Source organism: Eumetopias jubatus, unplaced genomic scaffold (genome assembly GCF_037043125.1).
Source record: "Eumetopias jubatus isolate StellerSeaLion01/CBP00866 unplaced genomic scaffold, mEumJub1_p1.0 scaffold_9, whole genome shotgun sequence".
NCBI classification, from domain to species: Eukaryota; Metazoa; Chordata; class Mammalia; order Carnivora; family Otariidae; genus Eumetopias; species Eumetopias jubatus.
The window spans coordinates 107,414,283-107,486,371 of record NW_028274815.1 but is presented as its reverse complement, the minus strand read 5'-3'; the positions used below and the strand labels follow the sequence as shown (position 1 = coordinate 107,486,371).

At 37.6% G+C, this 72,089-nt stretch overlaps 1 pseudogene; it reads right to left on the bottom strand.

The window, feature by feature from the left end:
• Positions 1–11,797: 11,797 nt before the first annotated feature.
• Positions 11,798–55,603, bottom strand: LOC114216397 (uncharacterized; annotated as a pseudogene).
• Between the last annotated feature and the right edge of the window lie 16,486 nt (positions 55,604–72,089).

Genomic DNA, 72,089 nt, shown 5'->3' with positions numbered 1-72,089 from the left:
TACCCTAAATCAATAAGCTATGCTAAAATTATAGCTTTAAGAATGTACTACTCTGTGTGAACAGGATATGCTTAAGCCCAACTGTTAAAAATTGTGAAGCTGGTCTCAGTCTTTCTATGTTCCTAGGTTGTTTACTCTTACAAAAGAAACAAAACAAAAAAACAAAACAAAGAACAATTTCCTGCTCCTAAATAAAAAAGGGGGGGCTTTAAAAGACATTTGGACATCAAATAGCCCTTTCAAAACATTTTGATGAGTTAAGTGTAAACGATTCTGAAACATATGGATTAAATTTCCCAAGGAATCACTTGGGTTTAAAAATTGAGAGAAAAACACTCAACAAAACTAGGTTTGAGGTTTGCCAACTCCAAGGCATTTGGTAAATAGTTCAAGACAAATGACAAATCCCAAATTGGCCCTCCCTTAATCAGAGGATGTATGCAAGCCCCTTTATAAACTTTGCTCTGCCTTATCTCCTCCTGTAATAGACGCAAGCGTCCCAGACTTCTCTAACTCTAGATGTTACGTCTGGCTCTGAAAGATATTGTTAATGACAATATTAATTAAATAAAATTTATAATAATAATTCTTATTACTTTTTATAGAACAGTGTTCAGGGTCATCTTCTATGACCACCAAGCCCATCACAAATTACATGCCCTGGGCTGAAATTTTACTAATTTCAGTGAAATAGAAACTGCACACCATCTGATCTTTTGTGACAGTTCTAAAGTTGATTGAAAAGTTTTTTTTTGTTTGTTTGTTTGTTTTGCCACTTAGATATAAATCTCATTGACTTGAACATCTGTCCAGCTTCAACCCTGGATCACTTATTTGGACACTTTTCATTATACTTTGTAGAAAAGTGAAAGGTAAACTAGATCTTCTAGTGTTGACTCTCAGAGAGTAAACAAAATCTCTTCCACCTTCCAGACCAATGTATTAGTATCAGAACTCAAGACATAAGATGTACACAAGGCTTCGTATATTCAGGGTATTCTTGGAAAGTAATTTAGTATATGAGATGGGACTCTGTGAAATAAGACAGGATTGCACTTAATTAATTTTTATTTTAAGGGTTGCAAGAGTAGGCCTATAATATAATCCAAAAGCAGATGTCTTCAGGGTTAGTCAGTAGAGATCCCCAAGTAGATAAATTTTAGGGTGATTATTTGTATTAAAATAACTTTTCTTTAGAAATTGAATCGACCCACATGAGCATTTTGTTCAAATGTATTTTATAAGTGATACATTTCATAAATATTTTAGAGAAACTGCTGGTGCTATTTTTTCTTGCTTCAAACTCATCATGTCTAAAACAAAATCCCTTATATTTGCATCCAAATCAGTACCACTGCTTCCCTCTAAACCATTTTCCTCCTCCAAGGTGCATGGGACGGTGGAAAGGACAAAGAATATAGGATCAGAGCACTGGGTTTGTGTCCTGGCTCTGACCATTTTTGTTCTGCAACAAATGATGATTTCTCTGATTCTCATTTTCTACTTCTGAAAAATAAAAAAACAGAAGCAGCAAGTATAGCCTAAAAAGTGAAACACAGATGTTATCCTCATGCTTATGTTTATTCTCCAATTCTGGTAATAACATTCCCATTCTCCAGTGGCCTAGACTTCAATCACTGTCCTTTTTTTTTTTTTTTTTTTTAATTTGTGTCCTTCCCCTCCTTCAGGCCACAGTAGGTTGCTATGGTTTCCTTTTCTTAATTCATCCTGCATACCACCTCAAGATACACCTATATCTTTCAGAAGCATAGTCTTGGAGGAGGATGACATCTACTTTTAAACCTTTCTTGACTCCCTGTGATTTCAAATCCTGTAGCCTGATAATCTTGATCAGAGATGGGATAAATAGATGTGTTTCTGGGATACCTAAAAATATTAAAGCTTCTAAACTACTGAAATTTGAATAGTAGATTTACTAAGTTTGTATTTATAAGAATAAGGGGTTCTTAAATGCTCTCCAAAGAAAAAAGTACTAGAAACTTAGAGCAGTGGCAATTGTTTGAACTGCTTAAAACATCTTTACCAATTATCAAAACAACCAATACTTATGATATGTGCCAGGTATTGTTTTAAATTCTGGGTATAAATTAGTGAGCGTTGCTTCCACGGAGCTTACAGTGTAGAAGATTGAAAGACATTAGTCCAACAACCATGTGAGTAAATGCAAATTACAATTGAGATATGTAACATCAGTATATGAAAGATATTCACAGGGGAATTTGATGTAGTCAGGGAGATCCAACAAGTCTTAGAACAAGTAACGGCTGAGGTGAGGAATGTAACAATGACGGAAACTAAACGATACATTGGGTTTGGGAGTGGGAGGTGAGAGTAAAGCATCCCAGACAGAAGGAAAAGCAGGCACAAAGGCCCTGTGGTAATCAGAATGGGAAGTTGGAGGAACCATAAGAAGTTGACTATAGCTGAAGCACAAAGAGTGACCTAAACTGTGTTATAAAAAAGGCTGGAGAAGAAATCTGGAGCTTATCTCAATGAAGATTCAGTTCTAGGTAACAGAAACCACTTTAGTAGCTTAGAAAGAAGGCACTTGAGAAATAGGCTTTAGTCAATTGCCAGAATTTCTGGAAGGCAGGGAGCCAAACCTGAATGCCACACAATCGAGAGGTATTCAGCGAGGGGAAGTTTCATAGAAAAATCCCATGTTTTTCACCACTGATTACTTAATATCCATCCAGCCAGAACCTAGACATCAGAACTTCTGGTATAGCTGATCAATCCCCTTGTACAGCAGAACTGCACAACCTTTCAACTTTCCCATGCACCTTCAAATACCCCGAGGAAGGATGTGCTTGGTGGGAGCCAACCACATATCCTACAAACCAGTACCATGAGGACACAGGAAATGTTGGTTGGGAATTCTGCCCACTTTAGGAAGGCAGGATTGACAAAAAGGAAGACTAATTACAATGCAGAGAGGAGGTGTTCAAAAGGCTTAAGGCGTTTGAAAAAATGACAGATGAAGTCTGGCTGGAAATATATCTTTGTGAATCACTGATGCTGTCACTGTAATTAAAGCTGAGAACATGGATGTGGCTATATGATGAGATCACAGATGGGAGATGGGAGAATATCCTTTCTGTAGACATTTGACAAGCACTGTGTTAGGTGCTGTGAGTAACTAGTTCATAGTCAAGCTGGAGAAATTGCTTCCAAGTAGGTAATTATGACATAGTATAACAAAGCTACAATCAAGTCTTGTATAGAATACTGTAGAATAATGGAGAGCAATGGCTCAAGGAGAGAGCACTCACATAAGAAAGGAAACTCAAGAGAAACAAAATGTCTGCTTCTCCTTATTCATTTTTCCAACGGCCCTCAAGATCAGCCTTGAGGTCTTGATTTGGCATTTCACTCCCAACATTGCTATCTCTTCTTCCTTGCTTCTCATCTATTTGTTCTTTTTACTGCATTCACCATCACTATCAACTATCCAAGTGATTGTGCAACTTGAAATCTGGAAGTCACACTTAATGTCCCTTCCTCACTCCTCACATCCAGTCAATCAACAGGGATTTAAAATTCCATCACAGAAGTATTTCCCGAATTGGCCATCTCCCCTAAGCAACCAAGTCTCTCCTTCCTCTAATGCAGGGGTCCACCAGCTTTTTTCTGTAAAGGGCCAAACAGTAAGTATGTTCAGCTTTGTGAGCCATGGTTCTTGCCATATGTACTCAACCCTGTGGTTGTATTGTGAAAGCAGGCACAACAACCTATAAACAAATGGGTGTGGTGGTGTTCAATAAAGCTGTTTTTCAAGTTTGCTGACCCCTGCAGACTTTAGAAAGAACATCAGAGTCATTGTCCTAAAAACAAATCAATTTACATGCCTTTGTTGTTCCCCATTTCCTGCAGAAGAGAATCTATACGCCTTTGTCTCTTGAAAAGAGCTTTATGATTTTTCCTAAACTGTTCGCTGCCTCCTCCTTGCTGTCTCCAGTTTTATCTATCATTTGTATGTCTCTGAGCCTTCGTACATTGCTGTTTCTGCTTTTCTCTCTTTTTTTTTTCTGGTGATCCTACTCATATTTCTACACCCTGTTCAAATGTGACTGCTCTCTGTCTTAGCAGTGGGCCCCATTATTCTTCTCCAGGATTCTATACCAAGCTCTATTGTAGCTTTGTTATATTATATTGTGATTATCCACTTGGAAGCTGTTTCTCACACTTGACTGAGCTATTTACTCACAGCACTTAATGCAGTGCTTGTCAAATATCTACTGAAGGAATAAATGATAAATACAAAATGTTAAATGAGAGAATGAGTGAGAGAGTGGTCAGAGAGTGGAGAAAAAGTGCATTTAAAAAATTGGGGTAGTATAAAATAAGGGGGGGGAGATTTTGTTCTCACAATCACTATATAAGACTAGGTATAATAAGCTAAGTTTTTAAAGTATAATAAGCCCAGTTTCCAAGTTTAAATAATAAAATAAGCATGTAGAGGAAAAGGGAAATTTCTCCCATTTCAGGAATTGAGAATAGTGCCCAAATTCTGGGATCCTACGGTGTTTATTTCCCTCTGCCAACTTTGGTACACAGCTGTAATTCCGCCTAGGACATTTCTATTTTAAAAGAGTGCTGTTGAGGCAACAGAGCCTTAAATCGTAGAAAGAAATCTGGAGTGTTGAAAATTCTAGCACTATGGCCCAGACAATTTGCAAGGAAGGGTCCATCTCAGACTTCCCTTGAAATCATCTCAAGCAGGTAATACTGAGTGAGCTGTGCTTGGTGCTGTCTTTGTGAAGGATTATGTGAGGCTATCATGCATCCCCTCCTTCTCTGGTACGCAGCAAACCCTAACCTGGCTCTAGGTGAGGGAACCCTGACAGTTTAAGAGAACACATGTGACAAGCCAGAACAATTTAATGGTCAAGAGCAGTGAGAAGATGTATTTGTTTGTGGGCCATGATACTCCTCTCCGTAAGCCTCAGGCACCTCCATGTCTCCTGGGTCTGCCACAAGGTGAGGCCAAGCCACAGTTATCAGTACTGCGGAAATACTTGGAAAGAAGACAGGAGGAGAAACTGGGAATTGAACACTACATTATCACATGGTAATGCATCTGCACAATTTAAATCAAATGCCTCTGGGCTTAGGCATCTAGGGCAAAGTTCCTTTCAATGGATTTATTTTTGGACTATCTTTTCTGTCATATAAAATACAGTGAGTCATTGGACACTATTGGACGCCCATCCAGATCCCCTTGAGAGGGCCTGTACGGTTCTTCTAGTGGTTGTCCAAATCCACTGCTAAAGGCTCATAGCTCCCCTCTTCTCCAGAGGATTGCCCTCAGCCGATCAGGAGCCACTTTGCAGGGGAGATTATACGTATGACTTCCCTGGCCCCTTGCCTCAAGTGGGGCCAACGCTGAGGTGCAGTTGACACTCCAGAGCTCCCTGTGGGATCAGGCTGAAGCCAGACTCCATGTTAGACTCTTTGCTCAATTCCCTTCCCTCACCCGTCCCTGCCTCCTTCACTCCCTTTCCCCTGAGGATGCTTCTCTGATGAATCACAGGCACCTGACTCTCAGTCTTAGCCTCCTCCACTTCTAGAACTCCAGACCTAGGAAAGTGGTGGGTAAAGTGGGGAATCCTCTGAGACAAAATGGAAGAACAGGGAACATAAGAAGAGCCTAGCCAGTAGAAAAATTTATGAGGAACTTCAGGTATCATGTTAAGAAATGAAATCATTTATGTCTTCAAACACATTTATCGATGTTAAATGCTATTAAATGCTCAATATTTGGACTTTAAAATGAAGCATTGGATTTCTAGGGGTGTCTAGGTGGTTCAGTCGGTTAAGCATCTGCCTTCGGCTCAGGTCATGATCCTGGGGTCCTGGGATCAAGCCCCACATCAGGCTTCCTGATCATCAGGGAACCTGCTTCTCTCTCTCCCTCTGCCTACTACTCCCCCAGATTGTGCTCTCTCTCTCTCTCAAATAAATATATAAAATCTAAAAAAAAAGAAATTTTTTTCTTTTGTGTGTTGTGTGCAGCACACAACACACACAACTAAAGGAATCACGAAGATTTAGAATACTCTGGAATTCTTTCTTCTCTCCTTTTTTTTCCCTCTTATTTTAAAACTTTCAGTAGCCAGAGCACTGGCTACCCCCCAAAGAAGCAGAATCTCCTCTACTCAATTTCATCCTCCCAGGAATTTTAAAGCACTCAATTTATCTGGCTTCTTATTAAATTATAAAATCTTGTAGTCATGAGATAATTTTTAAAGGACCTGGTTTATCTTTTTGCATCAAAAGAGTCCCTGCAAGTAAAGAGAGAAACCATTTCTGTCAAAACTGTGGGTCTACCCAGGACTAATGGAGTTTCTTTGTTTCTCCGCAAAACCTTTCGCCCTCAGACCAGCTGCTAAAGTTGAACGCCACAAATGACTCTTTCAAAGTGATTCTGAAAAGCAATTCTGATTCCATATGCTGGAATCCAAATTTCTTCAACTTTACACACAAGATCAGAGCTCCACATCTTAATAGCCATATAACTCCATAAAGAATTATCCTTGATTTCTCTGATAGATCATCCCTACAGAAGGAACTAAAAAAGGCTCCATGAAAGCATTCCACCTGTATTGCTGGCAGATGACTTATGAATGTCGCACAGACACGGGCCCTACTACTGGCTCATAGAAGAAGCATTAAATAAACGGCTGAACATCTGCTGGTAAATACACAGCAAACAAAAAATGCAGTCCAGTGCCAAACATGTGCACAGTGTGGGCCTCATCTCTGCTCATAAACCAAGCAATGTGCTCTGCTAATCATTAGCAGAGTTATTGATTTTAGATGTGTATCGTACAGCTATAATTTTGTCAGAGGGTAGACCACATAAGTTGTTCTTTTTCTGGTTGTTTCATTTTGTCTTATTCCAAGAGTCCGTAAATTGACGACCGGGACAAAAATTATAATTGACATCATCTGTGGGAAATATTTCATAAAACAACAGGCCCAGATGTAGGATTAAAGCCATGTGGTAGTAAAATACCCCACTGAAAGAGGGCCAGGTTCCATGATTTCTTACGAAAACAGATGTGCTCCTACTCTCCCCTGCTTGTTTTTCAATGCTTTTCTTTTCTTTTTTTTTTTCACTCCAAATAATTCCTCACCCACCCCCAAACTTTTTTTCCCTCTCTCTTTGCGATTGCACTGGAGAGAGAGTTCATAAATGGATTACAGATGCAGGCTTGTACTTCAAGATGCTAACTGTCACAGTCTCTGAAATAAAGTAAATGAAACATTTGGGGAAATTATATTGAACTATGGTAAAGGTAATGAAGATTATGCAAACATGTCTGCTTGTCATTTACCTGGCATCTTTGGGCATGAACATATGATCTCTTGGACGATGCAAACTGCAGATTGGGAGTAAGATGTATGTCCAAGAGGCAGCTGGAGGGGAGACTCCTTCTGAATGCCTCCCGTTCCAATGGGGAAGTTTTCACCTTTGGGGTTTAGATGAGCTGGTGGAAGGCCTCACGGGTACTTTCTATCTTCCTTGAGGTGAGATTTCTGGGTAAAGAGAGGGTGCAGAAAAATAAAAACTCATCACATCTGAGCCTCCCCTGGCTCAAGTGCCTTTTAGCTACATTATTGCTACACAGTTTCTCCTTTGGAAATGTCAGGAAACCCCAGAGTGGGAACCTGTGGCGCAAACACAATCCATACTGTTTGAAGACTAATCTGTAAGTGCTGTGAAGAACTGCACACAACCGAGTTTCTGCCATTGACCTCAGTGTCATATGGAATCCATCATAGTATCACTGATTATAATTAATTAACTCAGCATTTATACTGCATCTCAGCCTCGACCTCTAGTAATGTGCCAAGATGGCGTAGTGTTAGGAGGCCATACTACAATGTAGAGGAAACTAAATTTCCATCATCACTGGTGAGATTTCAACAGAATATCTATACTTTCCAGCACTCCCCTTTCAGCCCCTCAAATACTGAAGCAAATAGAGTACATAAAGTTGTTTGGAACCAAGAGAGACCGAGTCCAGTTTTCCTGTATTATTTCCTTAATCCATTTTCTTGGGGTCAAATGAAGACTAGAATTCAAAGTACCAGCTGGACTCCAGAAGACCAGAACTGAATAATAACTCAGGATCATTTTTAGCATCTTCTCTTCTGCCAGTTCCTGACACACCCAGCTCAGTACTACAGTAGTGCTTGGGTTCTAAGTATTTTGGGTGAAATGCTACTGAACATCTCTGAGTTTGTGCTAAAAGTGAATTTTTTCATTTCTTGATTTTATTGTGATATGATATGCATAATATTAGAAAGCCAGTTTTATGCCATTCTAATCATTTTAAAGTATGCATTTCAGTGGCATTAATTATATATATTCACAACATTGTACAAGCTTATCACCACTACCTAAAACTTTGCTACCGTCCCAAATAGCTCTACTCCTAAAAGCCGTAATTCCCCATTTCCCACTCTTTTTATCTTCTAGTAACCTTCAGTCTACTTTCGGGCTCTATGAATTTGTCTATTCTAGATAGTTCATGTAAATGATTTTTTTCTGGCCTGTTTCACTTAGCACAGTTCATCCAAGTTGTAGCATGCATCAGAACTTCAGTTCTTCTTACATCTGAATGATATTCCATTATAGATATACCACATTTTTTTATTCGTTCATCTGCTGATGAATACTTGAGCCATCTTTTACCCATCTTGAATAATGCTGCAACAAACACTGGCACACAGGTACCTGTTTCAGTTCCTGTTTTCAATTCTTGTAGATAGATATACTCAGGAGTGGAAATAATGGGTTATATGGTAATTTTATGTTTAACTTTTGGAAGAACTGCCAAAATGTTTTCCACGGCAGCTGCACCATTTTATGTTCCCACCATCAGTATACAAGGTTCCCAATTTCTCCACATCTTTGCCAACATTTGTTATTTCCCCCCAATTTTTATAACCTTCCCACTAGGTGTGAAGTGGTATCACATTGTGGTTTTATTGTATTTTCCCTAATGAGTAGTGATGTTGAGCATCTTCTCATATGCTTGTTGGGTATTTGTATATTTGCTTGGAGATATGTCTGTTCAAGCCCTTTGTTCACTTTTGTTCACTTTTTAATTGAGTTGTCTTTTTGTTGAGTTGTAGGAGTTATTCATTTATTATAGATATGAAACCCTTTTCAAGTATATAATTTGCAAATATTTTCTCTCATTCTTTAAAACCCGTTTTTACTTTCTTGACAATATCCTTTGATGTACAGAATTTTTAAATTTTGATGAAGTCCAATTTATTTATTTTTCTTTTTGGGATTATATGTAAGAATTCATTGCCAAATTCAAGGTCGGGAAGACTTAGTTGTGTTTTAAGAGTTTTATGACTATGGCTTTATTTATTTATAGGTTGCTGATCTATTCTGAGTTAATTCTCGTACATGGTGTAAGATAAGAGTCCAAGTTCTTTTTTTTTTTTTTTTTTTTTTTGCAAGTGAATATCCAGTTGTCTGCTGATAGTACATTTTGATTCAGGTCTCAGATCAGGATCTGGAGATCAATTTTATGGTATCAAGGATTAAAGTTTCTATGTCTTTAAGGAGTTCTTTAGTCACCAACTGGGCTGTATTGACAGACCCATATTTGATGCAAAATTATTTAATCCAATACTTACTCTATTCAAACATGCAGTTTTACTTATTTTCTCTCAAAAGATTATTGGAGAACTTTGTAGTTATTGAACCACATCTACAAAGTGTTTCTGTAGTCACAAATGGTTGATTACTGGGGAGTTAGAAAATGAGAAAAACGTTTGTAAGGAAGAGAGAAAGTCACTTATTAGTGACTATACAGGGACATGGTCATCTCTATGGGGCCACTGGCTGGGACCTCTGTAGCAGAGCAGGAGAAACTGGGGAGAAGTTCTGGCGGAGAAAGCCCTCCCATGTGTCAACGGGCTCCAATTCTTATTTCATAAGAAGAGTATATAAAATTGGATGTGACTTGGACTGCTGAAAAGTTGACCTGTTCAGTCAGGAAGGACAGCTGAAGTGAGCAGATAGCAGAGCACATAAACTAATCAACAATTTAGGAGGAAAATTATAGCCTTGGGTGGGAGAATGGAGAGAGGAATCTCACTTGACCTGAGAGGAAGATGAAGAGAAAGGCCTTATCTCAGTGAAATCGTTCATACCATGTCTATATTTCTGATGTAGCACTGAAGCATCAAATCAAGAAACTGAGGCAGGAACCACATGGATTAGAAAAATGGTCTCTAGGGATCATTCCAAGAATATGGGCTATGAAATCTTGAGTGGCAAGATTCACCCAAACCCTATCTGATGTTGGAATTGGGACTTCCCCGCAATTGGCTCAGAATCACAAGTGCTTGAGCCTGAAGATGAAGGGAGGCAGGTCTGGCAGCCCTGCTGGGCTGGGATAGCAAAAGCACACAAAAGGGGGTTCAGCGCTGATAGAAAGAAGGCCAGAAACACTTTGATTCCTGCAGCCATAGTAACTTCCTACCCCATGTCTCTGTAGAAAGGGAAATCAGGTAAGAGCTTTTATTTATAAAGTAGCCTGACATTACATTTATAACTTCTGTTTTCCTAGAGTTAGGGACTTCGAAAATCACGTAACAAGAGTGTAAAAACAGAACCAAGAATTAAACTACCACAGAATTTGGTGGCTCTTTATTTCATGAAAAATGCTACAGAAAGAACAGTTTCAAATTCTGTGGTCTCATGGTCATCCCACATGGTGAACTATTATGTCAGTCTTAGAGCAAAAAAATAGTTTGAAGAAACAAAGAATCAAGGAATCCCATGATGTGACTCCCTGAGACGAAGAAGGTGAGTCTGATGTCCTAGGATGTATTCTTCCAATCCACTCTGTATTTGAACCTAGGAGAACCAAGGCAGTAGCTGTTCTGGGAAAAATTAAAAGTGTTAGAAATACAAAGAAGAGTTGATAGAGTTGTCAGAAAGAGAAAGACTTTCAGGACAAGAAGCGGTTAAACTCATATCTTTGCATCAGACCTTAATGTTCCATTTTCTTAGATTGGACCCTTCTTGAAGTTTCCTTGTCAGCTTCAGATTTTCACTAAGGGATTAGTGGATAAAGAGATATAGAAGAAAAAAATGAGCACTTCTGAAAACTGAGAGTGTTATGTTTGTCATAAGCTTTTAAATGTAAATAAAAGTGCATTTTTACTTGCAGTGCTTGGGGAGCTACATTTTATGAGGCAATCTGATGAAATACATTCATATTTCACTTCACATCTACAGGAACAAATTATCTTACATATTTTTTGTGTGTTAGTGGGGCTTCATTCTTCCAAGGAATACAGGCCCCCATTTAAAAACCAAACAGCAAATTAAAAAAAAAAAAGTGTTAAGAAGCAGGGTTACTTTTGTGTTTGCTCTTTCAAAATGTTATGGGAAGTGACCTCAGAGCAAACATTTTTATTTTCTCTTCACCAATGGCTAAGATGATAAATATGGTTGTAAGAATTGTTGAGCCCTGAGTCATAGCTCCTTTGTCCCAGGCTCTCCTTGTTCACACACCCAGCAGAAGATGACAAGATTTACTTTCTTGAAATGCTGTTTTCATCTTATTATTTCCCAATTCAAAACTCTTAATTACCTCCCTAGTGGTCACTGGAGAATGGCATTGAATACATTTTCAGTCCTAAGAGAGATCTTAAATTATACCTAATCCAGTGTCCCTTGCCTTCAGCAAAAAGGAGAAACCAATGCCCAGAGAGACTCCGTGAAGTGCTAAGGTCACACAGTTAGCTGCTGACGGATCTGTGCCCACAGCTGGCTCTGGCTTCCATTCCCATGCTCTTTGTGAAACAGCTTCACTGCACAGCCCACAAATAGCTGCTTCATTCGAGATGCAATCTCCTCTAAATTGCCCTTCTCGCAACTCTTCAAATGCCCCGTAGGCCTGGGATATGTCATTTTCTTTCCCTATTTAAGATTAAGATACATTTTTTTACGAATTTTTCCTGAGCAACAGCAGTCTCAGAAACAATTAATACTAGTTATACTCATTTGTCTTGTTTCCCTATCTACTTTTATCTATATTTAGAAGCTTATGATAAACATAACACTCTCAGCTCTCAGAAGTGATAACTTTTTTCTTCTATGTCTCTTTGTCCACTAAGCACTCCATCATGTTATTTGAAAATTTACTATACACTTATGTTTGCCGCATGACACAAATGGATGATGGATTATGTTGTGGGTTTTTTGTGCCGTATATGCATAAGAAGTCTCAAAAATTCTGTAAAATGCAGAGTTGTGATTTAGACAATATCACTCTATCTTCTGGGCTAAAATTATGATGAGTATATATTAGCTGTTAGAATTTTTGAATAACAAGTTGAGATGGGTAAAAGTAAGGAGTGCTTCCAAGGGAAAAGATCCTAGATTGAAAGGTTAAGAGGCTCAGCCAAGAACAAATTTGTCAGGTAGCATAGCTGAAATAGAAATCCAAGGCTTTTGGGTCTTTCTCTTTGTTCTCCCCAACCTTTCAAATTTTTTTTTTATCATGTCTGCATTTTTTTTTTTTATTGAAGTGTAAACACACAACATTACATGAGTTTCAGGCATACCTCAAAGTGACTTGACAAGTCTATATGTTATGTTGTAGTACAAGTGTAAAAGTGTAACCGCCATCTGTCACCATGGGACACTCTTGCGTTACCACTGACTACATTCCCTATGCTGTGCCTTTTATTCTCATGACTTATTCATTGCATAACTAAAAGACTGTATCTACCACTGCCCTTCACCCGTTTTGACCATCCCCCACCCCTTCTCCTCTGGCAACCATCAGTTTGTTCTCTGCATTTACAGGTCTGTTTCTGCTCTTTGTTTGTTTATTCATTTGTTTTGTTTTTTAGATTCCACATATAAGTGAAATCATATGGTACCAAACTTACTTTTATAAGTTCTTCTTTCAAAGAATTAGGGTCAGAGTATCCTTTTGAAACCCAGTGTTTATGTGGCAACGGTTCACTCTCACTATGTGTTCTGTTGATACCTCTCCAGTGTCCTCTATTTGAACTGAAGCTGTACACACAGATTCCAAATGAATGGGGATTTCACTAGTTTCATTGGTTTGGCCAAGGTTCTTAGCACCCGTCTTGCTCTTTAATCTGGCACTATGATTCAGTTCCTACAGTTACCTAAGATGAAAATCAGCTGGACACATAGTACATATCTTCAGCAGGCCATTTATATGAACAAGAGCCAACGTACACATTAAAATCCCTTTATAAGTTGTCCATTGCCTTATTCAGCAAAGTGGCTTCATCTCTGGGAAAAAAAGAGAACAGATTTTACAGGAGAATAAGATATGTTGGTGACCAAATGAATTCTACAGCAGAGAGAACTGGGGAAGTTCAGCTCTTTAATGGATATATATATGTATGGATATGGATATGGATATATATATATATATGACTGAGTTATTCACTGATCACATGGGAACCAGCTGAGGAAAAAGGCCTAGACATGTTATATAGTGAAGATTTATTGGGGGGATACTAACTAATATGCTTTCCTTACTTCCTGTTTGCTTAACCAACAGCAACTTGAGCTGCTGGACATTATCTTCAGTTGCCCCAAAAAGAAGCAAAGGAAAAGAAAAAAAACAGTCTTTTGGTAGATCAATCAAGTTCCCAGCAGAAAATGTATATTTGTAGAGAATTTTATAATGGAACTAACTCAGAGTTCTGGGTAGGGCTAAGGAGACCAACAAGGAATGTGAAAGCACCAGGAACTGTGAGAGGGTTGAATGAGCCTTAGGCTTGTTACTCCACTTTGCAGGAGTAAGTGGGGCTACTGGTACAGAAGGTGTGGAGACCATGGGTAGAGGTCTCCTGCATGAAGTCACTGCTAGAATTATATCCTGGCAGGGATTAAGCAAGGAAGATATTTCCCCTAACACCTTTCTCTTATGAACTTCTAGTCTTTTGCAGATGCATTCCATGGCTAAACCCAGTGGGAAGCCAGAGGACATGGGAGCACAGGTGTTACAATTTGTAGAGGACAACTTTCTGGGGGCAAAGAATGGCAGAGATAATTTTTCAGAGAGGCAAACCTGGCTTTTAGGTTCTACAACTTCTAAAAATGTAGTTCAGACTTCAGCTTCTAGGAAAATGGAATAGAAAATCACATAGTCTTGTGTAACTGGCTTGTTGGTAAGTCTGAATTTATTGGAACATAAATTTAAAATGATTTTTTTCTCCCAATCTCTACAGGGTAACAATCAGCGTCTTGAACACATCCCATACCTTTCTGGTCAAGATAAGTAATTGAAAAAATCCATCCTAATTTAATTTAGAACTTTGGTCTCATGTTTTACTTACATCTTTCTACCCTTCCAGGATTGTAGAGCTTGTGGAGTGAACAGATACTGTGGTCTGTTTCTCCTCTTCCCAACCCAGCACTTTGGAGCAAAGGAGAGAGTAGTCTAACTTATTTTCATTCTTCTTCCCCCCCTCACATCTTGGAACAATCCTTCCGTTGCGGGAGATAGAAGACAACATATACCTAGAGAATGGTAGCCATGCCTTAATTTCCACCTCTGCAGGTGAACAATACCACTATCTACCTCTAGAGATCAGATTGGGTATTTCTTAGTTGTGTTGGTAGCTTCCTTGGTAATCTTATGGTTTATGTTCCACATAGAGTCATGAGAACTATAGAAATCCTCTTCTATGCCATCTGAACCAAGGGAGTCTGGTGTGTGAGTTGGTTGGGGGGGTGTCCTCTTCTCAGGCACAACACACATGATTATTCCTCATCCCTCTGCTTATGGCTAACTACACAAGCCTTTAACTTTTCAGAGATCTAAAAATGAGACACAAGCACACATCTCTGTGTTCATGTATTCCTGAAAACTGCCAGGGCTTTTGTGCCAACAGTCCTCATTTTTTCCTCACTATAACTCATTCTAATGACAATACTAGAATATATCAGTATAGGATATCAATCTGAGGAGAGGGAGGCCAGTTCACGAAGATGGGCTCTATTTCTAGAGTGATTCTTTTGAAGCCCTCTTTTAATTGGTTTGGTGGAATGCGGCCAGAAAATTCTGTTCTTGGATAAACATTGACCTCCTTGCAACTTAACACCTTCATCTCCCTTCTTCCCCAGTAGGTGGATTGCAGAGGAAGGAGAAGGAGACTGGAGAAAAGGAATGAAGAGAAAGGGTACTACGGTAAAAGCTGGGATAGCAGGGCAGATCCAGCTGCCTCTTACTAAGATCTAAGGACCATGTCCAGTGCCAATTATTGCTGACTCTTTTTAGAAGCTGAAGTATTTAATGGCTGTCTGATTTCAGCTTTGGGACTAGGTACCACTTCATTCTATAGGGAAAGTTACATTTAACTTCTTTTCATGCTAGATGCATCCAAGTTTTAGAAATAGAAAAGATGATTGTATACTCCTATTCCATTACTCCTCCTCCCTCCAATTTATTACCTCTTTCCAGCCCGAGAAGACCTCTACTCTATTATTCTGTAATATCACACTATGTTCTGAATGCCTTTGTGCATTGATTTTGGAGCTGATCTGTCATATATTGCTTAAAGGTCAAAATTTTTGTGCCACTTGTGAATGATGTCAGATGACTTCACAGGGACCTTAATTTCAAAAGTATGCTTCTCTGAGTGAATGGAGAGGAATAAACTCAGTCTTAAATAAAGATCTTACCAAAAAAAAAAAAAAGGTAAGAAAAGAACCTGTAAATTGATATCTTTCTTTGGTTTTAATTTTTCTTCTCTTTCCTTTTTTTTTTTTTTTCCGGCCAGTTTCTCTTCAGATATTTCTTCTGTCATATTTTCTCTCTCCTCTCCTTCTAGGACTCTAATTATATTGTCATAACTAGAAGAGAAAAGAGAGAAAGAATTATTCATTATAACTCACAAGTCTTTTATGTTCTTTTCCTGTGTTTTCTATTTTATGCTTTCTTGAATATATTAATTTTAGTTATTTTTAAATCCTTCAGTTAATAGTAATTTCTGAATCCTCTCTGAATTTGTTTCCATTGTTGGTTTTTCTTTTTTTGTCACAAATTATTATTAATATGTTCAAGAATATAGAGGAAAAGGTAAATAATATGAAAGCAAAGAGGGAATATTTTACATGAGTATCAGAATCCAATGGAATTAAAATTCTAGTTTGATATGTCAAAGCTTGAAATGCATATATTAGTGAAAAAATTCAGTTTCAAGAGGCTCAAAGACAAAAACAAGAAACAAACAACCCAACAAATTAAGATAAAAGAAAGTGATAATCAAGGTAAGAATAGAAATCAGTTATATATAGATACACGCACACATAAAACCAAATACTAAACAAAACTCACAAATTCAAAAGTTGTTTGTCTGGAAAGATGAGGAAAATTGATAAAACTCTAAAAAGACTGATTGTGAGAGAAGTAACAGAAATTATTAATATCAGAACTAAAAAGAGGGACATCATTACAGGTCTTTCAGGCAACAAAAACATAATTATAACTATGTAAATAATTTTATGCCAATAAAATTGACAATCAAGATGAAGTAGGCAAATTCCTTGAAGAACAAAAATTACTAAAACTTGCACAATAAAAAAGGGAAAACAACCCTGAGTGTGCCTATACCTATTAAAAAAGTAGAATTTGTTATCCAAAACCAAAAAAAAAAAACTTCAGGCCCAGATGGATTGACTGGTAAACTTTTCCAAACATTTAGCGAAGAAATAATATCACTCTTTTATAAATGCTATCAGAGAAAAGGAAAGAAAAAGAGAAAATACTTCCCAACTCATTTTAAGAGGTCAGCATAATCTTGATACTAAAACTTGGCAAAGACATTACAAGAAAAAGAAGTTACAGATCAGTCTTTCATAAACATGCCTAGATCAGATTATCATAGACACAAATACTAGCACGTCAAATCCAGTCATAGAGAGGTATGACATGCTGTTTAAAATTGGCTTATCAAAGGGGAAGAATGAAGGGGAGTAAGTCGGAGGGGGTGACGAACCATTAGAGACCATGGACTCTGGAAAACAAACTGAGGGTTCTAGAGGGGAGGGGGGTGGGGGGATGGGTTAGCCTGGTGATGGGTATTAAAGAGGGCACATTCTGCGTGAAGCACTGGGTGTTATGCACAAACAATGAATCGTGGAACACTACATCAAAAACTAATGCTGTAATGTATAGTGATTAACATAACAATAAAAATATTTAAAAAATAAAATAAAATTGGCTTATCAAACTAGTTTAACATTCAAAAATCAAACTATTTTATTGCCATATTAACAGAAAAAAAGGGGGAAATCATTTTATCATTCCTAAGAATGCAGCAAAAAGCATTTGTAAAATTCAACTACTCATTCATAAATTTAAATAACTTCTTAAAATTAGGAATAGAAGAGAATTTCCTTAATGCAATAAAAGAAAACCCACAATAAACATGGGTGAAATATTTAAAGCATTCTAAGTTAAGGGACAAAGATGACTACCCTGATTTTCAACTCTGTACTGCTTGGAGTATCCAATGAATTAAGGTACTTAGATAAATAGATGGATAGATAGAAAGAAAGAAAAGGAAATACACAAATATTATTTATAAAAGAAATATTTGTGCATATACAAAATATGAAATTATTTGTTATAAATTATTAGACTAACAAATTTAGCAAGGTCACTGGATACAAGACCAATATGTAAAAAGTATTTGTATTTATATACCAGCAACAAAAAATAGAAAATGAATTTTTAAAAGAGACAATTTACAACAATAAATGCTAAATTTCTAGGAATAAATCTGATTAAAGGTGAACATGAAATCTACACTAAAAGCTCTAACATGTTGAGAGAAACTGAAGAACCTCTAAGTAAGTGAAGGAATGTACAGATAAATTGTGTGACTCAGTATCATAAAAATGTAAGCTCTCTCCAAATTATCTAGAAATTCAGTATAATCCAGATAAAAATCTGAATTTTTTTTGGTATAAATTAAAAAGCCAACTGTAAAATTCATGTGGAAATACAAAATGAACTGGACTATGTAAGATAATATTGAAGAACAGCAAAACTGAAGGATTTACACCACCAGATATTTATACTTATTATATACTGTGGTAATTAAGGCAGTGTGTTAATTCCAACAAAGATAGTAAAATAAAATAGTGATGGAAAAAATGGAATCCAGAAATAGACCCGCATATATATTGTCACTCAATTATGTCAAAGATGGTATTACAGTGCAGTTAATAAAGAAGTGCTTTTCAGTAAAGAGTGCTGGATCAATAGTCTACCATACAGGAAAAAAATCTTGACTTCTACTTCATACACACAAATCAATTCTGGATTGATTATAAAAGTAAATATGAGAGGTAAAATAGTAACATTCTTAGAAGAAAACAGGAGAACCAGTACATGATTTTGGTATAGGCAAATTTTTCTTCAATGAGACAATAAAGCACTTACCATAAAAGAAATCACTGATGCACTTTAGTCTACTAAAAAGAAAGATCTTCTATTTATCAAAACAGAATGGAGAGACTCAAAAAGCCAGCTACAGATAAGTAGAGGATACTTCAATGCATGTATTTTATAAAAGGTTTAGATCCAGAATATATGAAATACTCCTATAAATCAATAAGGAAAAAGCAGGCAATATATTCATAAAATGGGCAAAAAACCCTGAGCACATATTTCACAAAATAAATTTTCTAAATGGTCAATAAACATATGAAAAAATATTCAACATCATTAGTCATAAGACAATTGGCGATTAAGTCTACCATGTACCCACCAGCATGGTAAAGTGAAAAAGACAGAAAATATCGAAGTGTAGATATGGAGAGACTGGACTTTGATCCATTGCACATGGGTGTAAATTGCACAGCTGCCTTGGAAAACTATTATTCAGTGCTTAATTAAATATGAACATATGTATACCCTGCAACCTCACAATTTCACTTCTAGTCATATACTAAAAAAGGAGTTTGTGTACACGCACACACACATATATTTATTTATATATATAAATAAAATATATAGAAATGAATGAATAAATCTCAAAGCATAATGTTAGTTAAAACAACTAAGTACAAAAGAACTTGTACTTCTGCTTCCGTCTATAAAAGTTAAAAAAATACCCATCTCTGTTATTCAGTGAAGGTTGTTGTTATCTTTGGGAAGAAGAATGAGCATGGTGACTGGGAGGGAGAACGAGGTGGGCTCATGTGGTTCTGGTTTCTTGATCCATGTGATGATTATACAAGACTGCCTGTAACATTTCATTAATCTGTACATCGGAGCAATAGGTAGGGGTCAGATTGTCTGAAGTTTGCTTAAGGATTTTGGTTTTAATCCTGAGAGCCCTGGGGAGCAAATAAAGACCCTGTAGAAGATAGTGTGGTATAATCTGATTTGCATTTTAGATAAATTCTTCTATTCCTCTGAATGGGATAGGGCTGAAAGCAGATGGGTTAAGCTGGTGTGCTTGGTAGAAGCAGCTTAACCAGCTGGTTAAGCTGGTAGAAATGGAGAGAAATGGAAAGATTTGGGATCTCTTTGGAAGGTAAACTTGCTGATATATTAGATATAGGGATAAGGTTGATGGAGGTGCCAAAGATAAGTCCCAGATTGCTGAGTAGTAGAAAAAGGAGTCTGGGGATTTCATTCACAGAGAGAGGGAACATTGAAATTTGACCTATGTTTGAGGAGACAGTCATGAATTTCCTTGGGAATGTGTTCAGTTTGAGATGCCTGTCAGACATAAAAGCAGAAATGCCCAGAGGTCAGTTGTGTTTAAAAATTTGGAGCTCAGATAAATTTGACAAATAACAATAAAATCTAACATGATTTGGTGCTTTTTATTTGCTAAGCACTGTTCTATGTGCTTCACATATCTGAACTCATTTATTTTGCATGAACCCCATATCCTTGATATTATTATTATCCTCATTGTCCAGATGAAGGAACAGAGGTACAGAGAAGTTACCTACCCTGCACACAGTTAGTACCTGATGGTATTCAAAAACATGTTGTCTGGCTTGAGAGGCTGTGCCCTGAATCATTAATTTCATGAATATTTCAATCACTCAAAAATACAGAAGATGCAGTCTTGCATTATAGCAAATCCTGACCCAATGTGACATACATTTTTTTTCTTAAATTCAATACATGGAACACTGACCCTTAAAAGAATTCCATTCTCTGCACCTCCAAGTGTGCATATCACATCTCTCAGTCCTCTTAGAAAAGAAAATGGGCTCCTCCATGGGCTGTGCTCTTTTTTCTTCTTCTTCTTCTTTTTCCACAACACTTGCTCTTAATTTACCCATCACTCTGGTCCTGTCTGCATTTCATCAAAACAGATTCCATCAATATCAGATTCATTGCTAGTCCTCTCCCTGTTCTTTGTTTGTTGGTTGTTTTTCAATGCTATGGATTTGTTCCATATTGAACACTTCCAGCCTGTAATTTCAATAGGATTTGGGGATGTTAACAAGCTTTCTGAACTATCTTAAGCCATCTTAAATGCCTTAAGGTTTCATGATGAAGAATTAGAATTGTACTCCAATGCCATCATTCTGCGTGACTCTTATCTCTGGACACTAAATCTAACATGTTTGTAATAACAGAAAAAAACATGCAGAAGTTAATATTTATATTCTTACTGGGTGGGGAAAGATTAATTTCTAAAAATCATACTTAGTACAGCAAGTTATTTTCTTATGATTCCTGTTTTACATCCCAGTTTAGATCAGTGTTCATCATCCTTCCCCACATTCTCACTTCCACTTGGAGCCACAGCAAGATGAGAGGGAAAAAATACATCAGGTCATTAAAGTGGCAGGTTCCTCATGATTGTTAGAGTAAATACCAATATAGTTTCACAAAATTTCAATTCCACATGATCTCTGAGATGAAGATCATTGTTCCTATGTTAGTTTTAATGCTTTTTCTATGAAGCAATGAGCTGGAATTCACCGAAATCCTCATTTGGTGAAAGAAGAGACTTAATACATTTATGTTACCAAGAGACCCAAACAAAGACTCCAGCTAGCAGAGAAGGTAGAAGTGGAAACCAGAGCTTCATGAGTTTTCAAAGGTCATTGCATTTCCAGTTCATAATTTAGATATGAATCTCCTGGACTAGCCTAGGAGAGAACACTTGATCAAGGGCTTCCCAATCTGTTGCTATATTAATTTGGGTTTCCAAAGGAGCAGATTTTCAGACAAACATTGGAGTGCAAATTATTTCATCTTAAGATCCAAGGACACATGAACAGGAGAGTAGGGCAGTGATATGAGAAAGAGAAGGCAGTGAATAAAAAGCATGTGTTATGAAGCTACCTATCAGAGTAGTAACTAGAGCTTAATCTACAGGGAAATTCTCCCCTTTCATAGGACATAGGGTGTTTACGTATTAACTTTGAGTCACTGATTCATGACCGCATGGATTCTTGACAACAAGAATGGATGTTAATTCTCTGGCACTTCCGGTCTGCTGCTCCCACAGGCAGAATAGCCTTTACAGTTCCAGAAGAGAAACATGATTCTATACACAGAGATACAGATACTGGCTGCTAGAAACTAGCTGAAGTACACTGAAAGATCTAAGGGATACAAGCTGGTCAATGACAACAACGAGTTGTTGAGTTGTAGAGTTTCCAAGAGTTCTCCTATAAATTTAAGTCCTGTTTGGAAAATTGAAGACATATCCCAAATCCTGAATCCAAGTGCTGTTTTAAACTATTTGACCTTACCCCAGACTCTTAGAGACTCCTAGAACCAAAATTCTTGCTTAGGTACTACCTTGTAAATACAAGTACATTTTGAAAAATACCCTAAACTATTCACTGAAGATACATGTGGCCCAATGACCATTCAAGAGCTGTCTACATTCACAAAGCATAGCTTGAAATCTAGTGTGGGTTGCTTTGATTTATTCTTCCAATAAATTGACTAGGTGCCTGTTAAATGTCAGCCCCTGGAAAATGCTGGGTCATGACAATTAGTAAGACAAATGAACAGGGCACAAGTATGAACACCTTATAAAAGAGATGTATAGGGGCTGACATAAAATGAACTTTTTAAAAAAATTCTTTAATTTTTTAATTTTTTAAAGATTTTGTTTATTTATTTGACAGAGAGAGACACAGCGAGAGAGGGAACACAAGCAGAGGGAGTGGGAGAGGGAAAAGCAGGCTTCCCGTGGAGCAGGGAGCCCGATGCGGGGCTCGATTCCAGGACCCTGGGATCATGACCTGAGCCAAAGGCAGACGCTTAACGACTGAGCCACCCAGGTGCCCCTAAAGTGAACTTTTCTGGTTTTATTTTTCTAATGTAGAGTTGAAGTACTAACTTGAATATAGGACTTTAATAAGTTATGTAATTTTAATAATTCGCTTTCTTTTCTTTGCGGTCTTTTTGTCTCCATTTAGTTAGTCCACTCCCCCGCTGGGGGATATTCCCTCCTCTTTAAAGAATGTTAATCTGTAGATATTCCAGTGCCCATTCACAGGCCATATTTGCAGGTTTGGTTTGAAGTATGATGGAAGAAGACCCCACATCAGTCGTATTTGCATCTAACTTTAATATAAATACATAGGCTGAGCAAGATTAGCAATGGTAACTACTGGAACTTTCTAACTGAAAAATTATAAGTGTAAAACTATTGAAGTAGTAATTTTTATCATGCTGAAATTTTTAAATCATCAAGTAATTTTCTATGGTCTTCAAAAGTCTAAACTGCAGAGTCCAACTCCCAAAGAGGATCTCAGTGGACCTTGAGGATGCATCTCTCATCATTTCCTAAATAAACCATTGTCCACCAGGGCTCCTAAACATTCATTTTACATCTGTCCCCACAATGTGCCTCCCGTTTTTTTTTTTTTTTAAAGATTTTATTTATTTATTTGAGGGAGAGAATGAGAGAGAGAGAGAGCACATGAGAGAGGGGAGGGTCAGAGGGAGAAGCAGACTCCCTGCCAAGCAGGGAACCCGATGCAGGACTCGATCCCGGGACTCCAGGATCATGACCTGAGCCGAAGGCAGTCGCTTAACCAACTGAGCCACCCAGGCGCCCTTTGTGCCTCCCGTTTTAAGTCGAATAAATGCCCTTTTATCTTCAGTTTTCAGCTTGTGACCTCCCTCAAACAGAACTGTCTTTCCCTCCTTGAAATATTTCTAAAATCATTAACGTGTCCCTCATTTGTTATAGTAAGTGTGCATATGTTATGTGTGCATGCATTATTACACATGGCATTTATTCATATCCTACCCAGGCACACACAGCAACAGTTAAATCCTGCATTTCTTAATAATCCTATTGCGATTGGCACCCAATCCATCATGCAGACACTAAAGATAATTATTGTTGTGGTTATTATTATTACCTGATTAATTGGAATAAAAAGAAATATTGAATAACAATCTACAGTAGATGTCAAGGCTGTGCTTTGTGGATGTGGATAGCTTTTAAGCAGTTCTCAGCCACATGACTTTTCAAGTGGGTCTTTTGGAATATCTTTCCAAACATACTGCTTGTTACTGATGATTGTGATAAACTTCCATTAACTTTGATTCAGGTTATTGACAGAAGGAGCACTCTTTCACTTGCAGCTTAAGAAATGAGAATCTTCAGGGTGCCTGCGTGGTGCAGTGGGTTAAGCAGCTGACTATTGGTTTTGGCTTAGGTTGTGATCTCAGGGTCATGAGATTGAGCCCCATGTCCAGCTTGGTGCTCAGCACGGAGGCTGCTTCAGATTCTCTCTCCCTCCTGTTTGTGCTCTCTCTCTCTCTCTCAAATCTTTAAAAAGAAGGAAAGAAAGAAGAAAAGAAAAGGAAGGAAGAAAGGAGGGGAAGGAAGGGAGGAAGAAGGAACGAAAGAAAGAAAAATCTTTTACCATCTAAAGACACAAGGTTTTGCTCATCCCATTACTCAAATTTAAATTTATTCTGTTCTGATGCTACCTCATATTAAGGCCTCTATGCAGTTTGCTGCAATATCCACTCTGGCTCTAGATCTCTCAGAAACCCAAAACCTATAAAATAATTAAAAACAAAGTTTTTGAAGGAAAAAAAAAGTCCCCTCTCTTTACACGGAAAAAGAAGTTGTCCTCATTTGCAACTAACCTCTGATTGGTATCTCCGGACCATGTTGAGATCTCTGAGATAATTTCTTCAAAGGTAGCAGCTGCCCTTCAATTTCTCAGGGATTTCTGTTCCCCCACGATTTGCTACCTAGTTTTGGATTCAATCCCACAGGTACTGTTTCAGTTATCAAAAGATGGGCCTCCATTAGGAAAAAAAGAAATGCTACAATTTAACAATGTATCTTGCAGGGATGATAGCTGAAGCTGATCCTCTTTCTGCATTCAAAATGAAGACCCCTCGTCACTCACTTCAACTTGACTTGAGGCTTTTCAATTTCTATTTTAATTTGAAACACATTTCTGAACGTTACTGATAGCCCGTTCATGTTTTGAATTCTATGAACGGTTTCGAAACCTTTAAACTGCTGTGAAGCATTGCTTCTTCTGTCGTGCACATCTGAAACTCGGTCAGGGGTCAGAGGAATGATTGTGTGGCTTCTTTTTTGCAGGATTTCAGGGCAGATTTCTCTCTTAAATATCTGAAAAGTTGGGAGACTTTTTTTAGCTGAATCAAATCAGTGACCATGACAGAAAATGATAGTCAAAATTTCTATAGTATCTTGGTGAGGAAAACAGAGTACAGTCCTATTATTAAAGTCTTTCTAGAAATCACATTACAAAGGATTTTATTACATTTTATATTATGAATAATGATGGAATTTTAAATAGAATTGTTAAAGGCCTGTGCAATATGTCACGTGAATATGCCACGGACATTGCAAACTCAAGTTGGAAACGGAGTTAACAATCCTCACCCAAGTTACTTATTACTTCTAAAATAAATAAAATGATGTATGTGTGTGGGTCTGTGTGTATTTATGATGCCAATATCCTTTCAATTAGGCTGAGAGTGTCCAAGGTATATTTTACTTCCTTTATCTTCTATGGCCCCCATTCCAATCAGCCTCATGATCTCAAAATTCTGGTCTATATAAACATGCACAATAGTTTTCTCCAGTTTATTCCCTCTGCCACTGCTAGAATTTAGGCATTCATTTACCTCCTAAAAATTAAAATATTTGTTATTGTGATTAGACTGGAAAAATAATCCAGGTGCTTTCAAGACTATTTGGAAAAAAACAGAAAAGAGGCAAATAACACTATTTGTCCTGCACAACTGAGGAAAACACAGGCACCGTGTTTCCAAGTTTTTATTTAAATTCTAGTTAGTGAACATACAGTGTAAAATTAGTTTCAGGTGCACAATATAGTGATGCAACACTTCCATACAACACCCGGTGCTCATTACAAGTCTACTCTTTAATCCCCATCACCTGTTTCATCCATCCCCTCACGCCCCTTGGTAACCATCACTATGTTTTCTATAGCTAAGAGTCTGTTTCTTGGTTTGCCTCTCTTATTTTTTTCCCCTTTGCTCATTTGTTTTGTTTCTGAAATTCCATAGATGAGTGAAATCATATGGTATTTGTTTTTCTCTGATTTATTTCACTTAGCATTATACTCTCTAAGATCCATTCACATTGTAGCAAATGGCAAGAGTTCATTCTTTTTTATGGCTGAATAATATTTCAGTGTGTGTGTGTGTGTGTGTGTGCCATGTCTTTATGTAATTTATCAGTTGAGGGACACCTGGGCTATTTTCATAATTTGTCCATTGTAGATAATGTTGCTATAAACATCGGGGTGCATGTATCCCTTTGAATTAGTATTTTTGTGTTCTCTTGGTAAATACCTCGGAGTGCAATTGCTGGGTCGTAGGGTAGCTCTGTTTTTAATTTTTTGAGGAACGTCCATACTGTTTTCCAGAGTGGCTGCACCAGTTTACATTCCCACCAACAGTGTCAGAGGGCTCCCCTTTCTCTGCCTCCTCGCCAACACCAGCTGTTTCTTGTGTTGTCGATTTTAGCCATTCTGACAGGTGTGAAGTGGTATCTCATTGTAGTTTTGATTTTTATTTCCCTGATCAGTGATGTTGAGCATCTTTTCATGCACCTGCTGGCCATCTGGATGTCTTCTTTGGAAAAATGTCTATTAGTGTCTTCTGCACATTTTTTAATTGGGTTTTATTCTTTTCCAGGCTTGGTTATGCATATTTATATTTTTGATGACTGCATTGTATTACATACTGTGGGTGTGTTGACATTTATTTAACCATTCCCCTCGTATAAGACATACAGACTGTTTCCAATTATCCCCTATTGTCCACGTTGCTAAAATAGACAATATTGTACATACAAATCTTTCCACATCTTTATGTCCTACATCTAGATTCCTTGAAGTAGGATAATTTGGTAAGAGTATAAACTATTTTATTTTATTCTTCTACTTTAAACTTCTTCTTTTGGGGAGCCTGAGTGGTGTAGTCAACTAGTTATGCTTGCAACTCTTGGTTTCAGCTCAGGTCCTGATCTGAGAGTCATGAGACCAAGCCCCACATCGGGCTCAGTGCAGAGTCTCCTTAGAGTTTCTCTCTCCCTCTTCCTTTGCCCCTCCCCGCCCCACAAATCAATCAATCAATCAAAAAAAACTTCTTTTGTTCTTTTCAAAGAAAATATTCGGACATCTAGAATTTATTTCGGTGTATAATCTGAGGGGTTTTTTAGAGGCAAATTCTTCCCATTATTTATTGCATAATACATTAACTTGTGTCTTGTCTTTTTGAAACTTTATGTATGATACATGTATATATTGCAGGTCTTTATGAGTATGTATTTGACTTTGTTGATCTGCTTGTCTACTATTACACAAATACAATTCTTCCCTGACTTACGATAGGATTACATCTCAATAAACCCATTGTAGGCTGAAAATATCATGTCAGAAATGCATTTAATACACCTAACTTATTGAACATCATAGCTTTGTCTCCCCAAACTTAAATGTGCTGAGAACACTTACATTAGCCTACAGTTGTGCACGATCGTCTAACACAAAGCCTATTTTATAATGAAGTGTTGAATATCTCGTGTAATGTATTGAATACTGTATTAACAGTGCAAACCAGAATGGTTGTATGGGAACAGTATGGTTGTAAGTCTAACACTTGTTTACCCTTGTGACCACGGGTAACTGGCTGACTGGGAGCTACAAAATAGAGTATCCTACTGGCTCATGAAAAGATCAAAATGCAAAGGACAGTTTCTACTGAATGTGTATCACTTTTGCACCACCGTAAAATCCAAAAATTGTAAGTTTAATCATTGTTAAGTTGGACTATCTGTACAGCACCATTTTGTTGATATTTACTAAAAATATGTTTTAGTATTTGCTGGGTAAAGTCCTCGTTAATATTCTTTATATTTTCTTATATAGTCTCATTTACTTGCTCTTCGAGATTATTTTGGATTCATTCTGTCAAGTTCATATGTAAGCCAAGGAGAAGCTCATATTAGGAATTGAATCTTTTGGAAAATAGACTTTATTTAAAAAAAAAATTTTCAAGTCCACGCCCAGCATGGACTTGAACTCATGACTTTAAGACCAAGACCTGAGCTGAGATCAAGAGTCAGACACTTAACCAACTGAGACACCCAGGCACCCCAAGACTTTGTATTTTCTTTATTTTTTATTTAAATTCAAGTTAGTTAACATATAGTGTAGTATTGGTTTCAGGAGTAGAATTTAGTGATTCATCACTTACATATAACACCCAGTGCTCATCCCAACAAGTGCCCTCCTTAATGCCCATCCCCCATCGAGCCTATGCCCCCACCCACTGCCCCTCCAGCAACCCTCATTTTATTCTCTATATTTAAGGGTCTCTTATGGTTTACCTCCCTCTCTGTTTTTATTTTATTTTTTTTCTCTTCCCCTATATTCATCTGTTTTGTTTCTTAAATTCCACATATGAATGAAATCATATGATATTTGTCTTTCTCTGACAGACTTACTTCACTTAGCATAATATACTCCAGGTCCATCCACACTGTTGCAAATGGCAATATTTCATTCCTTTTGATTACTGAGTAATATTCCATTATATATATATATATATGTGTGTGTGTGTGTGTGTGTGTGTGTGTGTGTGTGTACACATAGCACATCTTCTTTATCCATTCATCAGTCGAAGGACATTTGTGCTTGTTCCATAATTTGGCCATTGTTGGTAGTGCTGCTATAAACATTAGGGTGCATATGCCCCTTCAAATCCGTATTTTTGTATCCTTTGGGTAAATACCTAGTAGTGCAATTGCTGGGTCATAGGGTAGTTCTCTTTTTAACTTTTTGGGAAACCTCCATACGGTTTTCCAGAGTGGCTGCGCCAGTTTGCATTCCCACCAACAGTAAAAGAGTGTTCCCCTTTCTCTGCATCCTCACCAATGTCTGTTGTTTCCGGAGCTGTTAATTTTAGCCTTTCTGACAGGTGTGAGGTGGTATCTCATCATGGTTTTGATTTGTATTTCCCTGATGATGAGTAATGTTGAGCATCTTTTCATGTGTCTGTTGGCCATCTGCATGTCTTCTTTATATTTTAGAATAGTTTTAGATTCACAAAAAAATTGAGTAGAAAATACAGTGTTCCCATGTACTCCCTGCCCTCACACATTCACCACCCCCTCCATTACCGGTATCCTCGACCAGAGTGATACATTTGTTATAGTCAATAAATCTACATTCACACATCATTATCACCCAAATTCTATAGTTTACCCAAACTCCTGGTGGTGTATACTCTATGTGTTTTGAAAAATGTATAATGACATGTATCCATCATTATAGTTTAATACAGAGTATTTTCACTGCTCTAAAAATCCTCAGTGTTCTGCCTACTCATCCCTCCTTCCTCCAACTCCTAGAAATCACTATCATTTTACTGTCTCCATAGTTTGCCTTTTCCATAATGCTGGACAGTTGGAATCATACAGTATTTAGCCTTTTCAGATCAGCATTTAAGTTTCCTCCACATCTTTTCATGGCTTAATAGCTCATTTCTTTTTAGTGCTGAGTAATATTCTGTTGTTTGGATGAATTTATTTATCCATTATTTATCCATTCACCCACTGAAAGATATCTTGTTCGCTTTCAAGTTTTGGCAATTATAAAGCTGCTATAAACATTGATGTGCAGATTTTTGTGTTTACATAAGTTTTCAAATCATTTGGGTAAATACCTAGGAGCATGATTGCTTGATTGTATGGGCAGACTATGGTGAGCTTGTAAAAACTGCTAAATTGTTTTCTGAAAGGGCAATGTCATTTTGCATTCCCAGCAGAAATGAATGAGAATTTCTGAAACTCCACATCTTTGCCAGCATTTAGCATTACTACACTCTTGGGATTTTAGCTATTCTAATAGATATATAATAATAATTTCATTGATGTTTAAATTTGTAATGCCAAAATGACATAGGACATTGAAGATCTTTTCATATATTATTTGCTTTCTGTATGTATTTTTAAGTGAGTTTTTCATTCCGATCTTTTGCCCATTTTTATTTTTATGTATTTATTTTTTAATTTTATTATGTTATGTTAGTCACCATACAATACATCATTAGTTTTTGATGTGGTGATCCACGATCCATTGTTTTCGTATAACACCCAGTGCTCCATGCAGTATGTGCCCTCCTTAATACCCATCACCGGGCTAACCAATCTCCCCTCCACCCTCCCCTCTAAAACCCTGTTTGTTTCTCAGAGTCCATAGTCTCTCATGGTTCATCTCTCCCTCCAATCCCCCCCCCTTCATTTTCCCTTCCTTCTCCTAATGTCCTCCATGTTATTCCTTATGTTCCACAAATAAGTGAAACCATATGATAATTGACTTTCTCTGCTTGACTTATTTCACTTAGCATAATCTCCTCCAGTCCCATCCATGTTGATGTAAAAGTTGGGTATTCATCCTTTCTGATGGCTGAGTCATATTCCATTGTATATATGGACCACATCTTCTTTATCCATTCATCTGTTGAAGGGCATCTCGGCTCCTTCCACAGTTTGGCTATTGCAGACATTGCTGCTATGAACATTGTGGTGCATATGGCCCTTCTTTTCACTACATCTGTGTCTTTGGGGTAAATACTCAGGAGTGCAATTGCTGGGTCATAGGGTACCTCTATTTTTAAATTTTTGAGGAACTTCCACACTGTTTTCCAAAGTGGCTGTACCAACTTGCATTCCCACCAACAGTGTAAGAGGGTTCCCCTTTCTCCACAACCTCTCCAACATTTGTTGTTTCTTTCCCTGTCCATTTTTGCCATTCTAACTAGTGTAAGGTGGTATCTCAATGTGGATTTGATTTGAATTTCCCTGATGGTTAATGATGATGAACATTTTTTCATGTGTCTGTTAGCCATTTGTATGTCTTCTTCAGAGAAGTGTCTTTTCATATCTTCTGCCCATTTTTTTACTTGATTATTTGTTTTTTGGGTGTTGAGTTTGAGAAGTTCTTTATGGATCTTGGATACCAGCCCTTTATCTGTAGTATCATTTGCAAATATCTTCTCCCATTCTGTGGGTTGCCTCTTCGTTTTGTTGACTGTTTCCTTTACTGTGCAGAAGCTTTTTATCTTGATGAAATCCCAAAAGCTCATCTTTGCTTTTGTTTCACTAGCTTTTGGAGATGTATCTTGAAAGAAGTTGCTGTGGCCAATGTCAAAGAGGTTACTGCCTATGTTCTCCTCTAGGATTTTGATGGATTCCTGTCTCACATTGAGGTCTTTTATCCATTTTGGGTTTATTTTTGTGTATGCTGTTAGAGAATGGTCGAGTTTCATTCTTCTGCATGTGGCTGTCCAATTTTCCCAGCACCATTTATTGAAGAGACCGTCTTTTTTTCCATTGCATGTTTTTCCTGCTTTGTTGAAGATTATTTGACCGTGGAGTTGAGGGTTCATATCTGGGTTCTCTATTCTGTTGCATTGGTCTATATGTCTGTTTTTGTGCCAGTACCATGCTGTCTTGGTGATCACAGCTTTGTAATATAGCTTGAAATCAGGCAACGTGATGCCCCAGCTTTGTTTTTCTTTTTCAACATTTCCTTGGTGATTCGGGGTCTTTTCTGACTCCATACAAATTTTAGGATTGTTTGTTCCAGCACTTTGAAAAATGTCATTGGAATTTTGAGCTGGTTGGCATTGAAGGTATAGATGCTCTGGGTAGCATAGACATTTTAACAATGTTTATTCTTCCAATCCCTGAGCATGGAATATTTTTCCATCTTTTTGTGTCTTCTTCAATTTCTTTCATGAGTGTTCTGTAATTCCTAGAGTATAGATCCTTTACCTCTTTGGTTAGGTTTATTCCGAGGTATCTTATGGTTTTTGGTGCTATTGTAAATGGAATCATTTCTCTAATTTCTCTTTCTACAGTTGCGTTGTTAGTGTATAAGAAAGCAACTGATTTTTGTGCATTGATTTTGTATCCTGCCACATCACTGAATTGCTGTATGAGTTCTAGTAATTTGGGGGTGGAGTCTTTTCGGTTTTCCACATAAAGTATCGTGTCATCTGTGAAAAGAGAGAGTCCGGCTTCTTCTTTGCCAATTTGAATACCTTTTATTTCTTTTTGTTGTCTGATTGCTGTTGCTAGAACTTCTAGTACTATGTTGAACAATAGTGGCGAGAGTGGGCATCCTTGACGTGTTCCTGATCTTAAGGGAAAGGCTCTCAGCTTTTCTCCATTGAGGATGATATTTGCTGTGGGTTTTTCATAGATGGATTTTATGAACTTGAGGAATGTTCCCTCCATCCCTATACTCTGAAGAGTTTTAGTCAGGAAAGGATGTTGTATTTTGTCAAATGCTTTTTCTGCATCAATTGAGAGGACCACATGGTTCTTCTCCCTCCTCTTATTAATGTGTTCTATCACATTGATTGATTTGCAAATGTTGAACCACCCTTGCATCCCAGGGATAAATCCCACTTGGTCGTGGTGGACGATTCTTTGAATGTATTGTTGGATCCTATTACCTAGGATTTTGTTGAGGATTTTGGAATCCATATTCATCAGGGATATCAGTCTGAAATTCTCCTTTTTGATGGGGTCTTTGCCTGGTTTGGGGATTAAGGTAATGCTGGCCTCATAGAATGAGTTTGGAAGTTTTCCTTCTGTTTCTATTTTTTAAAACAGCTTCAGTAGAATAGGTATTATTTCTTCTTTGAATGTTTGGTAGAAATCCCCAGGGAATACATCAGGCCCTGGACTCTTGTTTTTTGGGAGGTTTTTGATCACTGCTTCAATCTCGTTACTGGTTATTGGCCTATTCAGGTTGTCAATTTCTTCCTGTTTCAGTCGTGGCAGCTTATAGGTTTCCAGGAAGGCCTCCATTTCATCCAGATGGCATGGAAGATGGCTCTCAATCCCTTCACTTTCAGTCTGATGTATCTTTAGGTTCAAAATGAGTCTCTTGTAGACAGCATATGGATGGGTCCTATTTTTTTATCCAATCTGCAACCCTGTGCTGTTTTATGGGAGCATTTAGGCCATTCACGTTGAGAGTGATTATTGAAAGATATGAATTAATTGTCGTCATGTTGCCTGTGAAGACCTTGTTTTTATAGATTGTCCCTGTAAAAATTTCTGTTGTATATCACTCTTGGGGTCTTTCTCCTTTTATAGGATCCCCTTAATATTTCTTGCAGGGCCGGCTTAGTGGTCACATATTCTTTCAGCTTCTGCCGGTCTTGGAAGCTCTGCATCTCTCCATCCATTCTAAATGACAGCCTTGTCAGATAAAGTATTCTTGGTTGCATGTTCTTCTCATTTAGTACTCTGAATATGTCTTGCCAGGCCTTTCTGGCTTGCCACGTCTCTGTGGATAGGTCTGATGTTATTCTGATGTTCCTCCCTCTGTACATAAGGAATCTCTTCCCCCTAACTGCCCTTAAGATGGTTTCCTTGGTTCTAAGATTTGCGAGTTTTACTATTACATGCTGGGGTGTTGGCTTGTTTTCCTTGATCTTGGGAGGGGTCCACTCTGCCTGTAGGACACGAATGTTTGTTTCATTCTCCAGATTAGGGAAGTTCTCAGCTACGATTTGCTCAAATATATCTTCTAGTCCTTTCTCTCTCTCCACTCCCTCCGGGTTTCCAATAATTCTGACATTGGAACGCTTCATGGTATCCCTTATTTCTCTGATTCTATTTTCATGGATTCTGAGTTGTTTTTCCCTGGCCTCCTCTTTTCCCTTTTTATCTATTAAATTGTCTTCCAGGTCACTTATTCGTTCTTCTGCCTCACTTACCCTAGCTGTTAGATTATCTAGATTAGATTGGATCTCATTGATAGCATTTTTAAATTCTGCCAATTCAGCTTTCATTTCTGCCCTTAGAGACTCTCTGTTGCCATTAATTGATTTTTTCCATTCTAGCCATTGTCTTCACAATTGCTAGCCTGAATTCCATCTCCGACATCTTGGTTATGTCTGAATCCATTTGTAAATCTGTGGCATAAGTTATAATCTCTGAGTCTTTCCTATTTTGAGGGTTCCTCCTCCTAGTCATTCTGTTGATGGGTGGTTAAGGGAATGTATAGAGTCCAAATTATTGACCAGAACCCAAGCAAGATGCACCTATTTTCTAGGGACCTTAGGGTTGCTGGCCTCTTGTTTTCCCAGCCTGTCTTCTGGGAGAGGGCCCTGCCGCGCTGTTACTCAGGCAACCCTATTTGGGCAGAGTTACCCTGCCCCCCCTGTGGCAGGGGATGGGTTCAGTGGGAACCAGTTTTTTGGGGTTTTTGTTCTCTGGAGGCTTTCCCTGGCAGCTTTCTGCATCTCTTCTGAGAGTCAGAGCAGAAGAGACTGTTTCCAACCCTCTGCCTCAGAGCAGAGAGGTTGCAGTCTATTCTTCAGTGAGCTCTCCAGGCCACGCTATCTCCGTTTCTGTCCGTACTGCTATAAAATGCAGTGTCCTGGGTTGTGCACCCCTCCACAGTGCCCCCAGTCCTGCCTCCAGGTTGGGGCACGTCTCTGCCCTTTGTGCTTCTAAAACTGCCAGCCGCTCCCAGTTCGCACGCATGACCCCACTGCTCCGGGTTTCCGCCCCGGGGGCTGCCCTAAAGTCCTTTCCCCTGCCGCTACCAGTCTGCGAGTCTGTGCCTCATCCCCAGCATGCGAGGCTATTGCTCACCGGCGGTGTAGGATACCCATGGCCAGGCTCCCTCCCGCTGCCATTTATCCTCCGATATCTGCCCCCGGAATCACGGCTCCCTGCTTCGTAGTCGAAACCAACCGCCCGCGATATTCTGTTTGTAGAGATCCCGATCTATTTTCTTACATCTCAGGCTGATTTTGTGGGTGCTCAGAGTGGTCTGGTAGATATCCAGCTCAATTCCATGGACCAGTTGGAATGGGGTCCCCTACTCCTCCACCATCTTTTCTCCCCCCTTTGCCCATTTTTAAACTGAGTTCCCTGTTTTCTGATTGTTCAGTTTTAGGAATTCTTTGCATATTTTGATATAAGTCTTTTCTGGGATATGTGTTTTGCAACTATTGTCTCCTATTCTGTAGCTCTCTTTGCATTCTCATAATGGTGTCTTTCACAAAGCAGAAGGTTTCCCCCCTTTTTTAATTTTAATGATGTTCACCTTGTCAGTATTTTCATTCATGAATCAGGCTTTTGGGGTTTATCTAAAAATTCATCCCCAAACCCAAGGTCACACAGATATTCTCCTGTGTTATCTTCTAGAGGTTTTATGGTTTATCATTTTACACTTAGGTCTAGGATCCATTTTGAGTTAATTTTTCTAAAGGATTTTCCAGTTATTTATTTCTAGTTTAATTCTGAAGTCTGTGCCTAGATTCATTCTTTTTGAAAGACTGTCTTTCTTCATTGAGTCACCCTTGATATTTTGTCAAAGGCAGTTAACTATATTTGCGGGGTCTATTTCTGAGGTCTCTATTGGGCTCCATTTGCCAGTTTTGTATTCTTTGGCTGTATTTTATTGTATTTATACTGTATTGATTACTGTATCTTGACAATAAGTCATAAAGTTGGGTAGCAACGTCCTTTTACCTTGATCTTTGACATTATTTTGTTTGCTATTCAGACTTTCAGTGGATTGGGTGATGCCCATTTGCTTCACTGAGCAGATTAATATGCTAATCTCTCCCAGAAACATCCTCACAGGCACACCCAGAAATAATTTTTAATCTGGGATCTTTGTGGTTAGTCAAGGTGACACATAAAATTAACCATCATAGAGATAAAGCAACTTGTTTCTCATTAGTAGGTATGACGTTAACTGTGGGTTTTATTCAGTTGCTTTTATCAAGATGCAGGTGTTCTTCCCTATTCCTAGTTTGTTGAGAGTTTTTATCATGAAAGTGTGCTGGATTCTTCCTAATATTGTTTATTTTTCGGTTTCTTTGTTTTTAAATTTTTTATTGTTATGTTAATCACCATACATTACATTATTAGTTTTTGATGTAGTGTTCCATGATTCATTGTTTGTGTATAACACCCAGTGATCCATGCAGAATGTGCCCTCTTTAATACCCATCACCAGGTTAACCCATCCCCCCAACCCCCTCCCCTCTAGAACCCTCAGTTTGTTTTTCAGAGTCCATCGTCTCTCATGGTTCGTCTCCCCCTCTGATCTCCCCCCCTTCATTCTTCCCCTCCTGCTATCTTCTTCTTCTTCTTTTTTTTTTTTTAACATATATCGTATTATTTGTTTCAGAGGTACAGGTCTGTGATTCAACAGCCTTGCACAATTCACAGCGCTCACCATAGCACATACCCTCCCGAATGTCTATCACCCAGCCCCCCCATCTGTCCCACCCCCCACCACTCCAGCAACCCTCAGTTTGTCTCCTGAGATTAAGAATTCCTCATATCATTGAGGTCATATGATACATGTCTTTCTCTGATTGACTTACTTCGCTCAGCATAACACCCTCCAGTTCCATCCACGTCATTGCAAATGGCAAGATCTCATTCCTTTTGATGGTTGCATAATATTCCATTGTATATATATACCACTTCTTCTTTATCCATTCATCTGTCGATGGACATCTTGGCTCTTTCCACAGTTTGGCTATTGTGGACATTGCTGCTATAAACATTGGGGTGCACATACCCCTTTGGATCCCTACATTTGTATCTTTGGGGTTAATACCCAGTAGTGCAATTGCTGGATCGTATGGTAGCTCTATTTTCAACTTTTTGAGGAACCTCCATACTGCTTTCCAGAGTGGCTGCACCAGCTTGCATTCCCACCAACAGTGTAGGAGGGTTCCCCTTTCTCCGCATCCCCGCCAACATCTGTCATTTCCTGACTTGCTAATTTTAGCCATTCTGATGGGTGTGAGGTGATATCTCATTGAGGTTTTGATTTGGATTTCCCTGATGCTGAGCGATTTGAGCACTTTTTCATGTGTCTGTTGGCCATTTGGATGTCTTCTTTGGAAAAATGTCTGTTCATGTCTTCTGCCCATTTCTTAATTGGATCATTTGTTCTTTGGGTGTTGAGTTTAAGAAGTTCTTTATAGATTTTGGATACTAGCCCTTTATCTGATATGTCATTTGCAAATATCTTCTCCCATTCTGTTGGTTGTCTTTGGTTTTGTTGACTATTTCTTTTGCTGTGCAAAAAGTTCATTTTTTGCCCTTGCTTCCCTTGCCTTTGGTGATGTTTCTAGGTAGAAGTTGCTGCGGCTGAGGTCGAAGAAGTTGCTGCCTGTGTTCTCCTTTGATGGACTCCTGTCTCACATTGAGGTCTTTCAACCATTTTGAGTCTATTTTTGTGTGTGGTGTAAGGAAATGGTCCAGTTTCATTCTTCTGCATGTGGCTGTCCAGTTTTCCCAACACCATTTGTTGAAGAGACTGTCTTTTTTCCACTGGACATTCTTTCCTTCTTTGCCAAGGATTAGTTGACCATAGAGTTGAGGGTCCATTTCTGGGCTCCCGATTCTGTTCCATTGATCTATGTGTCTGTTTTTGTGCCAGTACCATACTGTCTTGATGATGACAGCTATTCAACATAGTATTAGAAGTCCTAGCCACAGAAATCAGACAACAAAAAGAAATAAAAGGCATCTGAATTGGCAAGGAAGAAATCAAACTCTCACTTTTTGCAGATGATAGGATACTTTATCTGGAAAACCCAAAAAGTCCACCCCAAAACTGCTAAAACTCATACAGGAATTCAGAAAAGTGGCAGGATATAAAATCAATGCACAGAAATCAGTGGCATTTCTATACACCAACAACAAGACAGAAGAAAGAGAAATTAAGGTGTCGATCCCATTTACAATTGCACCCAAAACCATAAGATACCTAGGAATAAATCTAACCGAAGAGGCAAAGGATCTGTACTCAGAAAACTATAAAATACTCATGAAAGTAATTGAGGAAGACACAAAGAAATGGAAAAATGTTCCATGCTCATGGATTGGAAGAACAAACATTGTGAAGATGTCAATGCTACCTAGAGCAATCTACACATTCAATGCAATCCCCATCAAAATACCATCCACTTTTTTCAAAGAAATGGAACAAAGAATCCTAAAATTTGTATGGAACCAGAAAAGAACTCGAATAGCCAGAGGGATGTTGAAAAAGAAAAGCAAAGCTGGGAGCATCACAATTCCCGACTTCCAGCTCTATTACAAACCTAGTACTGTTTCTTTTTCTTCTTTCTTTCTTTCTTTTTCTTTCTTTCTTTCTTTTTTTCTCTTTCTTTCTTTCTTTCTTTCTTTCTTTCTTTCTTTCTTTCTTTCTTTCTTCTTTTTCCCTTCCTTCCTTCCTTCCTTCCTTCCTTCCTTCCTTCCTTCCTCCCTTCCTTCCTTCATTCCTTCCTTTCTTTCTTTTTTTAGAGAGAGAGCACATGCAAGTGGGGTCCAGGGGAAGGCAGAGAGAGAATCTTAAGCAACACGACATCCAGTGCAGAGCCCAACATGGGGCTTGATCTCACCAACCAACTGAGCCACCCAGGTGCTCCTCCAAATACTTTTTCTGTATCTACTGATAGAATCATAGATTTTCCTTCTTTATCCTCTTGATGTGATAAATTATATTACTTGATTTTTTTTGATAAACATAACATCATATTTTGTGTTAAGAAGGGAATAAATAGGAAACATTTGTTTTGCATGCATAGGATCTCTGTAAGGATACACCAAGAATCTGGTAATTGATTTTCTAATGTTGAATCAGTCTTATATCACTAGGATAAATCCCATTTAGTCATGACAAATAATTCTTTTTATATATTGTTGGATTCAATTTGTCAGGATTTGCTAAAAATCTTTGCATCCATGTTCATGATAGATATTGGCATTTTGCTTTCTTACAATGTCTTTGTCTGGTTTGGTCTCACAGAAGGAGTTAGGAACTATATTTTTATTTTCTGGAAAAGATTGTAGAATTTTTGGTGTAATTTCTTAAATGTCTGATAGAATTCACCAGTGAATTCATCTAAGCCTCATGCTGTCTGTTTTAGTAAGGTATTAATTACTTATTCAAAAATTTTAATAGATATGAGACTATTCAGATTATTTCCCTATTTTGTCAGATAGTGTTTTTCAAGGAATTGGTTCATTTTATCTAGGTTATCAAATTTGTGGCACAAAAGCACTCAAATATTCCTTTATTAACTTTTTTATTCATGGGGTCAGTCGTAATGGCCCCTTTTTCATTTCTTATATTAGTAGTTTCTGTCTTCTTTATTTTTTTCATAGTTAGCCTGGACAGAGATTTATGAATTACTGAGCTTTGAAAAGAAAAATTATTTGATTCTGTTGATTTTCTCTATTTTTTCCTGGTTTCAATGTAATTGATTGCTGCTCTAACTTTTATTCTCTGTTTTCTTCTGCTTGCTTTATTTTACATTATTTTTCCTTTTTTTTTTAGTTTTCTAAATTGAAAACTTAGATTATTGATTTTAGATCTTTCTTCTTTTCTGTATATTCATTCAAAACTATAAATTTCCCTCTTAGCACTGCTTTTACTGTATCCCCAAAATTTTGATAGATTGTATTCTCGTTTTATTTAATTCAAAATGTTTCCTGAGATAACTTCTTTGACCCATGTTTTATTTAGAAGTATGTTATTTAATCTTCAAGTATTTTAGGATTTCCCAGCTATTTATTTCTAGTTTAATTCCACTATGGTCTGAAAACATACTTTATTTGATTTCTATTCTTTTAAATTTGTTGAGGTGTGTTTTATGGCCCAGAATGTGGTATATCTTATGAAATGTTCCGTGTGAGCTTGAGAAGAATTTGATGTATATTATGCTGTTAGTGGATGAAGTATTCTATAAATGTCCATTAGATAATGTGCACATATATAATAAAAGTCAATGGAAGCTATAATATGCCAATAAATAATATATTTATAATTTGTTACAATAGACAGTAACAGACAGTGAAGGATACTTTAAAGGAACTTAGGGCAAGAAGGAAGATTTATGGATCTTACAGTCTACCTGAAGAAAGTACTAAGAAACCAAGCAATTATATTTCTGTGTGAAAAGTACTTTGATATGGAAATTATGAAAACACAAAGAAAGGTATATTTACAGGCCTGATGACATTCAAATAAATAAGCAGGAAAGGAGGGTAGGAAGAGTGTTTCAGTCTAAGAGAAGAGCACCCAGGAAAATTCTGAAGTGATAGCAAAGCATGGTAAAGTTCAGAAGCTGAAAGGAGATCCTGGTATGGAAAGGGAAGTAGATAAAAGCAAGGCTAGAGAAGAGATCTGGAACTGAGTCATTCCAGATGTATGGGAAGATATTTACGGGTTTAAATGCAGGGGTGACATGTTAGGAATTTGACTTCAAGAAGGTTATTCTGGCTGTTGATGAATGATTGGATTGGAGGTGAGGGCAGACTGGAGTGAAGGAAACGAAGAAATTACTTCAGCAGTCCCAGTGAGACATGGTGGTGATCTGGACAAGAATAATGGCAACAGTGAACATAGACCTCTTAGTTGATATCTTATTGCTTTAAAACCTTTCTCTATGGCCTTTGTTGTAGCTTAGCTTTACCACAGGTGGCTGCAGCTGTATGTGCCATGCTTCATGTTCTTCTGGTTCTTCTGCAGTGTGGTCTTGTCCCTCCATTTTCAAGAGGTAGAGTCTCTTTCCCTCCAGTTGAATCTGGGTTGACCTTAGTGACTTGCTTGACCAACAGACTATGACAAAGTAATTTCTTGGTCTTCAAGGTCAGGTCATAAGAAGTTTTGTGGCTTGTCTCTGGATTTCTTGGAATGCTTGCTCTTGAGACGTTCCCTCTCAGAGCTCACGCCTTGCTGACAGAATCCCAAACTACATGGAAAGGTGATTAGCACCCCTAGTGATAGGTTAGTCTCAGCTGAAATCCTGACTGGCCATTAACAACTGCCAGACACCTTGAATACCTAGTCTAGTTGGACGTTCAGATGAATACAGTTCCTGCTGACCATTGACTGCACTACATAAGAGACTCTATGAAAGAATTGTCCAACAGAATCCAGTTAACCCTCAGAAATCTGAAGGATAATAATCAGTTATTATTTTGAGCCACCTAAGACTTGAGATGCTTTGTTCCATAGCAATAACAAAAAAATGTTTTCAATATTTGTTATGAGCAGGTCCTACCCTTCCTATCCAAATGTACTTCCTATACCTCTCTGCTCTATATTCCTCCTCAGTCTGTTGCTGATCAACTATAACTGACTTCATTTGGTCAAATGATTCTTCTTCTTAAAGTTTCTCTCGCAAAGCACCAAAGTCTTTGAATCTCCCAAGGAAACTTGTTTGTTTGTTTTTACCCACTAGAAAGTAGAAAGAAAAATTCACTTCTGAGAACACAGTATTGAAAGGATGAATTTATTAATTATGTGCTCCTGCTGTATGTCTTTTGTTCTCAGAATAAGGTATTTGATTATTTTATCTTAAATTACTTTTAAGGCTCATTATGAGGCAGGAGTAAGCTAAATTAGAGACAGAAAGGTAAGTACAGGAACTCAAACTAGGAATGAACTAAATTACAATAAAAACAACATCTTTGAAGCTTAATATTCCACAAGTTTAGGCCAATTTCTTTATTTACTTGATTTTCCATTTAACATTCCAATTTGAGAGAAATGCTGAACTGTATCCAATATGGATTACATATTCTTCATCTAATTATAACTTGGTATCTAACATTATTGTCAAAATTTAATGCTAGGGGATTTTTCTGTGGTTAAATTAAAAACACAAATTGTGAAGTTCTGAGGAAAAGAGGAGGTTATAAAATGAAAGCCAAAATCTGCACAACCAATTGCATATCCGTGCACACAGTAATTACCCCACAAATATTTTTTCCTATGCATATTTCACTGTCTAGGCAAAGCTTAAGACTTTCTTAACTTCTAAGAAACTGGAATTAGTTGATAATATAAGATTAAATACTGAAAAATGAATTTGTTCATGAATATTTAGTACTGTAGAGACTGGGAGGATAAAATAATTACTAAGATATTATCTGTATGCTTGAAAAACATCTGGTCTAGGGTAGAAGACAGACATATTAAGCAATAATGTGCTATGGCAAAGCTAAGTACTAAGCCAAGCTCAAAGTTTAAGGGGTACATAGAGAAGAAAATAACATGCTCTACCTTGGGAATAAATGGGGATGGGTGGAGCATGAAATACATTTGTGTAGAAGTGTAGAAAAGGGGAAAAAAAAGGCATTCCAGGAAAGGGAACTACCCAGGCAAGGGCAAGGAGTAATGAATGTATATATGGTGTTAGGACAAATCTGAGAAGTTAGGTTCACCTGGAACTTACATCGTGTGGACTCATGGAAAAGGTCAGAGATGAGTCTATGAAAGAAGGTTTGAGGCTGATCATAGGACACTGTTCAACACGTGAAGGAGTCTGAGTTTTACCCTGTTCTTAAATGTAGTTAATTAGGATCCAAAAGAACATTTCTTTAGCATAAGAGTGGCATAATCTGGTTGTTGTTTTAAATCATAATTCTAGCATTATTAAGGAGGCAGAGACCAGTACTGTGAGTGAATAGTACAATGAAATCTTTTCCAATTCCAGTCATTCTCGATTCCCTAGATGACTATTTCATAACACCTTTTTTCTCCTCTAATTTCTAATACTGATCAGCACTCCTAGATAATAATTTTGCTTGTTACTGAATAGAGAAAATAAGAGCATTCCGAATAGAAGTTTTATAATATCTATCCTCTACCCACACGTGCACTTATACCTTCTGCCTTCTCTTCCATTTCTCAGGACAAACTATATATATACTTTATATATACTCCATGCTCCTAACAAAGGCCAAGCTTTCTACTTGTGCACTAGATTCTGTCCTCTCTGCCCTTCTCAAATACTTTTCTCTTATTTAAGCAATATCAGATTATCCTGTCTACAACTAGATATTTTCCATCAACACAAAATGCTCATTTCTCCCATTTTAAGGTACAAACATCCTTTGAGTCCATGTCTTCATTTTCCTACTTCCCCTAACAACAAAGTTCCTCAAAAGAATCATCTCTACCCAGAGTCTTCCATTTCTTTCCTCTCTTTCATGAATCCATACAATCAGGTTTTCTATCTCCACTGAAAGGAAATTCTCTTTGCTCTGTCTTATCTTACTTTCAATCTATCCTCATTGTACTTTTCAGCATAACATCAGTTGATCATTCATTGATAGGTGAGTCACTTTGTTAACTTGTACTCCAAGACTCGAATCTCTCCTAAGTGTACCAATCACTCATTGGCAGATCTTCTCAGTCTCATTGATGGGTTTTCTTCATCTGCCTGGCCTTTGAAATTTGGAACCCTTTGTGATTCAGTCCTGGAACATTTTCTGTTTCCTATTTACCACCGTTCCCCTGGTGTTATCGTTTAGTCCCATGGCAGTACATCCACCTGTATAAGGATGACACCCAAATTCCTATCTCTGTAGGACAACAGAACCACTAATCCCACAACTCACTCAATAGCTCTACCAAGAACTCTGAGAAATCTCAAATTTAAGAGGTACAAAATTAGGACTCTTGATCTTCCCCACTGAAACCTTTCTAGTCACAGTCTTCCTTCATCTCACTTATTGGCAACTCCCATTTAGTTTCTCAGGACCCAAACTAAACTAAAAAACTATTTATAATCTAAACTCACTGACTTTCATATCCCATAATACAATCCATCTGCAAATATTGACTTTACCTTCAAAATAGACACATCATCTGACCACTAACACCACCTTCACTGCTAACACATTTGTGTTATACACAGCCAGTTAGCCCAGTCCACCATCATCTCTGGCCAAAATTATTGCAATTTTCTAACCAATCTCCTTGCTTTGGATGTCAGCTCTTCAAAAGCTATTCTCAAAAAAGCAACCAGTTTTATAGTTAAAATGTAGTCAGATCATGTCTCATCTCTGCTCTGAAATCTCCAATCTTCTTATTTCATTCTAGGTAGACACCAAAATAGCCAACAATGCTCTATATGCTGAGATGTCCATCCAACCCATTGCCTCTTAGGCCTCATATTCTATTATGTTCTTCCTTTAAAATCTGTTCTGCTTCTATCAGCTCTTTACTGTTCTTTAAACTTTCCAGGTGTGCTTTTGCCTCAGCACCTTTGCACTTGATGTTCCTACTACTTTGAAGTCTATTTCCACAGATATCCACAAAGTTCCTATACCTTCTTTAGGACTTTAATCAAAGACCACCTTCTCAAAGATATCTTCTTTGGGTAATCCTCTTTAAAATTGTGACTTCTACCTGCTGACCCTTTTTAAACCCTTTTCCTGGTTTAATTATGTTAATAACCACCCAGTTATAGCCACCCAATATTCTATTATATTACTTATTTTATATCACTTACTGTATGTTTACCCACCCATCCTCATAAATGCAATGTAAGCTCCAGGAAGGCAGTAATTTTCATTTGTTTGATTACTGCTTTGTTCTCATTCCTTGATTGGTTTTTAGATAAATAATGGTAATTCAATAAATATCTGCTTAATGAATTAATAAACGTGCAACTGCAAAAGAATAATAATCACAGATGACAGGTTGAGAAGAATATAACATATATGTCGTGGAGAAGAGACTAATTTCCCTAGCTTTGAGGAGATCTTACAGATTACTAAGGGAAAGACCATATACCAATAGGAAAATAAACACATGTAGCCCAAAAGCAAAAGAAAAAAAAGAATTAAAATCATGAGTAATTAAAATATACAAAGTAAAACAACTACACACACTATTTATACTGGCAAAGATTTAAAAAAATGCAAGTCTATGGTAGATGAAGAATTGAGTGATCTTTTTAACCACAAGGAGAAAATATAAATTAATTAAAATAGAGGAAATTGAAAATATGCATAAAAATCTAAAGAAATGGTATTCAGTGTAGAAAACTACTTCTTAGAATTTCTTTATTTTTCCTTCATTCACTCATATGCAAAGTATGTGGGCAGAATGGAGAGCAAAAACAAAAAGTTCCCTTCCCCTATCGAATCTAATGTTTGAGCCATCAGTTAATCACTCATTGAAAATAATATAAATTATACGTGGAACACTGTTAAAAAAGAGATTCATTTATACATGGTAAAAAATATATATATATATAATATATATATATATATATATATATATATAGTAAGAGTCTGTAATTAGGGATTTGATCTACTTTAGAGATCAGGGAAGACTTTCAAAAAGAAATTATTTTTTAACCTCAAATCATCTGATAAATAGCCTTAGAAGTTCAAGCATGAGATAGTGGTGACTAGATCTACATTTTAGACTACCTACTGAGTGTCAGGCACTGTGCCAAGCACTCGGGCAAAATGATGAATAAAGCACTTATGCCTTCAGCCCTCATGGTTTCCACATCTATCGGGGGGATGATTGTGGCTTGGGTAGAAAATGGCTGTTGAGATGATGAGAAGAATGTAGATTTGAGATATAATGACCACATACTAGGTCACTTTTATCATTTTAAATTACCCCTAGGTGAATGGCCTGCCGGTTACTGGGATAGGCAGACAGGTGTTAGTGGAGAGGGAATAGCAAATCGACACATCAATTTTGTACTGTTTCTGAGATATCGATACTGGTTGACAAATAACCTTTTGTCGAAGAGTCTAAAGCTAAGAAAAGAAAACTAGTTTGGTTGTATGAATCTGGAAAAAGCTTCCAGAGAGATAGTGATTGAAACCATAAGACTTAGAAAACCCAAGGAAAACATGAAAACAGAAATGTGAAGGAAAAATTAGAAAAGCTGAGAAAAAGAAGAGAACATGAGAGACAGTAAGGAAAAAGAGTAGAGAAGAAAGAACAAAAAGGGAAATTCAAGAGGAAGGGAATTAATAAGGTTCCAGATCAATTAATACACTTGGAGACTGGCCAGCAGACATAGTAAAAGAAGGTGAGAAAGGGATTGGCCAAAAAAGAAGTGGGACAATGAGATCTAAAGTTTAGCTGCCAGAACTGACCTTCAGTAGAGAAGTGTAAGAATGTAGGAGAGCGGCTTCTTTATTTTCAGAGAAGCGAAGGCAGGCAGGCCAGGTGTGTGTGTGTGTGTGTGTGTGTGTGTGTGTGTGTGTGTGTGTGTGTGTGTGTAAGTTTCTCTTTGGCAGTGGAAATCACTTTAAGGATATTACATTCTGATGGCTACTATATTCTCTATGAACTGAGAGGTTCAGTCATCTTCAGAGAATCTGGAGGGACGTGGGGAAAGATTTGGTGGTTCAGGGAGGCTGAAGATTTAAAATAATGTATAGAGAGGGGAAGTATTGCCAAATAGAAGAGTTTGAGAGCCTATGTGATGTCAGTGATTATGGATATGCTGTGAACAATTTTTCTGTCCTGATTTTCACTAGCAGACTTCATCCGCAACCAAGAAGAAGCAGAAATGAAATAATAAGAGATGCTGGATTTCTGGCACTTGAATGTGATGAAGAATACAGAGTACCAAATAAGTGATTCAATTTGTTGACAAGAGTTATATTGAATTATGATCTATGTATACAAAGAATTGCATGATCAACTTTGTTCACAAAATGAAAAACTAAAATTCTGTAGAAATAATCATCAATAAGGAATTGATTACACATATTTAGATACATCATATGAAAGATTATTACACAGAAATTTAAAATGACGATGATCTCTTTGTTTATTGACATGGAAAGATATCCGAGATATATGGTTAGGTAGGAAATATGGCTACCAAAGTACGTCTAGAGAATTAATTTCAAAATTTTTAAAGATTTTATTTATTTATTTGAGAGAGAGAGCAGGAGAGCAGGGTGAGGAGCAGAGGAAAAAGCCGACTCTCCGCTTAGCAGGGAGTCCGATGTGGGCCTCGATCCCGGGACTCTGGGATCATGACCTGAGTCAAAGGCAGACACTGAGCCACCCAGGTGCCCAACTTCAACTTTATTTAAAAACAGTTATTTGATATCAGGTGTTGGCAAGGAAAGAGAGCAGCTGGGACTCATGTATTGCCAGGGAAAGTGTAAATTATTATAGTCATTTTGGAAATTCATTGACTGCTTATTAAAAAATTTAATATATATAGAAACCAGCCAGCCATTCTCCTTCTAGGCATATATCAAACAGAAACATGTCCATAAGTTCCATCATAAAGCATGCACTAAAATTTCAAGGCCCCAAACATGAAACAACCAAATGGCAAAATGGTTAAATAAAGTGTGGTACATTTACATAACACAATTTTATATATATTTATATATACATATATCTATATATCAATGAGAATAAGCCAATTACAATGACAAATAACAATATGAATATATTTTATGAACATAATCTTATACAAAACAAGCCAACATAAAAGAATACATAATGTGTGATTCCATCTATATAAAATTCAGAAATAGGAAAATCTTAATGGTGTTAGGAATTGGAGAATTTACTCTCGATAGAGAGGGGTAGTTATGGGAGAACTTCTGGAGTTCCAAAAGTTTTCTGTCTCTAGATTACTGATTATGTGTTCACTTTCTGTATCATGCTATGCTTTAATAACAATTACATAAAGGTAATCCTCATATACAGAAAAACAATCTGGGAAGAAATATATCCACATGTTAATAGTTATAAAATCTGTGTGATAAATGTATTGGTGATTTCTATATTTTCTTTATATATTTTGTTCCATGTGGATTTTAATATTGCAAGTATATTACTTTTATATGCAGAAAAACAATGCAGCGCTTTGCTTTTTTTTTTTTAAAGTGCTATGTTTGAAGAATAACCACTCTAAAAGTATGTAGTTCATTTTTCATATTCAGAAAAAAACACTTTACCTCTTCAAATACTTCCAGGACACAAAAAGAAAATTAATATCAATTATTATTTCAGTCTGTTGTCAACATTTGACCTTAATAATTTAATTTCTAACACATTTAAAGTTTAGTCTAATACTAAAACAAATTGTTTGCCTATTTCTGGTATTAATTTTTAAATAGGGCAGGGCCATCTATTAAAACCAAGCTAATCTCCTTAAATTCCTTACTGTGAATTCATTTTTTAAAACACCTACTTATATTTCACCTCTAATGGAATGGGAGAGGATACTGCAGAAAATGCTCAATTATTGTTAATCCCCTTCTTTCCCATGCAAGTCATATCAATCTTGTTAAGTTTTTATTTCCTCCAAAGTGCAAGGGTCCACTTAACAAAATGCATGTGGTTAAGTTTGTTGTTCTAATAAAGTTCAAGAGGACGGAATTAAATTAGTATAGGGTAATTACTTATAATTAGATATTCTTAATGGAAACTGAATAAGTCCTAAGTTATTCTAAAAACTTGCTTGCTTAAATATGCAGCTCCGTTGGCAACTCCCCCCTCCCCTCCCCACATGGAAAGAAGAAAACTGCTTTCCAGTTTTCAAGGCAGAATTCCATTCGCCCTAGAAAATACTCCAAAGCACACTCAGAGAAATGTTCTAAACAGTTATTCCTCATTAAACTAAAGAACGGCTAACTAAAAGCTTGAAATTTAGATTATGCAAAGATAACTATCCCTTGGACTTAACCTAAAAAAGGGTGGCAAACAGGAGTCAACACTACAGTAAATGTGACTTACACTTAAAAAGGGCAGGGAGGTTAGAGGGGAAAGTAGAGGACATACAATCTCAGAGGATCAAATGTGATTATCTGTTGTCTACTCAGACACCTGGTTGTGAGACTCTCTTGAAAACTCATCAGGTGTCTGTCCATATTTGCTGCTGGGCAGAAAAACTAGCTCTGGGTCATGGCCAGCTCCATGAGGGCACCTTGTGAACCCCAGAGCTCTACAAGCAATGTGGTATTCAGCAGGCCATGCCAAGGGGACCACATCTGTTTTGAATTGGGGATGTCTTCACACCAAAGGAGTGGAAGAGATAGCCAAAGACACAAGCAGCCAGCACTCCTATAAAATCACCAGGACTTTGATTTTTATCTTTCTCTCATCAAAACAGCAGAGAGGTTAACTTCTCCAATTGACAGATGTGTAAAAGCCTAGTGCAAAAAGAAGCCTGACATGCTTTATGAAACTCCAGGGCAGAAGAATGTTTTCATCCCTACCATGTGAAAAAGTTACGTTTAAATGACTTCCACATGGGGGATTCGGGTTACTCCATGTGAGACCCTGGCTTTTGTCTTCTACATGCTTTTGCTCTCCAAATTAGATTTGTTCATTTGCTTAAAATTGTGTGTGTGTGTGTGTGTGTTTGAATTCTATAATAATAGGTTCCTCTTGGTCCCAATACAATGAAACCTTTGATCAGTAACTCAAACTCAGGAAAAAGTAAGTTTCACCAGAATAGAACATCCAGGGATCTGATTTGACCTGACAAGTTCTGAGACTGCTCTTATTTAAATATTTTGTAAGTTTTTGCCTGATGTTAAGGAGTGGGGACATGAGAGAGACAGAAAAGAGATACTAGATAATACTACCATGACTTATAATGCCTGTTCTTTGGGCCACAGTGAACTTTCTTTTTGGCTTAATACATAGATTGAGTTTATGGTAACTGTACTATTAAGTAAAAAGGGAAAAAAATCAAAACTGGCTGTCAGATCCTAATATGTCTTTAAATTATGCTTAAATAAATAGTAGAAATCAGTGAGAAAAGTGAAGGAGGTGTGAAAACACTATTCTAACGTTAATTAAATACCAGGCATATGTACTAATTTTAGCTCCAAAATAGATATCAACCTTCTCCTTTTTCAGAGGAGGTCCCTGGCCAGCGACTTTAAATAATTTTTCCAAGGTTATGCAGATAATAAGTGATGGAGGAAGGTTCAAATTATGACCTCATTTCAAAGTCCACTTTCTTAGGTTCTATCATCTCTTAGAGATACCTGACTCCTAGGATCATAATGCATGATGTTTTAAAAACACACTCCCAAATTCTTTGACACTCCTGTCAGAAGGAGGGGTCCTTGTTCCCTCCCCTTGAATATGTCCCCACCTCAGTGATGCATTTGTAACCAACAGACTACAGTGGAAGTGATGCTCCATGGCTTGTAAGAGTAGGCCAAAGAAGATCCTGTGGCTCCACCCGGTTCTTATGGCCTGCTCACAACTCCAATATGACCATGCTGGAAAGGACACAGGAAGGTGTCCTGATTGATGGTCCAGCTGAGCACTAAGCCAGTAGCCAAAGTCAAATGCCAATCATATGACTGAGCCATCTTAAATGTTCAATCCGGCTGAGCTTTCGGATGACTGCAACCCTAGGGGACAACTAATTTCAACCACATGAGAGATTCCATGAAAGAGTAACCTAGTTGAGCCTTTTCTAAATTCATGAACCATAAAATCATTAGCGAAATAAAGCGATTGCTATTTTATGCTACTGAATTTTGGAATAATTATTACACAGCAACAATAATTAAAACACAGAATTCAGAAACAGGCAATGAAACATCAGCAGGAGATATGGAAGCTAGTTCCTTTGGGTTTTTATTGGTCCATAAGCAGAACTCAAGTATAGCACAGGGAATATGAGCAGGACATTAGAGCCAGACAAACCTGGGTGTATCCCAACATGGCCACTTACTAGGCTTAGTGTGGCTAAAGGTGCTTAAATTTTCTCAGACTCGTCTCTGTAATGAAGGTAATGAGTGTATTAGAGCATTAATCTGGTTCTCTGCTCCAAAGAAACAAAACCAATAGTGTATATAGCTATATATACACGTATATATACACACATATATGTAACTAATATATAACTATGGTTATACATGATTTTATTATAAGGAAGAGATTTATTATAAGAAATTGGCTCATGCAGTTATAGAGACTGAGAAGTCCTAACATCTGCAGTTGGCAGGCTGGAGACACGAAAGAGCCAAAGGTATGGTTTTAGTTCCAGGCCAAGTCTGAAGGTCTGAGAATAAGAGAGCCAGTGGTGTAAGTTCCAATCTGAAAGCTGACAGGCTCCACACTCATGGGCTATTGTTTCAGTTTGAGTCTGAAGGCAGAAAAAAACCAATACCAATGTTCCAGCTCGAGTAGTGAGGCAGGAGAAATTTCATCGTATAGTGCTACCCTTTCTGTTCTGTTTGGGCTTCCAATTGATTGGACGAGGGCACTCACATTAAGGAGAGCAGTCTACAGATCCAAATATTAATCTCATCTACAAACACCCTCACGGCACAGCCAGAGTAATGTTTGACCAAAATCTCAGCTCCCCACAGCCAAGTAAAGTTGACAAATAAAATTAACCATCACAAGTCCACCTTTTGTTACTGGGCACCCATGTGCATCTCCTTAAATGATACTTAATCTCCAAATATAGATAATAACAAGGTCGTAATTCCACTTAACTTGATGCAACTATCCTGCGTACAACTGAAAGTACCCTAACTCCTTCTCCAGAAAAGGAGATAGTTCTTGAATGAGGTTTACTCTTCTTCTTGATATCCCATGATTTAAATACTATGATTTAAAATTAACAATATTGGGCACCTGGGTGGCTCAGTTAGTTAAGCAACTGCCTTCAGTTCAGGTCATGATCCTGGAGTCCCAGGATCGAGTCCCGCATCGGGCTCCCTGCTCGGCGGGTAGTCTGCTTCTCCCTCTGACCCTCCCCCCTCTCATGCTCTCTCTCTATTTCATTCTCTCAAGTAAATAAAATCTTTAAAAAAAAAATTAACAATATTTAAATATTATGATATAAAGTCAATACATCTTATGTTACATGACAAGGAATAAGAGGGAAGAAAATAAAGATACATAAAATACACTTATATTTATATTCATATTCACACAAACATTTGTAACAAACTAAGTGAGAAATACTCATGACAGCTGCAGTCCTCATTTCTGTAATTAGTTACTTGGTAACTGTTTTTTATGACTACCTTCTTGTACCACCCACTGTGTGTTCCCTTTGTTTTCTGAACACATCTCAGTTGGTTCTTTACCTAGTCAGGGGACCCAGACTTGCAGTTCAGAAAGGTCTGGGGCTACTGGTGGTCCTGCTTAGATTGGATGTCACACTTTTCCACTGACTTTAATCACAGGGGTGTTAATACTAATAGACATATTAAGAGATATCTTATATTTCAGACATAATCCTTATTTTTGTTGTGGAGAAGTAGTCCAATCTTGCCTTAGTAATTAGAAATCAATTAACCCAGCCAACACAGTAATTCCCTTCATTGCTTGTTGGTTCTAAAGCATGAGACACCCAAAATGGCCTAGAGGCAGTCTTAACCTTGAGTTCAATGGAATCACTCTTGTGTTTCCTGGTGGAAGCATTCCCTCCTTTGGATCTAAGGCCAGCAGAGCATAAGGTCATGGCAATAGGAAGCAAAAATTTTACTCGTGGGTCACTAGAGGGTAATAGTGAGTAGTGCCACTCACCTCTGATTCCTGGACCTGTGACTCCTGTCTATCAGAGAAACAGAACCATATAATGGATCCTGATGCAGAGCATATACAGCATCCTGAAGAACCTTGCTGTAGTCTGGCTAGGTGGCACTGTACCTGAGTCTTCAAAGGGCCATTTCACCATTTTATTAAGCCACCTGCTTCAGAATGGTGGAGACATAGTAAGTCCTGTAAATTCTATGAGCATGGGCCCATTGCCACACTTTGTTTATTATGAAGTTCCTTAATCAAAAGTAATGCTGAGAAAAAAAATTTAAAACGAGGTAATGCTGTGTAGAATACCATAATGGCAGGTAAGGCATTCTGTAAATCTACATATGGAAGAAACATTGCTTGTACGGAAGGCAAATTTGTATCCAGAGTATATTCCAGTAACAACAAAATGCTATCCTTTCCATGATGGATGTGGTCCAGTGTAATCAACATGGCACTGGGTTGCTGGCTGAGTACCTTGGGAAATAATGTCAGAGTGTCAAATCCAGGATTCAGTATTGGTCTTCGCTGCTGGCAGGTTGAGCACTCAGCAACAGCTCTAGCTAGGTTGGCTTTGGTGAGTGGAAGTTCATGCTGCTGATTCCATGCATCATCTCCATCTCTGCCACCATCACCTTTATGTTCATGAACTCTTTGGGCAGTAACAGGAGTGTCTGGGGAAAGAAGCTGACTCGTATCTACACAAGTAATTTTATTCACTTGATTATTAAAATACTTCTCTGTTGAGGTCACCTTTTGATGAGCATTCACATGCAAAAATATCTTCATTTGTTCCCATTCTGAGAGAACTGTCTACATACTTCTTCCCCAGATTTCCTTATCACCAATTTTCCAATCATGTTCCTCCCAGATTCCTGACCATGCCAAACCATTGGCCACAGCCCATGAAGTTGTATATAATCACACATCTGACTATTTCTTCCAAGAAAAGTGACCAATAACATTCACTGCTATAGTTCTGCCCACTGGGAGACTCTCCCTTCACATCTGCCCATCAGGGATGTCTGAGGAAGGGAGTGTAGTGCTGCAGATGTCCACTTTTTGGTGTTGCCTGCATTATCAAGCATAACTATCTGTAAGCCAGGCTCACGTCTTTTCTTCCTCTGTCAAATGATCTTAGGGAATTTCCCATGAAGCCATAAGTGTGGGAGAGAGAAATTAGTGCAATAATAGTGGGGACTAGGGCATTTGGGCCACTTCTTCATATACCACACGTGCACCTTAAAGGCACCCTCTGGCACCATTTCCTGTATACCACCTCCATTTGATGATGTGGTGCTGTTGTGCTGCTAGGTCAGATAACACCCAGTTCTTTATAGACAGCCCAGGTTACATGGAAACTTGATGACCCATGGTCAAGCACTAAGTCTCCATTAAGGCCTGTAGCAGACCAAGAGCTATTCTCAAAAGGACAGTAGTTATCTGCAGAAGATGGTAGTGCTTTGCTCCAAGAACCTAAAGGCCTTTGCTGTGATTCACCTGTAGGGGCCTGCCAGAGGCTCCAATAGCACCCCTATTCCACTGACACATCAAATGCCATTGGAACTGCTAGATGATATGTCCCAAGTGTCAGAACAGTTTGCCTGGTAGCCTGGACCTATTATAAGCATTCTCTTGTTCTGGGCCCCACTTAAAACTAGTAGCTTTTTGGGTTACTCAGTAAATGGGGTTGGAGTAAAATGCCCAAGTGAGGAATTAAGTGTCCTCCAAAAACCAAAGCAGCCCACTAAACATTGTGCCTCTTTCTTGGATGTAGGAGGAGCCAGATGCAACAACTATTCTTTCCCTTCGAAGGCATATCTTGACATGCCCCACAGCACTGGACCCCTAGAAATTTCACTGATGAAAGCCTCTGAATTTTTGTCGTATTTCCCATCCTTTGATATGCAGATGTATTACCAATAAATCGAGAGTAGTTGCTACTTCCTGCTTATTAGGTCCTATAATATCATCAATATAATGGGTCAGTGTGATCCCTTGTGGAAGGCAAAGACAATCAGTATTCCTTTGAGCTAATTTATGACCTAGATCTTGAGAATTAATATACTTCTGAGACAGGAAAACGATGGGAGTATTGTTGGCCACGGCAGTTGAAGGCAAACTGCTTCTGGTGGCCCTTATAGACAAGGATGGAGAAGAAAAAGGCATTTTCCAGATCAATAGTTGCCTACCACATACCAGAGGATGTGTTAATTTGCTTAAACAATGTAACCACATCTGGAACAGCTGAAATTGTAATCACCACCTGGTTAAGCTTATGACAACTCATTGTCATTCTCCAAGATCCAGATGTCTTCTGCATAGACCAAATGGGCAAGTTGAAAAGGGACATGATGAGAATCACTACCCCTGCATCTCTCTAGTCCCTGATGGTGGCAATAATCTCTGCAGTCCCTCCAAGAATGCAGTATTGTTTTTGTTTTGCTCTTTTCCTAGGTAGAGGTAGTTCTAGTAGTTTTCATTTGGCCTTTCCCATAATAGCCTTCACTCCACAGGTCAGGGAACCATGTGGTGACCCTGGCCACTGCTAAGTATGGCTCTTCCAACTGTGCATTCCAGAACTGGGGAAATTACCACAGGACATGTTCCCACTGGGCCCATTGTGAAAAAAACTTCAGCTAAAACTCCATTGATCATCTGATCTCCAAAAACCCTTACTCTGACTGGTGGGTCACAGTGATATTCTGGGTGTCCTGGAATTAGTATCAGTTCAGAGCCAGTATCCAGCAATCCCTGAAAATTCTGATTATTTGTCTTTTGCCAATGGACAGTTGTCCTGGTAAAAGGCCATAGGTCCCTTTGGAGAAGTATGGGAGAAAGATTAACGGGATAAATTTTGGCAGTATACTGGGATCCTTCCTCAAGGGGACCCAGCTTCCCCTTCATTCAAGAGGTTCTGGTTTTATAAACTGACTCAAGTCTGGGAACTGATTGAGGGGCTGTGACTTTCTGTTTTTATGACTCAAGTTAGACTTTTGTTCATTGACCTAAAACATTTTTGCTTATAAAGATCGAGTAAGAATTTAGTAGTCTTCCTACCTATTTCACTTTTAGGAACGCCATGATTAACTAGCCAGAACCATAGGTCTGCACAAGTCAGGGTATTCTGATTGCTGCTTTGATTCTGTTGTTCATTACAGTAACCATGTCCATCTTGCCTTTGATGGGTGAGTGCTGCCACTTGGACCCCCACTACTGTTGGATTCAATTACTCCCATTGCATTTACATTCCCCAATTCAGTGACTGCAATTCCCACTGTAAGATCTGACCTACAGATAAGAGTGAGCACCGAGCTTTTTAAGGATGCCCAGGTCTAGATTAAAGTGAGGATTCATACAAATTTTAAAACCTGAATCACATAAATTGATTTAGTTCCTCAAAGTGGTTAAGGTAAACTTACTTGTGCCTCCTCCTAACAAGAATGACATCATAGATTTAATAGTGAAACATATGTACTAATGGATAGATTTCTAAGCATGTCTGGTTTCAACAGTGATAGCATTGATTAGGAACATGCACACAGACATCCTTATTATAGCTTTTAGAGCCTTCATTTTAAAGCTTTGCCTCAGCATTTAGGCACATAGGTTGTCCTGTGTTGTCATAGCCTTACTCACATGATTATTTTTCAGCTTTAAATTGTGCACAGTTTTAGTCATTTCGGGCCACAGTAATAGTACTATAGCCTGGGTGACTTATTAATGACAGACATTTATTTCTCACATTCTTGGAGACTGGAAATCCAAGATCAAGGTGTCTGCATGTTTAGGTTCTGGTGAGAACCTGTTTGTAGGTTGCAGACTGCTAAGCTCTCCTTGTACCTTCACATCGTGAGGGAGGAAGAGAGAGCTATTTGGGGTCCCTTTTAGAAGGGCACTAATCCCATTCATGAGGGCTTCATCCTTTTGACCTAACTACTTCTGCAAATTCCCACCTCTTAATACCATCACACTGGAGGTTAGGATGCCAAAGTATCAATTTTGGGGAGACACAAACTTCCAGTCCATCACATGCACTGAAGCTGTAAGGCACATATCATGAATGTAGAACTCACTGAATCTTGCAGACAGATCAAAAAATGCTCATATGATTTTAATAATTATTTTCCTACTGCCTCAAGAATATAGATTCTTAACCCCTCGAATTAGAGCAAAAAGCCATTTGTAGTAAAGAGCACAGGATCTAGGTTAGATTATCAGGGTTCACCTGTCAGCTCTACCATTGGCTAACCCCCTCTGTGAATGACTTTTCTCATCTATAAAACTGGCACAATAATATGCCTTCCTCATAGATATAGTAAATGAGTTAATACATGTAAAGAGCTTAGAAAGTGCCTGGCCCATAATAAACTCTCAATAAATATAAGCCATTTTTATTGCTTATTTAATTTCCCCTTATAGTACCTATTACCCACCAGGTGGTGCCTGAGGTGAAGTGCTTGCTGAATGAATAGGAAGGAAAAATAAGAGACCTTTACCTGACAGAATATAATGTTTCAATGAAGTTACACCATGCAGAGAAAGCAATGTGTCCTGTTTATATGCAAGACAAACAAGGAGCTGGACTTCGACTTCAAGCTGTGTGAATAGAAGATGCCATTGCTTCTGTGACCCACATTCACAGTGAATAACAAGACCAGAGAGAAACGGTTTTTAGGAGCCCAACAGGAATTGTCACCTAAGACTCGCTGTTGGACTAAACAGCCACTCCATTCTTTCCTTCTCCACAGCTGTTCCTTACACATTTCAACCATTTGGCAATATGACTCTCCTGAGATTGAGAAACAGTGTGTCAGATTCCATTGATCCTTAACATAACAGAGGAGTGGTGGCCACGGTATACTAGAAACGGTGCTTTCATTGATCTGGAGCACCCTGTTTCCATCACAGGGAAGAATCTTCCCACAACCAAAGTGCTAGAGGACTGATGGCCAAGTAAAATCTTGGGTGAGATGGGGTCACCCACATAGCCAGAGAGTCTTAATTTACTGAAAGAGTAAAGCTCACAAACAAGACGATCACTAAAAAAATTGCCAGAAAGAATACCAACTTTTCCGCTTCATTTGTTAAGTGTACAAAACACTCAATGCTAATTCTCTCATTGATTTAAGTAAATCAGAACTTCTTCCAGGCTAAATAGAGAAATCTATAAGTTACTGAGCTATTTTTAACTAGAAATATTCCCTTTTGAAATCTCCGGAGTTAAGAATCCAATAGACAAGAGTTATTAAACAAGGATCATGTGACTTATGAAGTGCATGCAAAGGATAATTTGCTGATGTGTTGACACTACGGGGGTACTATACCCAGCTGGAAGTTCTTCTGTGTACTTTGTTATTATTTAAAGATTACTCAAGAATTAGTCTTTTCTTGTATAAATTAGATGGATGAGCACTTAAGAAATTCTGCAATTTTTTTTTCATTTTCATACTCTATTAAGCCACCAAGCTGTTTCAGAAAAAACGAGCAAACAAAATATTTAATAGGCTAGTTTTTCAGTTCTCTCATTAAGCAGGTGTTCATTCTGTGAGATCATAAAATTGAAATCATGATATATATTACATCATTAAGTAGCATTGAATGCTGGCCAGAGGGCACTGCAGAGATTCAGACAGTTGTTGGTGCACATGTGATAGAAATTAGGACAAGAATGAGAAAAATCTTAGAACTAGTGCAAATGCTCTTGAATTTTAACACTGTTAATTATTTCTTCCAGTAGATGGGTTCTCAACTCTTTGAAGCTCAGATTAGAGAGTCATGTTCTTGTTTACTGAGCCTAGTGCATTTGCCACATTTAGACAGTCCCTTCTCAATGGCGAACTACCTCATTTTCTGGCAGAAAGCAAAGCATAAGAATTGAAGCAATAGACTTTACATAAAGTACACTCTGTACTTCCTCCCTAGGGTAAGAATAGTTTCCATCCCAGACACACTCCAAAACCTTTCATGATTCTGATGACAGTAGCAGTAAAAAATTATTTCACATGTACCAAAATGTGCAACCATAAGTCTCAAGTTTCTTTTCACAGCTTTGAAAAATCTTAATTTACCAATTGAGAAATTTACTTAGTGGGAGTATTTGGGAACTAAGAAGGTACACTTGGATGTGTCTTCATTCTCAGACTAAATTCATTTCTGGAAGGGCCACTGCATTATGTGGGACAGTTGGTGAAAAAAAGAATATTGGCAATGGACTCTCTTGAATTTGTAAAAAAAGAAAAAAAGGAAAAAATTGTGTGTGTGTGAGACGTAAGCTTATAAGAAATGAAGTAGATTTGGAGTTGCACACTTTTTCACCCTCACTTGCATATATGATAATTGTCTAAAAAGAAAAAAAAAAAGATGAAACAAGCAACTGATAGGAACATTTTCACAATAAGGGAAATAATAATATAGATTTAAAAATAAAGAAGGCAGTTAGGTGCTAGACTCATTCGTTTACATTTATTTTATGTAATTCTTAGAATAAGCTGAGTTTAAAAACCAGGAAATCAGGGTTGTCATCAGCTCAGTAATTAAGACTCACAGTCTCGCAGTGAGAAAGTGAAAGCACAAGTTTGAAATACATACATTTGTAAACTCTGGTCGCAGAGTCTGAGCTGGGAAAAGAAGAGAGGAGGCGTACCCGCTGCTAAGATGACTATGTTGGCACGGTAACAGGTTAGCTACATCCTCACGGAGAGGTACACTCACAGTTGCTACTGCTTACCTAGAGAGAACTCAGCTGGCTTTGTCCTAGCATGAGGAGAGCAACGCTAGGATTTCAACCTGAGGGATTGGGGCGTGGGAAGGGGTTTGATGATCTCTATATCTCTGTCAGCACAGAAAGACCACAGGTGGGGAAGTGGTTAAGGCGATCCTTAATAATACTGCCCAGTTTCATGTGTTTACTAATTTCCAATTTCTCCTCAAATTTAAATTATCCATCTTTATCATCCACATCAGTCATGATGAAAAACCAGGGCAGATTCCCAGGATTTTCTGTACTTGCACTTCTCTTGGTTTTTAAGTAAAGGCTAGACTAAAGTGGGGGCGGGTCCATACCTCATTTCCCTCTCTCTCTCTAGTATCTCTAGTACAGGGGTCCTTAACACATTCGGCTTGAAGACAGTGTAAGAGCCAAAAAAGCATAACTGTAAGGCATGTCAGCCAGATATTAACATATTTCTACTTGATGCTCTTTTTAGAAACCTTATTTTATTTTATTTAGCTCCATCTGTTAGTGTGAAGATAATCTTGAATTTAGAATTTTCCTTTGAACTCAAAAGCCCTCGTGGTTGAGGTGAATATCTTAAGGTCTCTTTTTGGGGCACCTGGGTGTCTCAGTTGGTTGAGTGACTGCCTTCGGCTCACGTCATGATCCTGGAGTCCCAGGATCAAGTCCTGCATCGGGCTCTCTGCTTGGTGGGGAGTCTACTTCTCTCCCCACCTTGTACACTCTCTCTCTCAGATAATAAAAGAATAAAATCTCTAAAAAAAAAAATCTCTTTTTGACCACTGAGTTGCCATTAAGCAGGTGTTTATTTTGTGCCCAATTACTTGGAAAAGAAAACTGGATCTCCTAGCTTCACCCAGGCCATCCCATTGGTCACATCTTTAGAGACAGACAGTTATCAAAATGTCCTCTGACACATCTGCCTCATCTCAACCAAATCAGAACTGTTGAAAATTCAACTTTTATCAAAGAAACATAACACAAAATGATTACATTACTTTTAACTGTTGTATGAAATATATAAAATATGTAAAAAAGAAAACATTATAAAAATAAATAAATAAATAAGAGAAAAAATTTAATTATTCAATAAGCATTTATTCCATACTTTTCACACTCCAGGAACTATGTTATGCTAATAGAATCTAAAATGCTTCTAAAGAGAAAATACATATAAACAGAAAAATTATGAAACAAGAAGCTAAAAATATTTATTAACTTAATATTTATTGAGCCTGTATTATATATCCTAGGCACTATTCTGGGAGATAGCAGAAAACAATGGATAAGGTCCCTCCCCACATGGAGTTTACACTATAAGAGAAGAGAAAGACTGTACACAAAAGGATAAAGCACACTATAGTATTAGGTAGAGTTCCAAGCTATGATGAAATATCTATAAATGAGGGCAAATGAATAAAAATGGATAGGAAGATCTCTGTTAGAGTTTATATGGAAGTCCTTACTATAATTTTGATTTCAATTAAAAATCAATTTTGAAGGGCACCTGGGTGGCTCAGTTGGTTAAGCATCTGCCTTTGTCTCAGGTCATGATCTTGGGTCTGGGATCAAGCCCTTCCTCAAGCTCCCTGCTCAGTGGGAAGTCTGCCTCTCCCTCTCCTTCTGCCCCTCCCCCCACTCATGGGCACATACTCGCTCTCTCTCAAATAAATAAATAAAATCTTTTAAAATCAATTTTGAATTAAGTTTTAATAGAGATATTAAATTGTAATGGAGGTCTGAACGAAGTACTATGAGCAAACAAATAAGGACATTTCTATATTGGCCTGGGAGAAATACAAGAGGCTTTGTTGAAGAAGGGACAGATAATAACAGTAACAAGTGAAGAATGGAAATTGAACCAACAGAGAATGAGTAGGCCAACACTTAATATGATAAAAAGAACTACTTTCCTTAAATCCAAAGGTGCATCAAATACAGTTTGAGAAAACTTCCAAGAATGACAGCTTAGCATTGGTAGGAAGAGATGAGAGATTGGTCAACACAAAAAGTTAGGCATCTTTTTGATGATACTTTATGTGGGAAAATCCAAAAGACTCCACCCCAAAAGTGCTAGAACTCATACAGGAATTCAGAAAAGTGGCAGGATATAAAATCAATGCACAGAAATCAGTGGCATTCCTATATACCAACAAGAAGACCAAAGAGAGAGAAATTAAGGAGTCAATCCCTCTTACAATTGCACCCAAAATCATAAGATACCTAGGAATAAATCTAACCAAAGAGGCAAAGGATCTGCACTCAGAAAACTATAAAATACTCATGAAAGAAATTGAGGAAGACACAAAGAAATGGAAAAACGTTCCATGCTCATGGATTGGAAGAACAAACATTGTGAAGATGTCAATGTTACCTAGAGCAATCTACACATTCAATGCAATCCCCATCAAAATACCATCCACTTTTTTCAAAGAAATGGAACAAATAATCCTAAAATTTGTATGGAACCAGAAAAGACCCCGAATAGCCAGAGGAATGTTGACAAAGAAAAGCAAAGCTGGCGGCATCACAATTCCAGACTTCCAGCTCTATTACAAAGCGGTCATCATCAAGACAGTATGGTACTGGCACAAAAACAGACACATAGATCAGTGGAACAGAATCGAGAGCCCAGAAATGGACCCTCAACTCTATGGTCAACTAATCCTTGGCAAAGAAGGAAAGAATGTCCAATGGAAAAAAGACAGTCTCTTCAACAAATGGTGTTGGGAAAATTGGATAGCCATTGGATGCAGAAGAATGAAACTGGACCATTTCCTTACACCACACACAAAAATAGACTCCAAATGGTTGAAAGACCTTAATGTGAGACAGGAATCCATCAAAATCCTAAAGGAGAACACAGGCAGCAACCTCTTCGACCTCAGCCACAGCAACTTCTTCCTAGAAACATCACCAAAGGCAAGGGAAGCAACTGCAAAAATGAACTATTGGGATTTCATCAAGATAAAAAGCTTTTGCACAGCAAAAGAAAGAGTCCACAAAACCAAAAGACAACCGACAGAATGGGAGAAAATATTTGCAAATGACATATCAGATAAAGGGGTAGTATTCAAAATCTATAAAGAACTTATCAAACTCAATACCCAAAGAACAAATAATCCAGTCAAGAAATAGGCAGAAGACATGAACAGACATTTTTCCAAAGACATCCAAATGGCCAATAGACACATGAAAAAGTGCTCAACATCGCTCGGCATCAGGGAAATCCAAATCAAAACCTCAATGAGGTACCACCTCAGACCATTCAGAATGGCTAAAATTAACAAGTCAGGAAACGACAGATGTTGGCGGGGATGTGGAGAAAGGGGAACCCTCCTACACTGTTAGTGGGAATGCAAGCTTGTGCAACCACTCTGGAAAACAGTATGGAGGTTCCTCAAACAGTTGAAAATAGAGCTACCATTCGATCCCGCAATTGCACTACTGGGTATTTACCCCAAAGATACAAATGTAGATATCTGAAGGGGTACGTGCACCCCAATATTTATAGCAGCAATGTCCACAATAGCCAAACTGTGGAAAGAGCCAAGATGTCCATTGACAGATGAATGGATAAAGAAGAAGTGGTATATATACACAATGGAATATTATGCAGCCATCAAAAGGAATGAGATCTTGCCATTTGCAACGACATGGATGGAACTGGAGGGTGTTATGCTGAGCGAAATAAGTCAAGCAGAGAAAGACATGTATCATATGACCTCACTGATATGAGGAATTCTTAATCTCAGGAAACAAACTGAGTGTTGCTGGAGTGGTGGGGGGTGGGAGGGAAGGGGTGGCTGGGTGATAGATATTGGGGAGGGTATGTGCTATGGTGAGCGCTGTGAATTGTGCAAGACTGTTGAATCACAGATCTGTACCTCTGAAACAAATAATGCAATATACGTTAAGAAAAAAGAAGAAGAAGATAGCAGGAGGGGAAGAATGAAGGGGGGGGAAATTGGAAGGGGAGATGAACCATGAGAGATGATTGACTCTTAACAACAAACTGAGGGTTCTAGAGGGGAGGGAGATGGGGGGATGGGTTAGCCTGGTGATGGGTATTAAAGAGGGCATGTTCTGCGTGGAGCACTGGGTATTATGCACAATCAATGAATCATGGAACACTACATTAAAAACTAATGAAGTAATGTATGGTGATTAACATAACAATAAAAATAATTTTTAAAAAGTTAGGCATCTTTTATTGAAGAAGTAGATGTCACCAAGGTGCAGTATGAAATGCTGATTAGGTAGGATTTTCCCGCATGTGCTGTCTCTCTCTCTCTCTAAAATAAAATCTTTAAAAAAAAAGAATTTGAAATTAGGGTTTCTCAAAGTGTGTACATGATCTGTCTCCATAAGTACTCTCCAGGTTCTTATTAAAATGCAAATTTCTGTATCTTACTTCAGACTAATGAATTAGAATTTCTAAGGGAAACCTGAAAGTCTAAATTTTCAACAGACCTGGAGATGAGGAAGAACCAATCTTAAGAAGAGAGATCTTTCCAGGTAGAATGATCTATAAAGGTTCCAAGTTGACAGATTCTGAGGATCAGAAAGGTCTTTATGGCTAAATTATAGTTATCAAAGGGAGGGTGATGGAAGATAAGGTCAAGAAAATAGGATGAACAAATCAGCAGTGTCTTCTAAGCCATGGCATAGAATTTTGGGATTTTTTTTTTGAAGGAGGATGGGAAATCCTTGATAGATTCTAAATACAAAAGGGTCATATTCAAAGATAAAGGCACCAGTGGAACTTCTAGAGGGAAAGGTTTTCAGAGACCACCAAATCTTACATCTTCATTGATTATTTTCTTCATGCTTGTGTTCGTGAAGGATATGGATAAACGACATTTAATTCATGGCCTTTTTTTTGGCTAACACAAACATTTCTTTTAGATGACATCTCTTTATGACTGTACATTCCAACAAAAGAATACAAAACTGCCATGTTTTATTTTAAGTCCAGTGTTATATTAGTTTCAGGTGTACCATACAGTGATTCAACAATTCCATACATCACCTGGTACTCATCACAAGTGCATCCTTAATCCCCATCAGCTATTTAACCCATCCTCTCTTTTAACCATCAGTTTGTTCTCTATAATTAACTGTCTCTTTCTTGGTTTGTCTCTTCTGTTTTCTTCCCTTGTTTTGCTGCTTGAATTCCACAGATGAGTGAAATCATATGGTATTTGTCTTTCTTGGACTGACTTATTTCACTAAGCATTATACTTTCTAGCTCTATCTATGTCCTTGCAAATGGCAAGATTTCATTCTTTTTATGGCTGAATAATATTCCATTTTATATATACATGTATATATACATATGTGTGTGTGTGTATATATATATGTATATATATGTCACATCATTTTTATCTATTCATCCATCGATGGACACTTGGGCTACTTCCATATCTTGGCTATTGTAATTAACACTGCTATAAACATAGGAGTGCATGTATCCTTTCGAATTAGTGTTCTTGTATTCTTTGGGTAAATACCCAGTAGTGCAATTGTTGGATAGTAGGGTAGTTCTATTTTTAATTTTTGAGGAAACTCCACACTCTTTTCCACAGTGGCTTCACCAGTTTACATTCCCACCAACAATGAACAAGGGTCCCTTTTTCTCCACATTCTCACCAACACTTATTGTTCCTTATGTTGTTGATTTTAGCCATTCTAACAGGTGTGAGGTGATATTGTAGTTTTGATTTGCATTTACATGATAGTAAGTGATAATGAACATTTTTTCATGTGTCTGTTGGCCATCTGAATGTCTTCTTTGAGAAATATCTGTTCATGTCTTCTGCCCACTTTTTAATTAGATTGCTTTTTGGGTATCAACTTTTATAAGGTCTTTATATATTTTGGATACTAACCCTTTATTGATATGTCATTTGCAAATATCTTCTCCCATTCCAAAGGTTGCCTTTAGTTTTGTTGATTGTCTTTTGCTGTACAGAAGCTTTTTATTTTGATGTAGGCCCAATAGTTTATTTTTGCTTTTGTTTCCCTTGTCTCAGGAGATATATCTAGAAAAAAGTTGCGAGGACAGATATCAAAGAAGTTATTGCCTATGTTCCAGGATTTTTGTAGTTTCGGGTCTCACATTTAGGTCTTTAATCCATTTTGGACTTCTTTTTGTGTATGGCATAAGAAAGTGGTCCAGTTTCTTTCTTTTGGACATTGCTGTCCAGTTTTCCCTACACTATTTGTTGAAGAGACTGTCCTTTTCCCTTTGGATATTCCTTCCTGCTTTGTTGAAGGTTAATTGATCATCTAGTTGTGGGTTTATTTTCTGAGTTTTCTATTCTGTTCCATTGATCTGTGTATCTGTTTTTGTGCCAGCACTATATTCTTTAGATCACTACAGCTTTGTAATATAACTTGAAGCCTGGAATTGTGATGCCTCCAGCTTTGCTTTTCTTTTTCAAGATTGCTTTGTCTCCTCGGGGTCTTTTGTGGTTCCACACATATTATAGAATTGTTTGTTCTAGTTCTGTGAAAAATGCTGTTGGTATATTTATAGGAATTGCTTTGGTAGTATGGACATTTTAATATTTGTTCTTCCAACCCATGAGCCTGGAATGTTTTTACATTTCTTTGTGTCATCCTCAATTTCTTTCATCAGCATTTTATAGTTTTCAGAGCACAGGTTTTTAACCTCTTTAGTTAGGTTTATTCCTAGGTATCTTATTATTATTTTGGTGCAATTTTAAATAGGATTGTTTTCTTAATTTCTTTAATTGCTGCTTCATTATTGGTGTATAGAAATGCAACAGATTTCTGTACATTGATTTTTGTATCCTACAACTTTATTGAATTCATTTATGAGTTCCTGCAGTTTTTTGGTGGAGTCTTTCAGGTTTTCTATATATATAGTATCATGTCATCTGCAAACAGTGAAAGTTTTACTTCATCCTTGCCAATTTGGATGCTGTTTATTTCTTTTTGTTGCCTAATTGGTGCAGCCAGGATCTCCAGCCTTATGTTTAATGGAAATCATGAGATTGGACATCCTTGTTCTGTTCATGACCTTGGGGGAAAGCTCTCAGTTTTCCCCCATTGAGTATGATGTTCCCTGTGGGTTTTTTGTACATGGCCTTTATTATGTTGAAGTATATTCCTTCTAAACCTACTTTGTTGAGGGTTTTTATCAGGAATTGATGTTGTACTTTGTCAAATGCTTTTTCTGCATCTGTTGAAATGATCATATGGTTCTTATCCTTTCTCTTATTGATGTGATATATCACATTGATTGATTTGTGAATATTGAACCACCCTTACAACCCAGGAGTAAATCTCACATGATTGTGGTGAATGATTATTTTATTGCATTGTTGAATTCTGTTTGCTACTACTGTTTTGAAGATTTTTGCATCTATGTTCATCAGGGATATTGGCCTGTAGTTCTCTTTTTTTGTGGTGTCTTTATCATGTTTTGGTATTAGGATAATGCTGGCCTCATAGAATGAATTTGGAAGATTTCTATTTTTTTGAATAATTTGAGAAGAATAGGTATTAACTTTTCTTTAAATGTTTGGTAGAATTCACCCGTGAAGCCATCTGGTCTTGGGCTTTTGTTTGTTGAAAGTTGTTTTTTTGTGTGTGTGTTTTAAGATTTTATTTATTTGAGAAAGACAGAGAAAGAGCAGTGGGGAGGGGCAAGGGGGGGGGGAGAGAGAGAGAGAGAAGCAGACTCCCTGCTGAGCAGGAAGCCCGACTTGGGCTTGATCCCAGAACCTGGAGATCATGACCTGAGCCGAAGGCAAATGTTTAGCCAACTGAGCAACCCAGGCAGCCCTGTTAAGAGTTTTTTGATTATTGATTCACTTTCTTTGTGGTTATCAGTCTGTTCAAATTTTCTGTTTCTTCCTGTTTCAGTTTTGGTTGATTATATGTTTTGAGGAATTTATCCATTTCTTCTAAGTTGTCCAATTTGTTGGCATATAGTTTTCATAATATTCTTTTATAATTGTCTGCATTTCTGTGGTGTTGGTTGTTATTTCTCCTCTCTCATTTGTCATTTTATTTATTTGAGTCTTTTTTTTTCTTGATAAGTCTGGCTAGAAGTTTATCAATTTTATTGACTTTTTCAAAGAACTAGCTTCTGGTTTCATTGATATGGTTTTTGTTTTGTTTTTGTTTTTTAGTTTCTATATCATTTATTTCTGCTCTAATCTTTATTATTGCCTTCATTCTGCTGTTTTTATTTTTTGCTTATTGTTCTTTTTCTAGCACCTTTATGTGCATTGTTTGGTTGTTTATTTGAGATTTTTCTTGCTTCTTGAGGTAGGCCAGTATTACTATAAACTTTCCTCTTAAGACTACTTTTGCTGCATCCCAAAGGATTTGGACTGTTGTGTTTTCATTTTCATTTGTTTCCATGTACTTTGTAATTTATTCTTTGATTTCCTGGTTGATCCATTCATTGTTTAGTAGCATGTTATTTAACCTCTATGTATTTGTGTAATATTTCCAGATTTTTTCTTACAGTTGACTTCTAATTTCATAGAAGCCATTCTATGGTCACATTGCTATGGTCACAGCATTGTGGTCAGAAAAAAAATGCATGGTATGACTTTGATCTTCTTGAATTTGTTGAGGCTGGTTTTGTGGGCTAGTATGTGATCTGTTCTGGAGAATGTTCCATGTGCCCTTGAAAAGAATGTGTAATCTTCTGTTTTAGGATGGAATGTTCTGAGTATATCTGTTAAATCCATCTGGTCCAGTGTGTCATTGAAAGCCCTTGTTTCCTTGTTGGTTTTCTGTTTAGATAGTCTCTCCACTGATGTAAGTGGGGTGTTAAAGTCCCCTACTATTGTTGAATTAATATTGATTAGTTCTTTTATGTTTGTTATTAACTGTTTTATGTACTTGGGTGCTCCTATGTTGGGCGCATAAATATTTACAATTGTTATATCTTGTTATATTGTCCCTTTTATTATATAGTGTCCTTCTTTGTCTCTTGTTACAGTGTTTGTTTTAAGATCAATTTTGTCTGACATAAGTATTTCTACTCTGTCTTTCTTTTTTTTTTTTAGATTTTATTTATCCAACAGTGAGAGACACAGCGAGAGAGGGAACACAAGCAGGGGGAGTGGGAGAGGGAGAAGTAGGCTTCCCGTGGAGCGGGGAGCCCAATGCCGGGCTCAATCCCAGGACCCTGGGATCATGACCTGAGCCAAAGGCAGACGCTTAACGACTGAGCCGCCCAGGCGCCCCTACTCTGTCTTTCTTTTGATATCTGTTTGCATGATAGATATTTCTGCATCCCTTCACTTTCAATCTGCAGGTGTCTTTAGGTCTAAAATAAGTCTCTTATAGGCAGCATATAGATAGGTCTTGGTTTTTTTGTTTGTTTTGTTTTTGTTTTTTTAATCCTGTCACCCGATGTCTTTTTTTTTTTTAAGATTCTATTTATTTATTTGAGAGAGAGAGTGAGAGAGAGAGAGCACATGAGAGGGGGGAGGGTCAGAGGGAGAAGCAGTCTCCCTGCCGAGCAGGGATCCCGATGCGGGACTCGATCCCAGGACTCCAGGATCATGACCTGAGCTGAAGGCAGTCGCTTAACCAACTGAGCCACCCAGGCGCCCCACCCTATGTCTTTTGATTGCAGCATCTAGTCCATTTACATTCAAAGTAATTATTGATAGATATGTATTTATTTCCATTTTATAATTTGTTTTCTGGTTGTTTTTGAAGTCTTTCTCTGTTCCTTTCTTGTCTTTCTTTCTGTCTTGTTTTGCTGACTTTCTTTAGTGATATATTTTGATTTCTTTCTCTTTATTCTTTGCATGTTTATTAGTGGTTTTTTATGTATAGTAACCATTAGGTTTGTATTTAACTTCTGTATATAGCAGTCTATATTAAGTTGATGGTCATTTAAGTTTGAACCCATTGTTTTTTCCTCTCCTTCCTACGTTTTAGGTATATGTTATGTATTTTTTGTGCATCCCTTAACTGATTTCTTACAGAAATATTCATTTTTACTGCTTTTGTTTTTCCTACCTTTATACTGTCTACTTACACTTTCTCAAAAATTCCCCTTTAATATTTCTTGCAGGGCTGATTTAGTTGTAATGAACTCTTTTAGTTTTTGTTTGTCTAGAAACTCTTTATCTCTCCCTCTATTCTGAGTGATAACCTTGCTGGATAGAGTATTCCTGGCTGCAGATTTTTCCCATTCAGCACTTTGAATATATCATGCCACTCCTTTCTGGCTTGCAAAGTTTCTGTTGGAAAATCTCCTGCTAGACTTACAGGTTTTCCCTTGTAATTTGGTGCCTTCTTTTGTCTTGCTGCCCCCTTTTATTTTTAAGATTTTATTTATTTATTTATTTATTTATTTATTTATTTATTTATTCGTCAGAGAGAGAGAGCAGGGGGAGCAACTGGAAGAGGGAGAAGCAGGCTCCCAGCTGAGCAGGGAACCCAATGCAGGGCTCAATCCCAGGACCCTGGGATCACGACCTGAGCTGAAGGCAGACACTTAATGGACTGAGCCACCCAGGCACCCCTGTCTTGCTGCTTTTAAGATCTTTTCTTCATCACCATATTCTGCATATTAATTACAATATGTCTTCATGTGGTCTGCTTTTGTTGATTTTGATGGGAGTTTTCTGTGCCTCCTGGATCTGGATGTCTGCTTCCTTCTCCAGATTAGGGAAGCTTTCAGCCATTATTTACACTTGAGCAATATTTTAACTATCATTTAATCAAATATTTCTTAACTTGTTTTAACATCCATCTTTTTTCTGTCTAAATAGACATATTAAGATGAAAACAAAAGAATGTTTTGAAAAATCTGTACTAGGTAACATAATGAAGCACTGACTTATACACTCCAAGAGCTTAGAGAAAAAGGATGTCAATACAAGGTCAAGTAATCTTAGAGGACTCCATGAAGGAAGCATAATTTGTATTGGGATATAGGATGAGAAGTGTTTAGATGAGTGAAAAGGAGAAGGAATAACATTTTAGAAGTATGGTGATTTAATTGAGGGGAATTTATAATATGGGAAGGAACCCAACTCTTGCTGAGGAATTATCTGATGGAGTCATATTTCAGAGGGTTTTGAAACAGACTAAGGTATTTAGATTTTTATTGATAGGAGTTAGGAAGAGTTAAAACTTTTGAATCATTAAGTGTTGTGGAAAATATTAAATATTTCCCCCAGCATTCCTCTGTTAGTAGATAGTAGAGTCAGGGTTCAAACCCAGGAGCTCTGGCTCTAAAGCCTATCATTTTAGCCTCTAACATTAGATTTCCAGTACGTCCACTGAATGTTCAGTCCATTTGGGCAAAAATGAATTAAAAGACAACCTGAAAATATGGATGATAGGTTTCCTCGCAGTGACTTATACTTGGGAGAACATGAAAGCTTGGACATGGATATTTTGGAAGCAACGCACCAAACAAGTTACATATCTGTGTCCTGGTCATATTTGAGGGAGCTCCATTAGCTCACTGTGTTCATGGACCTGACACTGAAGGAATTCATCCAGTTGAAATAAAAAAACAGAACCTACAGGATTAGCACCAAAAGACAGAAATGTAACCAAGCCCAGAGCTTTCCTGCCAAGAATAGAAAGTTATGGAAAACTCATCTCCTGCTTGTCTGGTCTAGTAAAACCTGACTAAATTATTATAGAAAGGTAAAAAATTAAAATAAAAAGATCCATTTGTAGGATTCTTACCAAGGGAAGACAAGTTATGAAACCACTTGGATAATTATGGCTGACCACTGCAGTTCCATGTGGATCATAAACTTCAGTATACCCCTGCTAAATGCACAGAGAGTTCCCTGGTTTGTCAGACCATGCTCATATGTCTGCTGAAGGGATTGGAGACAAAACAGAGACTGAGAGCCTCAGCAGTAGTTTAAAATTTGGTTAGTTTGCTAATTATCTCCTTTTTCTTCTTATTAGAAAAATAAACTTTATTACACTCAAAGAAATAGAGTGGGCCACATTATTAATGCAAAATCCAGGCCATCCACATTGGTCAATACCAATCTCAAAAGATGCTAGCCTTGTGTAAAACAAATGCATAGGAGAAAACGAGAGAGATTGAGAGCCACTAGCTTAGGACTCATAATTTATTTTGAAGACATTTTTTTCCTCTTTGTATTTCAATAAACCATATTTGTTACAAAACAAATTAGTGAAAAAGTTTTCTACTAACTTGGTATTAAGAATTACAGAGTGAACACTTTTATTTCTTTCCTGTCTAAAATTCTCACTAAAATAAAACTGGATTATTTTGAATTAGTAAATATGTAAAAATCCTTGAAAACAAAAATAGGTACTATCAGCAGATCATAATTCTCAGCAATCTTCTGATTTCTTGTCACTCCCCTTATATTTAGAGTTACGGCCATCAATCTCTTATTCCCAGTTAGAGAGACTCAACTCCCAAGTACTATGTCCTTTAAAAATGCAGGATCTACCTGGGAAGGTCTCTCAGCTTGGGCATTGGTCTTGGTAAAGAAGTCAATCAGAGCCTGAATTAATGTTACTATGAAAGAGAATAAATAAAACAAGAGGATTTGTGGGAAGATTTAACTTGTTAGTGTATTTAATATAATGGGCAACATCAGATGATAATTAGTAATTTAGAAGAATAAGTCAGTTAAGTCTCATAAAATGATGGGGGACAAGATGAATCCCTGGCAAATGGGAGAAAAACTTCATAGAATTGGAAGGTGTGCAAACCAAATACAGCATCTAATAAGAATTCAAGAAGTAAACAAAAGAGCAGAAAAATAAAACACAGAAGTGCTAGAAACTGTGAACTTTGGATTTTACCCTATTTTAAAGGCAAGAAGTTGCCTGCCATGGTTTTATGGATGCTGGCAGAAGACACAAGTCTCCCAGGTCAGAGATAAAAGCCTTTGATACTCATGGTACAGAAAGCAACATGAGCATCAGAATATTTATACCATTTCTCCTTTCTCCTGAATCCTACAGGGTGACATGGTTGGGCCCAGATGGATGCCTGCTAATGAATAACCTGAGGTTAAGTAACCCATATCTTTTATAAGGCAGTAAGTATGCAGGTCTCTTATGTTGGGAAGACACCATCCTGCCTTTCTAAGCTGTATGCAAACTCGCTCTTTGTTCTGAATGGAGACACTGTCTGTATATTCTAAATATGTTATGTAATAATACTTGTAAAAGAGACTATGGAGCAAATGGCACTTAGTGTTTCTGTTCACAAAATGTATAGAAAAGTGAGAGACCCATGGAAAATGTTCTTCCAAATGACATGAAATAATCACAGATATGTTAGGAAAAAAATTCCATAACATTAAGAGAACATCAAAACTTTAGCCAAGAAGAACCACCAAGAAATTTAGTAGGAAAACTAAAAGACACACACTGGTAACATTACTGAGTTCCAAGAATAGAGAATCC